The 67,383-nt window shown below is 40.3% G+C and overlaps 3 protein-coding genes across 6 annotated transcripts; 1 reads left to right on the top strand and 2 right to left on the bottom strand.

Moving 5' to 3' along the window:
* The first annotated feature begins 10,406 nt into the window (after positions 1-10,406).
* Positions 10,407-36,902, top strand: NPC1 (NPC intracellular cholesterol transporter 1). Its single transcript, XM_062488506.1, has 25 exons — positions 10,407-10,519; positions 17,134-17,256; positions 18,479-18,585; positions 19,168-19,343; positions 20,225-20,392; positions 20,996-21,245; positions 22,500-22,576; positions 23,215-23,585; positions 23,935-24,161; positions 24,523-24,623; positions 25,512-25,614; positions 26,572-26,761; positions 27,150-27,332; positions 27,994-28,108; positions 28,929-29,056; positions 29,146-29,286; positions 29,861-29,950; positions 30,064-30,254; positions 31,030-31,145; positions 31,709-31,838; positions 32,542-32,742; positions 33,522-33,753; positions 34,786-34,899; positions 35,676-35,838; positions 36,495-36,902. The coding sequence occupies exons 1-25, from the start codon at positions 10,442-10,444 to the stop codon at positions 36,575-36,577; spliced, it is 3,858 nt and encodes a 1,285-aa protein (XP_062344490.1). The 5' UTR covers positions 10,407-10,441; the 3' UTR covers positions 36,578-36,902.
* A 120-nt stretch (positions 36,903-37,022) lies between these two features.
* RMC1 (regulator of MON1-CCZ1) lies at positions 37,023-55,993 on the bottom strand. Of its 3 annotated transcripts, XM_062488519.1 has the most exons (20): positions 53,605-55,993; positions 50,919-50,995; positions 49,565-49,649; positions 49,148-49,204; positions 47,971-48,057; positions 46,660-46,800; positions 44,954-45,057; positions 44,387-44,476; positions 43,599-43,704; positions 42,169-42,280; positions 41,107-41,151; positions 40,639-40,692; positions 40,202-40,330; positions 39,787-39,893; positions 38,969-39,088; positions 38,710-38,787; positions 38,457-38,561; positions 38,303-38,371; positions 37,930-38,155; positions 37,023-37,200 (listed from the first exon to the last, which is right to left on the bottom strand). In XM_062488519.1, exons 1-20 carry the CDS (start codon positions 53,824-53,826, stop codon positions 37,121-37,123), a joined length of 2,094 nt encoding a protein of 697 aa, XP_062344503.1. In that variant the 5' UTR covers positions 53,827-55,993; the 3' UTR covers positions 37,023-37,120. The 3 variants fall into 3 exon arrangements, with proteins under 3 accessions (XP_062344503.1, XP_062344512.1, XP_062344519.1); XM_062488528.1 differs by lacking the exon at positions 50,919-50,995 and having other exon boundaries at positions 53,605-53,739; XM_062488535.1 differs by lacking the exon at positions 37,023-37,200 and having other exon boundaries at positions 38,042-38,173.
* A 441-nt stretch (positions 55,994-56,434) lies between these two features.
* On the bottom strand, positions 56,435-67,037 carry RIOK3 (RIO kinase 3). 2 transcript variants are annotated; one of them, XM_062488556.1, is made up of 13 exons: positions 66,891-67,037; positions 66,024-66,145; positions 65,017-65,162; positions 64,794-64,898; positions 64,148-64,257; positions 63,290-63,433; positions 62,268-62,395; positions 61,174-61,362; positions 60,534-60,693; positions 59,432-59,512; positions 59,254-59,343; positions 58,852-58,959; positions 56,435-57,770 (listed from the first exon to the last, which is right to left on the bottom strand). In XM_062488556.1, exons 1-13 carry the CDS (start codon positions 66,957-66,959, stop codon positions 57,669-57,671), a joined length of 1,554 nt encoding a protein of 517 aa, XP_062344540.1. In that variant the 5' UTR covers positions 66,960-67,037; the 3' UTR covers positions 56,435-57,668. The 2 variants fall into 2 exon arrangements, with proteins under 2 accessions (XP_062344540.1, XP_062344531.1); XM_062488547.1 differs by having other exon boundaries at positions 61,174-61,359.
* Positions 67,038-67,383: the final 346 nt, after the last annotated feature.

The following is a 67,383-nucleotide window of genomic DNA, read 5'->3' as shown; positions in this document are numbered from 1 at the left end:
TGAAGGTCCATAAAAAATGATCGAGAGTATTACAAACTATGCCAAAAGCTACCAACCAAACAAAAAGCAAAGGGATGTCCTCTCAATTGCAGCATCTTGATCTGCCAGTCTCTCCAGCAACAGAAACGAAATGGAGTAGTTGATTTTGTGATGCCTGCCCAGCTTATGGGGATCCTTCCCCAACCTTGTGTGCATTTTTGTGGGTAGAGGAGGACTGGTTGCTGAGCAAACCAAAAAGGGCATTTTTCCACGGGTGCAAGTACATCAGAAACTCAGCTGTCAGGCACAACAAACCACACAGAGGGTACACAAGTGGTATTTGTATGTTCTGCACCCAGATATGTGAGACTATGGTTTAGTACCCACAGCTACTATGCAAAGCACTCATTCCCCAGGTCTGTGGCAGGAGCTAAGGGAGAAGTGCACAGTGTACAGGTGTTTCAAATGTTGGTGAGAGGGTTACACATAGCCATACCTGAACAGGCCCATTAATTATTGCAGACATGGAAAGTGAAGTCTGAACAGCAGTTTTGTCCTTTCTTGTGGTTAAGGCACTTAGACATGCTACTAGTGCCTGCGTGGGGAAGGCAGTGCAAATTGCAGGTGGTTTGTGAGAAGCCATGTTTTAACCGTGTTGCTCTAAGACACCCCATTAAAATCCAGTAATTTCTGCAGTATAAATAGTGTATACCATGTTTAGTTAGCCACAAAAACATTAGAGATTAATTTACAGTGAGTTGAGGTAAAAAATTACTTCAGTACATAAATCCAGGCATTTCACCCACTTTCAAACCTTGGCAACTTACTGAAGATTTGCTTTGAAAGTTGAAGACAAGGAAGACTGTAAGGACACAAAATAATTCTTTCTTAAGAAATGTCTGCCTAGGATTCAGCTGAACTGCTGCACTTTTGTTTTGGTGAGTTAAAAGGAAATCTGTAGGTGAGCTAACACAAATGTAGTTTGTGTATTGCAAATTTGCCATATGAACTATGAAATTATAAAGGTTTTTCTTTGTCAATAAGTTAGGTAAGAAGTCAGTGTTCTGGTGAAGAGAACAGAAGCAGGTGTACCTTTTCTTGCATGCTGGAATTCCTATTCAATTTCTATTCTGCATTAAATAGGAAAGCTTTAAGTTTTCCAACAATGTAATAAAAAAAATTATTTGTTTAGGTAATTTATGCTGCTGTATTTTTAAATTAAAATAATGTTGTGCCTAACAGAAACTTGCAGATGAACTGGTACAGAACCAAAGAATTATGCAAGATGCTTAGAGGATTACTGTATCCAGGGTCTGCAAAAGACTTTAAAATAGTGAGCATGCAAAAATCTCAAGAGCCTTATTGGGATTTTAAATTGCACAGCATTACAAGGAACTGCACTATAACTTCTTTTACAAACAACACTGGAGAGGACAGGTTTATCTGGACCCTCTGGTGGGCTGAAGATGAACATGTTTTGGAGAACAGCAGAGGGACTCTGGGCAGCCTGGCCCCAGTATTGAACTTCCACCCTAAATTTTCTACAGATCAACAACTGGCAACAACCACACTTTCAAGGTGAAAAGCCCTTTCATATTTGTAAAGGAGGTGAATAATCATTAGCAGGTCTTCAGTAGCTACGCAAGAAATTCTCTTAATATCAGACAGGCTGTAGTAATCACACAGTCCTCCTAAAAAACATGGAAGCATCCACTGTTGGTAAGGGTCTCCTATTTTTTCCTGATAGCAGAGCATAGGATAGAGAACAAGGCAGGCCAACAGTGGCCCTGCAACAGCTGAAGTAAGGAAGCTGAGACAACGAATGCAGGTATTCCATATCTACAGGTGGCCCTTTCTTTCTGCCAGGTGTATTTTCTTGGGAGAGTTGTCTTGTCCCAAAGGGCGCAGTTACTCAGCAAAGAGCTTCAACTATGCCTGTCCATGGGAAGGTGCATGTCTGCTCCTCGCCACTTAGACTAGGACTTTCCAAGTCCTGTGTCCAGCTGCCTCTATGAATGGTCACTGCAGCTGGGGATCTCTTGAAATATGTGAAGAACACCTGGGTCCCTGTGTCCCATACAGAGCACCTGATGATATTCTGAGAGGATGCAGTTACCAGGTCATTTTTTTCTTGTTTGTTTGTTTGTTTTGAGTGATCTTGTGCTATAATGGGCTTTTCTTATTTCTGAACAACATTTGAAATGTGGGGCTAGCACAGGTTAAAGGGAGAGATTGTTTGTCTCTTCTTGCTCTTGCTAGCGCTGGCTGATACAACACACAGGCTGTCTGGGTGGATCTGTCATGGAGCACTGAAGTCTTTCTCTGCCTGATTCAGACTGAAGTTGAATCTAGCTTCAGCAAAGACACTTTTCAACCAAAATGAGACTTCTGGCATGGAAACCTTCTTGTTGGGAGCATTTGCTTCATCTTGGAGCCTTTGGAGAGAGGGATGGTTTCAGTTTTGGGCTCCCTGTAACCCAAAGGTGCTTAATCTGCCTGTATATGGGCTCTAATGTTGCAATACTGTTTATCACCATGCAATTAATGTTTTCACAAAGAAACCTTAATATTTATTAGTATTTATGTAGCTGTTGTTATCTTTAAAGTGTCCAGCAAGTACTGCTGTGGTTTGTTTGTTGTATTAAAATGGAAGCCCATTTTCCCTTGGTGGCTGAAGTGATTCACTAATATTGACAGTTGTTCTTTGTATAGTTCTGGTGCCTCTTGTGTAAGGTTTTCCAAGTACTCTACAGACACTATTATCTTTGGAAGTTCCAAAATGCATCGAGGTAAGCAAGGAAGTAAATTGTTTAATTAGACCAGTGAAATACAGCAGCTCTTCATCAGTTCATGTCAACAGAAAAGAGTAAATTCAGAAGTTTAGATTTAGAAGGTATGGGGCACTAAGCTAATTCCATAAATGTCAGGATGAAGATAGATATAATATAATGAAGATAGATATAATATAAAGATATTAAATAGAACTGGGACTGAATAACACAACAGATTTGTTTTCTGAGTTCGGTTTTGGGGTTTCTTTTCCCTTTAAAGTGTCATATATATCTTCATCTTACACCCAAAAAGAATAAGCTCCACCAGCACACTGCTTTCAGGTTTGTTTCTCTGCATATTCAGAGCCTGAGGCTCAACCTGCCATCCCCACTACATTTATGCAGGTGCTATTAGCCTGGTGACTTCTCATCAGCTGCAAGTGAATACAATGGCTGTGCAACCAAGCAAAAGCCACACCAATGAGTCGAGGAAAAATATAGGGCATTTTTCTTTGGTTTCACTAGTATCAAGCCATTGTGTGATAGGGATGAGTACAAGGAAAAGCCTGCAGGCTCTGGAGAGAAGTGACATCTCAGCATAGACGTAGTAGTGTTGGAGCCTCAGAGGTTCCAAAATATATGGAGCTATTCATTTAGATTTTCACTGCGGCGCATTGTGCAGGGACATCTATTCAGTAATAACACAAAAGGCAATATTGTTCCACTTGACTTGCACATGCTCTTCTTCTCCTGGAATGAAACCATCTCAGTATTGATTCTCCCACATCTGTTTAGTGTAGAAAAGCTGAGAGGATTAGAGCATGAGATCAAATAGCTGCAGGTCATATTTAATGCACTTTACAATGATGATTATCTGCCTCAGAGTCAGAGTTAATTGCAAGAATAATTCACACTTCCTTTTTCAGCCAGTCTTAGTGACTACTGGAAAATCTACAAGTTATCCAAATCTGGTGTCTCAGAAATTTCAGAATTGTAGTACAAAAATGAGGTAGCACAAACCCTAGCCCATTTGTACTTCATTTGATATGAACACAGAACAGACATAAAATACAGCCCTGGTCTGGGAGCCTTGAGTTATTTGTGTTAGAATGTTAATATTTGCTACGAGCCTAGCCAAAGGTAATACAGAAGGCTCTTTTTCCCAGCAACAGGATATTGTACTTCACACCTGGGACTAAATGGAGTTGTGCCTTCTCACAGCAGCTTTGCTTTTGGCCCTTGGGAATGTCATGAGAGTTCCATACTGTTCTGAATTCCACCATTTTTTTTACGTGACCTTAAATGCATTTGATAAGGGATATATAAATTTATGTAACTCCATGTGAGACTAATATTCTTCAACATGAATATTGCTTTATAAGAATAGGTTTTTCCATATAATTTCAACAAAAATATAGTACTCGGATAATCTTGTTCTGCATATTGCAATATTTATTTTCTTTCTTCTGTATTCTACTCCTTTTACAGTAGCAGAATTACTTTCGTATTTACACAAAGACCACTTTGTTCAATTCCACTTGATTGAGTAGACTGTTGTTTTCCAGGTCTTCACAGATGAAAAAAAAAAAAAAGGTGAGAACACAAAAACTTAGTTTAGCATAACATAACAAGGTTTATTTCAAGGATCCAGACATCACTGAAAAACTCCCTTTTACATTAATATCCGTTAGATCAGATCTCTCCGAAGGGAAGATCATAAAAAGTATAGGAACCAAAGGAATAAGACAGTACTTTTAATTAGTTAGTCAAACATGTTTTCCTAGACGTAAAATTGGCCCTTACAGTGATCTGATGTATTTCAGCTAAAAAAGTCAAAACCCTGTTCATATGCTTATTATGGTGTGCAGTGGATTATGTACATTATAAAAAGGAAAAAGTCTACACTGAAGCCCATATTTTGATATACGTTGACTGTGTTTGACATCCCAGGCTTTTTGCCTTATTCCTACAATTTTCTGTTGTGATAAGCTGTATTTTGAGTAGCTCATCATCAAAAATTCCTATGGCCATAACTCAATAAAACATCTCACTCTATTCAGAGAATATACAGGGAAAGTCCTGTGACTTGTTCATGGCCTAAATCACTATAAAGGATGATTTCTGGGAGTGAAAAGCTCCTTAATTTTGCACATGAAAGCATATCTAAACAGTATCAAGAGGCTGAAACTAGACAAATTCAGACTTCAAGCTGTGGATTTTCAAGACTGAGGATAATTATTTCAGAAACAAATTGTTGAGATGGTTCCTTCAGCGTTTGATAAAAAAAAACAACCAATTACTTTTCATTCTGAAAGTGTGTATCAGCTTAAACCTTTTGTGTTTGATGCAGGAATTACTGAATGAAATTATATGATATACAGGAACTAACATTTTGTGATCATAATAGTCCCTTTGATCTTAAAGTGTATGAATCAATACACTTTTTGCTTTTCCTCCTCTGTGACTTAGAGAGATGCTAACTGTCATGGGATCAATAACAGGACCATAGCAACTATGGCAAGATGAAATCTGTGACACGTACCTAAATTGTCTGTAGATAATCCATTTTTCTCTCAGGATGCTGAGAAGGCATTTTAACTGGACTGCTTTAATATCCTGCTTTTAATGGGAAATCAATTGGTTCAAAATAGGCACCAGAGCTGCATAGTGCTGTACCTTGCCAGGGAACAAGGATCAGCAGAGTGATGTGGGATATGCTGTTGGGGAACATGGGACTTTTTGCTATGACTTGGATGCACAGATGGAGCATGACATTAACCTACACTGCAGACCTGAAATAACTTGCAATTTTATACAGGTTGCAGAGATATGGTCTTGTGTGGTATATATATGTGCACATGTATAGCATATGGATATAGGCTCTCATAATCCCCCTGGAAAAGTGATATCACAACCTCATGATCTGTTTGCCTGTAATATATTGCCTATAAGAGGCAGAAGAATTATTCCACTTTATGAAGACTCCAAGAACAGTTTCTGCAGGTGGTGGTGCCTTGGTGCCATGCTACTGCATCAGATCTTACTCACTGGGACAAACTGATATAAAACTGACAAAATGTCTTTGAATCAAAATCAGTCTGTTCCTCAGGTGAACTATAGTTCAGAAACCTGCCTTCTGTTCTTCCTGACAAGTCAGATTTTGGTAGTGCCCTTAGGCACTCCTCTGTGATGGTTCTGCCCATATTCTTCACTCAGACAGCAAATTGTCACCCCGTGGCAGCATGGTGCTATAAGGGCTCAGTAAAATTATGGTAATGTAAACCATACAGAGCTGTTAGTAGGTCAAACTTTGAATTTGTCAGTGTATCAGTGCTTATGCAGTGTCTGGCATAGGGACACACTGAATATATTTGTTGAGAGCAGTAAGTGCAGAGTGTCTGCAGACTCTACTGCATTAATAAGCTGCACTTCTACATTTTTTTCCTTCAACAACTCAGTGGTTGGCACCTGGTTTTGGAGCTCTTGGGCCACATATTGCCATTCAATTGGTTCCTCTTTATAGAAGAGGAAATTGCACTGGCTAGGTTGGAACCTGCCCACTTCATCCAGCAAGTTTGTAGCAAAGCTGGAACAAATACCGAATTGATTTAAGTCCCAAGCTTTTGCTAGAATGCAATAAATGCAAAAACTTGAGTGTAATAAAAATGAACAAGTTTCAATTACTTCAGTGATAAATGCAGAAAGGATGTGATTTAAGGAGTGACTATAGAACTGTTGAAGATTAAAGAAGGACACACTGGCAGAAGATGGTGGAGCAAAATATACTAGGGCAGATAAAAAGATGATAAAGACTTGATTACACATCACCTGACACACTACTTGCATATTTAAATGAGTACTGGCAGCATCAGACACATTGCCCTCAGGCCCCTCACTCTGATTTGATGCCACATGGTTAATCTGAAGCCAAAAGCACCTGACCAAAATAACAGGTACATTGAGTTGTGTATAATTAAAAGCCAAGCAAGCCTCCACAGCTGAGGAAGGCAGACAAATGAGAGCTGATCAAAAGAATAGTATTCATTTATAGCACCAAATAGGAAACACCAGGTTTGTTTAGTACTAGTATTATTCTGGTTTAGCTGGAAAAACAGACTTGGAACAAGCTACAGTGGTTTTGTCTGAGTGAGTCTACAAAAACACAGAGGTATGAGAAACTGGGTGAAACTTTTCACTCGCCTGTTGCAGCTTGTCTGCTGACAGACTGCAAGATATCCCCAAGGAGAACATCCCAATCTCCCATGTGCTCATGCAGGGTGTTTCTCACCATAGCTCCCAGACCTTGCAAATGCCTCTGGGTGTTATTGCAATAGAAATAATATAGGCTTGTTATAAATTATGGAGAATAAACAGGAATAGATACATTAATTGATTCTGCTGCAAAACAGTCACGTACTGTGTTTCCATTAGTAGGCACAAGTAACTCTACAGACAGATTACCATCTAGAAATTGCAAGATCATTAATTACCACTTGGTGTTCAGTTTCTACTGGAAGTGGTAACACAGGTTTCATTTCTGCACTGAAAAAAGGGATGGATACACAGTAAAGTCTACACCTCTGCAGGCAACAGTCCTGGCTTTCCATCAAAGACACAGAACACAACAAAGTTATTTCATGTGAGTTTTCTGATAGGCAACTTTACACCATTCAGGGTATCCAGTGAGGGAAAGATCTGTTTTGACCCTAATGGACAATTAAAGGACTTGTTCACTGAACTTGTAGCAGGTTCTTCTTCCAGCTGGGAAAATTTTGTTTTGTATTTGCTGCTGAGAACCAGAATAAGTGTAAACCTTCCCATAAACCTTCCAAGTCTGTAACAGTTATGCATAATACTGGGTTTAAAAGGGAACCTTATAAAACATGATAAATGTCCCTCTGAAAGAGCAAGCAGGAATGGGAATGCTCTCTTCTGGGCTATGTGTATCACAGACAAGGCAATGAGCTGTTGTCAGCATGTTGACCTGGGTTAACCATTCAGGGCTATTTTTTCCCTGCCTACAAAGAAAGAGATAACCTTTAGGTGACACAATCAATGGTGCCAGCTTTGTCGTTGATAACACTCATGCAGTTGTCCTTAAATGCCCATGAGCTGCCCTGTATATCTCTGCATCCTCATCCCCCAGATTTGGCACAGAGCCATGACCAAGACCAATGGCTGCAGCAGGACTGAAGGCACACTATGCTCTGTTCACCTGGCTGGCAGGATACAGAGGCCACATGAAAACAGATACTTGTTTGAGTTTCAGCATCTGTCATTATGCAAGATTTCAGTGTTTGTTAATTGGTCTTCATACCTACACCACTTCAGCTTGCGAGTGCATAAAGGCAGCAGTCTGAGGGATTGCACTGGAGTAATACTGTGAATTCAGTCAGCCGTCTAGAGATATTTGTGAGAGTAAGATAAATATTAAAATACTACAACCCTCTCTCTGTGCTGTAGGTGGTAGACAAGTGTGATGCTATGGATTTAATTATTTTACAGCGAAAGTTGTCCTTACAGTAGCTTCCCTCCTGCTTGATCCACAACACTGTACATTGGTTCTCTCTCAGCTGTCATTCTTAAATCACTTATTCTCTATGTAATTTATACAGAAAAAAAAACCAATTTCCATTCAGTCAGTTTTGTTGTCCTTCACTTTTTTTTCCAGAAGCACTGAAGCAAATTTTTACCTTGTAGCTATCCAAGCTATGCCCTCTGAATTCTCTGCTTAAGTGGAGTGCCTGGAAAACATGGCAACTAGTTCTCCTGCTTCTAGGATTACACTGCATAGTCGTGAATAAATTTATTATTTATGACGTGAAAATTAAAATGCAATATAACTTTAACCACTCTAGTTCTGTTTGGCACTTTCCAAATGTCAAGTCCTGCATTTAGGGAGGAGTAATCCCACAGAAAAATACAAGCTGGGCAGTGGCTAGATGGAAAACAGTTTGGAAGAAAAGAACAGGGTGGCTGGGCAAAATGTTGAACATGAGTCAGCAAGCTGCATCATCAGCAAGAGAGTGGTTAGTAGGTCAAGGGTTAGGGTTCTTTGTCTATTTGGGACATGTCAGACCACAACTGGAGTGCTGTGTCCAGATTTAGACTCCCCAGAACAAACAAGAAAAAACCCCCAAAACCAAACTAAACACAAACAAACAAACATTTTTTTTTAATGAAGAAAAAAGGAAACAAACAAACAGATACTGACATACTATACGAAAACCTATTTTACTGCCACGCCAACAGCAAGGGCTGCTGGAGCTGAGAACTGTGTTTGCTCACCCCGGAGCAGAGAGCTGGCTCTAGGGACATTTCACTGATCACTGCAGTTACCAAACGGGAGGATGTAGAGGAGTTACACTCTTCCCAGTCAGGCACCGTAAGAAGCAACGGCCTCCAGATGGAACATGGGAAAACCTCTTCAGATACAGGAAAAACATTTGACTCCAAGTGTGGTTATTCAGTGGAAGACTTTGTCCAAAGAAGCTGTGAAATCTCCATCTCTGTTCATAGCAGGACAATTCCCTGAGCCACCTGCTCTAACCGGGTTCTAGTCTCAGCAGAAAGTCGGATTACGTGACCCGCAGGAGGCTGTCGGCCAACAGGCCAGCCCGTGAGGCTCTGACACCCAGACTAGTCTGCGTTTCCGTCAGCAGATGGCAATACCAGCTAAATTACATGTTTTATTCCAGCAGAGCAATGCGCGTTAGCCGGCTGGGAAGGCAACAAAGTGTCGGGGAAGGCAATAAAGAGGTGGGGAAATCAGTAACTGCATGCACGGGAATGCCTCACGCCCTGCTTTTACGGTGCCTCCTCCCAGCCAGGTCCCGAACTGATCCCAAACAGTCCAAACAGGCAGACCAAGGTAACAGAGCCCAAACACGCAGTTAGGTTTGGCAGAGCGCGGCCAGCACTCCCAGAACTGTTGATTGCGACAGCGGTCAGGACACCCGGTGTCAGCGCTCCGGGAGCGGAGCGGGCAGCGGGCACAGCCCCGGGACAGCGCCCTTGGCCGGGCAGCCCGGGGCTCCCGAGCACTGCAGCTGCACGGCACGCGGGCCTGCGAGACCACTCCCTGAGGCCAAATTGCGGCGCTTTTGCCAAATCTGAAGGTCTTTAAAGCTTTTTGATATTTACACAACACGCGATGCGGCTGCCCGGCTGCCGGCGCAGCTTGGGCGGGATGGTCCATCCCGGTGGGACACGGCTCCGCTCCCACAGCGGGACGAGCTTCCCTCCGGGTCCCCACAGAGCATCGCCCCGCCGCGCCCCGGGCGGTGCTGTGCGGTGCTGTGCGGTGCTGTGCTGTGCTGTGCGGTGCAGTGCGGGGCGGGGCGGCCCTGGCGCGACGGGCGCTCCGCCCCTCACCGGGACAGGCCGTGCTGGGGAGGCCGTGCCGGGGGCGGTGCTTCTGGGCAGGCGATACCGAAGAGAGTGCTCTCAGTTCGGCCGGGCGAGTGAGGCGGTGCCGGGGGCGGGCCGGCGGCTGCGGTTGGCGGCGGCGCTGGGGCGGCCCTCGGCCTCTCCTGGAAGGGGCGGGCGGCTCCGCCCGGGCAGGCGAGAGCGGCCCTTCCAGACTGCGCTGGCGCGGCTGGCTCGCCGCCCTCCCACTGTTTCTATTCGCCGCCGCTCGGTGCTGCTGTCCACAGCTCCTGCCAGTCGTCCGCGCTCCAGCCCGCTCCGCCATGGGGACCCCTCGAGACAGCCCCGGGCGAGGCGGCCTCGGCTTCCTCGTCCTCCTCCTGCTTCTGTCGCCCGTGCGGGTGGGTCCGAGGGGTGGGGAATGCCGGGCCTCCCGGCACGGCGGGGAGGAGAGGGAGCGGCGGGTGGGCAGCGGGATCCCGCGGGTGTTGCCTGGGGCGGGGGGAGTCGCGGTGTTGTCCCAGCCGGCGGGGCTGGATAAGGACGGCGGTGTCCCGGGTTAGGCCCCTGGGCTCAGGGCGGCGCGAAGCTGACGTGAGGTACCGGGCTGTCCCCTCCTCGTCACCGGTGGGGCTCGCCCCCCTTCTTCCGTGCCCCTGGTCCCCGTCGGGACGGGGCTGACAGCTGGTGGCGCAGCAGGCCGCCGGGGAGCACCTGCGAACTTCAGCCTCTGCCCGGTCCCTGTCCCCTGCGGTCGCACCCGGCAGCGGCAGTCCCCGGGATGCCGCGTTCCCGTGGCGTGCCCTGGTTATGCAATGCCCAGTGCATGTGAGTGGCCACGCAGTCACATGCTCGGCAGAGGCTTGCAGATGTCTTGGGTGTCTGTTTCGCTTTGCTTGGGGTGTAACTTAAGGCTAGGTGACAGCTTCTTGTAAGTAATGATCTGCGCGGAGTGAGAGCTGTTGTTTATTTATGGGGCGGTAGTAAGACTACGTGTTTCCCTTAAAATCGAGGACTAGAGTATGCTGGACTTTCTGGGACCTTTAGGAAAAAAAAATATGGTAAAACATTCACTCCTCTCGGTCGTGTTTTGTTATGCTGTAGCGCAAGATAGGAGCGGGATTCCTCTGGAGAAACAAGGAGTGTCTTGTAAGCCTTAGTGGTTGGCTTTCTTTCCCTTTCTACCTACGTTGAAAACATACTTTCTAGGCCAAGTTTTATGATTTGCCCTTTTTAAACATAGGAGTTTGTCATCTTGTGTGTGTGCTGTTCTCATATCCTCTTCAAAAAAACTTCTAAGAAAGTTTGAACATAAAATGAGGAATTAATTTTTCTTTGCCACTGGAGAAGGTGATTGTTAGTGGTGACTCATGATCTTCAGGTGAGTAAGTAATGATACTTCACACCTAACCGATGCACCTTTTTGTCATGTTTTTTTGGAGGGCGATCTCATCTTGAAGCAATGAGGTGTGTCCTAGGCTGGTAAAGAAATGACAGAATGCTTTCCTTATCAGGAGGATACTGACCTACAGGAACTTGAAACAAGTTCCCCTAATATTTAGGGGAATCCTTTGTGTAGAGGCTCTGTGGTCCCTTGAAGCAAGCATTGCAAAATTAGTCTAACTATGCAGGTCTCAGTTGTGTACTGTAAGTAGGCAAAATCTGGTTTTGGGGATTTTTGCAATTAACTCCTATTTGCAGCCTGACACAAAGAGGACCCTTGATATATTTCAGAGAGCAGCTAGGTCCTTCAGTTAGATGAGCTTATATGGTGTTAGATGCTTGCTGAATAGAAGCATAGTAAACTGTTCTCTCCCTCAAGTGTGCTGGTGGTGTAATGGTTTTGTGCATTCAGTTGTCATGTTTGTAATCTGAAGTGCCATATGTCATGGGTTTTTTTTTTGTTTCAAAGCAGTCGGTGGACTGGAGTGGCACTTCAGCTCATAATCCTTCTGTTACATATGTGTTCACAATGAACTTGAAGTGTTTAGCCTGTATCTCTCACTCTGAACAGTGCATGGTACAAGATTCTGCCAGCTATCCATTACTATTTTCTTATTAATGTCCTAATGCACTAGATGGTATTTGTGTGCTTAATGGCCACTATTGCAGTTATCTTTGTATAACCCTACAAAAACACAAGCTATTAAATTACTGGCTAATCAAGTCTGGATACAGGTTTCCTATCAGCAGCTGGGTTCCCAAGCTGTAGGTTATATTTGATTTTTCTGAAATCCCATGGGAAAGTGTTAATGACAAGTGCTGCTAGTGCCAAGTGCGCAGCAGTGTGTTTTACCTGACCTTGGACATGAAGTTCTGAAATGTCTGTTTGGAGCAGTTTTCTTGTCACGGGTGGAAATGTAGCTCCAGAGCAAAACAGTAACCACTCCATCTAAATTAGTTCCTGGAAAATCAGGAGTGACTTGTTCAACCTTTCTGGATGGAAAGTGAGGAAGCTGCCTTAGAAGGGGGGAGAGATGACTGAAGGCAGTGACTGGTAGAACTGAATAGTATCTAGCTGGTCAGTAGCCAGAGCAATCCAGGTGTTGCACAGTATTATTATTAACCTGCAGGACAGCAGAGCTATTTTGGTGCAGATGGACTTAGCTGCAGACAGGTGCTAGCTGGGGGGCCCTCTACTACCTGATCATGCATGCATCCTTGCAGGTAGCATCAGCTGGTCCCCACAGATACTGAATTGTTACTGTTATTGCAGCTTTCTCTTCCTACTTGACTTTGACTTTACTGTGACATCTGAAATGCGCTTGGATAACTCAAGAACTGTGGCTTGCTTTGCCTGATCAGGAGTGGTAATGATTTTTCCATCTGGAGGGAAACAGTCTCATGCTGGTGAGCAAAGGAACAGGAGGAGCTTGGCAGATAAGGCATGGCTCTGAACTGGCTGTCTCTGAACAACTTACTGAAAGAGACAGAGTAAGAAGTAAACCTGTAAAGTTTCCTTTAGTCCATGGACCTCTTCCCCCCTTCAGGAAGGATTGTGAGGTAATGTGCAATTTCTGGGGCAGATCTTTGAACTTGACCTGGTCACCTGTTTCCATAAACTAGTCTTCCCATTTATTAAGGGTGGTGTAGTGTTTCCCTAGAGCTTTCAACCTAGTTGGCAATAGCAGGTATTAAGGCAGTGCAGGGGGAGGAGTGTGCTCTTTCTTGGATTGATCTTTTTGCCCTGCAAGATCCCAGATGCATCATCCTAGATGAAGGAAAGGGAAACAGCTGTATTTCATGCTCTTGCCTTTTCCATACATTAGTAATCCTAGTTTGAAGAATCAAACAGTGTTCACTTGTCATCTGGTATTTGTAAGACCACAAACAGTTGCTGTTTCTGCATACAGCATGATCATTGTTCTTTGTCTCCTTAACAGCTATGTATTCATTGGTGGTGGTGGCATCAAATGCTGCTGGAAGCATCAAAAATTATCAGTTTATTTCAACCTGCAGTTGAAGAGACTTGGGCTGAATTAAATGTGTTTATGATCTGTTCTGTTCTATCTGTTCTGGTTCTGTTACAAATGAATGATAATGCCTGGGAACCACAAAACTCTCAGCAGAACTTTTGTTAGAATGCCCATGCTTGCTCATGTGCATGTGCAAGTTATTTATAAGGGCTCCTAGAGCCTTGGCCTGAGGTGAAATTTTATCTTCAAACAGGCTAAGCCTGCCTGAAATAGGAATACAGTTTTCTGCACTCTAAGAATGCACTGGCAAGTGGTGTCTAAGATATGCTAAGGCAGGAAGGAACAGCCTTAATCTAAGGTTATGTTGCTTTATGAAATACTTGGGAAAGTCCCATTTTAATATATGACGTACTTAGTCATGTGGTCTTAAAAGGAAAACATACAGAAAAAAAACAAAACCATGAACTGAGTCCTGTGTTACTTCTGGAGTATTTTATGTATTTTGTCATGTTTAGAAGGCAGTTGAGTTCAATACAGCATTTCTGTTACTTTTGGGGCTAGGCTTTCACCTGCTTAAGAAATTGACCTAAAAGTCTGACTCTGCAAGCAGCAGCTTTAACTATGACTTATTTACAACCACACTTACTCATCCCTATCTCACCCTACCCTCATAGGAGCATTCTTCTGAAAGAATGGAAAGAGCAAAGTGCTTGTCTTCCTCTGTAACTTATCTAGCTTTTACTAGAGGGTTTTCAGGGGGAAGAACTATCAGACCTGTCTTATCTGTTGTAGTGGTTACTTAAGTTACTTGTATCCCTGAATGTTGCCTCAACCATAGGAAACCAGCCCTCTCCCATATATTGGGGCTGACGCCTATTAACTTGCTAATGTTCAAGAGTTATGTTCGATTTAGGTTGTTGATGTCTAATGATTTGGTGTTTTTTAGCCTTGTTGACTTGGCTCAACCACTCTAAATCAAGCATCCCCAAAGCTTACTGGTTCAGGGAGCAAACACTTTCATTAGTGAAATCTTCCTAGGTCGTGGCATAAATGTAAAGTCTTAAGCGTTTTCTGAAACTGTTGTTGGTTTCAGTACTGAAACAATATTCAGACTTGCAGTTCTAGGACTAAGTGCTCTTCTAATAGTTTAAAGCAGCTGATCTGTTCAGCTTTTCTTAAACAGGCTGAAAGTTTGAGTGGCAAACATTGTTTTTTCCACTGTATGTTTTATTGCTGTGGAACTTAAGGAATGTGATTTGAAATTCTTTATCCAAATTCAAATGTAAACTAATACTAGGCCAAACTTTATCTTGCTTTATTTTTCTTCTGTGTTTAGCTGGATACCTTTTTGGTACATTACCAAGTGTCATGAGCAAGTAATTGTTTCATGTTCTGTCCTGAAAATGATGACAGAAAGCCTTGTAGGTAAATTTAAAGACATAAGACAGATTGTATTTTGTTTTGTATCCATGTAGCTATAACCAAGGAATTGCTGCTTTGAAACACATATAACGTTTTTAAAACAATTGAACCATCAGTCAGACTGACACAGTAGCTGAAATTTACTCAAGGTTTTCTAAGCAAGAGGTGCCCTGGTAAGTTTTTTTGTAACTGATAGCTTCTTCCAGAATGGAATGTATGGGAAAACTGGTAATGCAGTTGTCTTTCTCTAAAGAGTAAGTTGATGAATTTGGGTGTTTTAAAAAATAAGAAGTGATAGATAACAAGATGTAATGAAGCACAGAAAGTGTTTTTTAAAAAGAATGATTACAAACCATTCAAGACTAAACACAGAAGCCAGCCTGATACTGAAGAAATAACTAATCTTTTTCTCATGGGCAGTGTGAAGCAGCTCCAAATTCCTTACCCTTTTGCAAGAGTAGTAGTGAATCAGTGCTTCTTCTTGAAGATACAGTTCACTTCTGGTACAAACAGTAGAACCATTTTCACTGTTAGTAAGTTGTTTGTGATTAGAAGTGGGGCATATAGGTGTGAGGAAGCAGAGTTGAAGGTAACGTATTAACTTGATGCATGAACAGATTTGCAATGTAGTTTTGAGAAACAGTCTGCAAGTTATGGAAGTTTGACATTTTGGCTTGTGCTGGTGTTAAACGTTGAGTGTTTATAAGTGCAGTCATTGTTGTATCATAGAATATGGTAATACTTATCAGCTGGTTGGGGGTTTAACTAGAAAACATGCTAGAATAGACAAATGAAGTGGTGATCTAGAGGAGTGGCACTTAAACTGGCTTTTAGACCTGGCTTGCAGTGAGTAACTTTGAATTGGCCTGTGTTGCCCTGGTTAGGTTAAAGAGGAAACAGGTCTTGGGCTGGGTGAATTAGTGATGGTTATTGTCCCTGATAAATAATCAATTACTGATGCACTTTTTGAAGAACTGTCAATGTTGTTCAGCACAAAAATGTATGCTCTGAAGACACTGTGTTTCTGGGTAGCTCTTGGGTATTGTCAGGAAAGCCTTTCAGGGGCCTCTGCGGTCAGTAAACAATACTATTCATGGTCAAGCACAAAGCACAGCAGTCTATCCTTGCAGCAACAACATATGGTGTCTCTAAAATGCTAAGTCAAGGTTGTTCAGGAGATCAAAACAGGTTAGTTATCTCTCAAACTGTACTAGGCAAACTCCTCATTAGAGCTGGCAGAAGTGTAGTAAATGTTTGTGCAGTCTGCTTTCTGCTTGCAGCCCAGGTGGTAGGAAAACTTTGGAGCTGTATTAAACCTTTTGCTGTAAATAACTTGTCGTTGCATTTAATGTTTTAATTTTCAGAATAAACATTTTGGTTTAGCATCTCAGTGTCAGTACCATGGTACAAAAATAAAATGCTTTCAAGGTGCTACTGCCCTTTTTCAGTTTTTTTTAATGCCCATAATAAGGAACAATGTTCTGAATTTTCAATAATTCCTTAAAACATATTTAAAATTAGGCTTTTTTTCTTAGCACTGTAATCCTGTTTAAGTGTTCCATCCTTAGTCTTGAAAATGGTGATGGAGGGCATTCTTCGAGATTGTGACAATACACGTTTGGCAAGTGCAGAGCTATGAAGTTCTGTTTCAGAATCTTCTCTGTGCTGCTATTTCCCCAATCTGTCACTGTAATGAGTTTTAAGGAAGGATCAAAAGGTGGCAGGAGGAAGTGAAATTGCACATAAGCAATGAGTTTCTCTCCCTGTGCGATGATTCATGTGCTCTAATGTGACAGTTTAACCCACCAATTATTTTGATGTCTTGAGTGAACAAATTTTTCTAAATCACCTTATACTTGAAGATGCTTTTCAGGTATTGATTTAGGTTTTTCTTAAGTAATTCTTATACTTGATCTTTAGGCAGTGTAATTCCTGTTTCTGTAATGGTCAGGGAAGGGTGGGGAACTGCACTGAAGATCAGTGGTGATGTGCACCATGTCAAAAACACTTGCTTTTGTTAATGGGTGCTTTATGTATTGCACACTCATGTTTTAATTAGCAGGAAGTTATCTAATCTGAACTGCAAGTGGCATTTGGAGTAGTGGCACATAAATTCTACAGTAGCTAAGATATTTGACAAGTATTCCTTGCAGTTAATCGCTTATTTTGTTGATTAGGTACTTCCACAAATGTGTGTCTGGTATGGAGAATGTGGAGTTGCTTCTGGAGACAAGAGGTACAACTGTGCCTATGATGGGCCACCAATAGCACTGCCGGAAGATGGCTATGACTTAATGCAGGTGAGCTTCTCTTGGAGGTTTTCTGCTAAAAAAATAATTCTTCAACACTAGAATTCTCTATTGGGTTCTGTTGAACTTGTGCTATGACCTCTCATCCTGAGCTGATGAGAAAATAGGCAGATTATCTCTGATTTCTCAAGTCCAACTTGGTTAAGGTAATTTCAGAGATACAAGAAGTCTCCAAAATGTGATTAGAGGTTGTCACAGACAAAACCTTAAACATAGGATTTGTTCACTTTCTTGCATATTTGCCTCACTGGTTTTATTACTCTTTACTCAAATTGCTTTTTTGAAGACTCTCCCAAAATATATGTTCCGCAGTTATGCCCTTCTGATCTCTAAAGGACAAGACTAAACTATTTTCCTTCAGATGATCATTCCTGATAAAGGAATGTGCTAACTGAAACTTGTTCAAATGGAACAAATTTGGACAAAATTAGCTGTGCCTAGTGTGAGACTGTATTTCCTTACTTGGGCTTCAGCTCCCAAAGTCAAAGAAGCAACAGTCAAAATAGAGTTTATGTATTTCATGCACAACATAGGATATTACCAGATTTGCCTTCTGGCATCTGATAGTTCAAGGCTTTAAAGGGTGAAGTTAAACAATAGTGACGGGAGTGACTTCATTAAATATGTAGCTGAGCTAACTACTGTTGTGTATTGTTTCTGAAGACTTAATGTACAGTTCTTGTATGTTGCTATCAGTTATGCTTGTGTTAAATGAATTTGTCTCTTCTGTAAACTGAATGTGAAGTAGGTCTTCCAGGTAATCAGTGATTCCATGGTTAGTGGCTTGCCTACTGAGACTTAAAAATCTCATACTATCTAGAAGGAGTACTAGAGGATAAGCTCCAGGAGTACTTTCAGCTTGGATAAACATGTGTTGTCCTCTTACCAATAGGCTCTCAAATGCAATTATCATTCTATATTTAGACCCTGGTGAGTAAAGATCATCTGAAGGAGCTTTTCAAAAGGAAGTGTTGCCTTGAATAAAAGAACTGAAATAAGCAATTCTTCTCTTCAATCTCTAAACAAAAATATTGTTAGTTGGACTACTTTTCTCCTATGTGTCTCCCACAGCAACAGCTACTTTTTTCTGAAGTATGCTGATGCAGACCTCATTATTATAATGAGTTCTGAAGTCTTAAGCATGTTTTTTCTTCCTTTCCTCTTAATCTCAATGTTGTTAGTGGGTTTTTTTGTTTGTTTCTTTTTTTTAAAGGAACTTTGTCCAGGTTTGTTCTTTGGCAATGTTAGCACTTGCTGTGATGTTCATCAGCTTCAGACTTTGAAAAACAACTTGCAGCTGCCTCTGCAGTTTCTCTCCAGGTATGCTGATGGATGGCAAAGCAGCTAGTTTTGTAACAGAATAACAAAGCATTTGTCTTCAAGTAGAGTGTAAAAAAAGTGGGAATTTCATTTAAAGTATTCTTGGAGCAAGCGGTTAGAGTGACTTTCTCATCCATAGCAGCAGGTTGTAATGTCATGAAACAACTGCTTGCAGTCTGGATTGACTTAGCTGAGAGAGTAAACATTTCCTTAGCTTGTCTCAAGCTACTTTATCTAATGAAACCTTCAGAAGAGGGTGACAAAGTAGCATTTGGTTTTGTTCTAAGACATTAAGAAGTCTGAGAAGTTTTCCTGCTAGCAACAGTTATATTTTTATTAAAATTCTCTGTTTGAATCTGCTATTTAAGGCAGGCAGGGTATTTTATTAGTGATTTATGGTGCTTCAAGTTGTTCTTCTGTAGCATCAACATTTGTCGTATTGCCAATTAAAATCTTAAAGAATTTAAATATTTTGTTCTGTCACTCTGAGCAGAATGTTTATATTTACAAGGCATATCTGACTTGACCTACATAGTACCTTTACCTCTTAATTGATTGCTGTTCATTGGCTTTCCTACCCAGATGTCCATCGTGTTTTTACAACTTGATAAACCTCTTCTGTGAACTGACTTGTAGTCCAAATCAGTCTGAGTTTTTGAATGTTACAAGCACCATACCTTATTATGATCCCATTTTAAAAGAGAACAAAAGTAGCATTACAGAGCTGCAGTACTTTATTGGAGATCGATTTGCAAATGGTGAGTAAACAGTGTGTTACTTTACCTCAGCTTCTGTCCAGGTAACGAGACCAGTGCTTCTTCAGAAAGTTCAAGAGATGTTTCCCCCTCCATATTCTATCTTTCTGAAGTTTGAGTTGTGACATGGGTAACATCCCTTAAAACTTATGGAACATTTAACTTCTGCCTGGGCAGGGGATATTACACTGACACTGTTAAATAACAGTGTTTTAAAGGTTCAGCTGAGGATGAACATCTGTACAAACAGTTAGTAGCTGATAACCATGAAGATTTTAACTCCAGAAAAATAAAGTTGTTGCCATGTATTGAATGTCTGAAGCCTACCTGATACTAAAACAGTCTGGCAAGCATGATAATGAAGTTTGTACTCAGTGCACTATGATGGCTCTCTAAGAGGCACTCAGTCTTGAAATGGACTCTAGTCCTTTGTCAAAAGCAGATGTTTTTAGAGAACAATACATTTGGATTGTATTTTGATTTTCTAGTAAGCTTAAAGCATTAATTCAGTCTTTTTATGCTTTTTGCAGTAGCCTTTAATAAAATGGGGACACTTGAAAGTCATATACGGCCTACAAGTTGAAAGTACCTTAAATACCTTTCATAGCTTTTCCTGCAAATAATATTAGGCAACGTTTCCTGTCAAGCAGAAAAGTAGGTTCTAGCATAATGCAGATTTGGGTGGCCTTCTCAGAGCAAGGTAGCTGTAACAAAGCATTGCAACCTTGAATACTATAAATACAGCTGAAAGCATTAGTTCACTATCATAAGATGTTTCTACTTGACAACTGTAAGTATGTTCCTGGAACTCGGGGACTCTGTAGTATTGGAACTGTTTGAAATGCTTACTCAAATTATAACACTGGTCTAATGTCTCTTCCCAGCTATGTATAATGCCTGCAAAGATGTGGAGGCTCCATCGAGCAATGTTAAAGCACTGGGGTTGCTGTGTGGGAAGGATGTCAAGGATTGCAATGCAACCAACTGGATTGAGTACATGTTTAGTAAAGACAATGGACAAACTCCTTTCAGCATAATTCCAATCTTTTCAGGTAAGAAACTGAATAGTCCTTGCCTTTAAAGCTCCTGTCAAAAGCTGGGTGCTATGGAATATTGATTTTTAAGCAGCTGCCCAGCAATGAAAGTCTGCAGTCAGAAATGTGAAATTAACTGACTTTTATTGTGAATTTCTGCTTGGAAACTGTTTTGTGCTTTTTTTCTGCACAGCTTTTTACTGTAGAAATCTCTAAAACTCACTGATGGACTGAGCCTAGGCAACTGGCTGTTTGTATTCCTTGGGAAATGGGCAGTACCCTCATCCTTGAAGATTTCTTTAACAGGAAATTATTGTTACACATATCACAGTCTGAACAGATAAGGGAGATGACTAATCATTGCTGGGTTGGTAGAAGTATATGCTTATTACCTTTGCAGACTGAAGTGTTATAGACATGACCAGTCATTTAGTTATTAGACAGCTGTAAATAGTTGGTACCTCTTGTGAAAAAGGCAGTGGATTCTTCATCTGTAAGACCAAGAAATACTGCACTATGTAGGTGCTATGGGCTTCTATATAAAGGGTTAACTCACTTAACTGGGAACATCTGAATTCTTCCTGATGGTAAACTGGCTCTGCAACTTGTGATTTGTCATAGACGTTCCTGTCCATGGAATGAACCCTATGAATAATGCTACCAAAGGCTGTAATGAGTCCATGGATGATTCAACAGGACCGTGCAGCTGTCAGGACTGTTCAATTGTTTGTGGTCCAAAACCTCAGCCCCCTCCATTGCCTCCTCCTTGGCTATTGTTTGGTTTGGATGCTGTGTATGTCATCATGTGGATCTCATACATGGGCTTTCTACTCATATTTTTTGCACTAGTTTTTGGAGTCTGGTGTTACAGGTAAAGCATTCAAAATGTTGAACTCTGCAAGTTACTTGTTTATCCCTGAGAATTTCTTTGCCCTGGTCAGGTGCTTATGTCTTGACTACTTCAGCCAGCTAAAAGTCATGTTCTGTAGCAGATACCACATATACTTACTTACAGAAAGTGTTCTAACAGCTAAAACCATCTGGTAGAAAGTGATTGCAGAAGTTGGCTTAGGTGGTGCACACTTGTCATAGCATTCCTAGCTACAGAATCGCATACACTATTCTTTGACTTCCATAACTAAGTATGCAGAAATCCGGGAAAACACACATTCATAACAAAACAGTCACTGCCCTATTGCAAATTAAGTCATGAATACTTTTTCCTAGTCTTCTATTTTGGAAAAAAAAAAAAAAAAAAAAAAAGGCTGAGCTTCCAGTAATTATAGCATATCACCCTTGATCACATGGCTGGAGCACCTCTCCTGTAAAGACCGTCTGAGAGAGTTAGGGCTGCTCAGCCTGGAGAAGAAAAGATTCTTGGGATTCCTTGCAGCACCTTCCATACCTGAAGGGGGCCTACAAGAGAGCTGGAGAGGGACTTTTTACAAGGACATGTAGTGACAGGGCAAGGGGTAGTGGTCTTGAGATGAAGGAGAGTAGATGTGGATTAGATATTAAAAACAAATTCTGTACTATAAGGGTGTTGAGTCAGTGGAAGAGGTTGCCCAGAGAGGTTGTGTACTCCCTCTTCCTGGAAGTGTTCAAAGCCAGACTCAATGGGCTCTGAGTAAACTGATCTAGTGAAAGGTGGCCCTGCTCATGGCAGGGGAGTTGGAATTAGATGATCTTTAAGGTTTATTTCCAACCCAAACCACTCTGATTCTATGGCTGTTCAGTTATTATCAGAAAATCAAAATTGCTCAATAATAAGAATTAAGTCTGCTTGGGAAAGGATAGCGGGTATGAAAATTTGGTATGTTTAGCAGCCTTACCTTAGTGGGCAACATGAAATGGTGTGTTTGAGATACCTGGTTCATATTTCTAATTTAAAATTTTCCTGCAAATATCAGCTTAGGGTCAATTTAAAGAAGTTGTCTGTGTTGATAATGCTAATGATCTTCTAAATGTGCATAAAGAATCTGTGCTTGATGCAAGATGGAAAAGTTTATGAAGATAGGTGACATGGCTGTATGTTGTTCCAAAGAATCACAAAGGTGGAGACTGTTGTACAAACAATACAGATGCCTTTTTGGACAAGGAGAATAACGCAGCTTCTTCCTTGCAGGAGGCGACACTTTGTCTCGGAGTACACTCCAATTGACAGCAATGTAGCCTTTTCTGTGAATTCCCACCGTGACAATGGTATGTCTTGGACAAGAGTAATAGGTTTATTACAAACTCAACTTAAGTGCATCCCTTTCCTATGGATAGGCTTTGGAGTTTTAGCTTTATTAGGCTAAAGATCCATTCTTAGAGGGCCTTTGGCCTTTTGGCCAGCGCCTCTCTTTTAGAGTAGTTCCTACCCCTATTTTACTGGATGCTGAAAGCCCTGGATACACCCTTCGTGGATCTAGCTAACCTCCAAGGAAGTTCCAGAGGGCTTTGTCATAGGGGTATAGGGGGAGCAACGTGATGCTAAAATCAGTCTGATCATATTTTGTCTCATCCATGTATCCATTTAAAGCAGGCTAGGAAAGAACTGTAGTTTAACTTGTGTACCAGCTGAGGTATTTTATTTTATTGCTTATGTATCTTTTAGCTATGTATGCTGCTGCCAAAGACAACCTTACCTACATTTCCCCTTGTAACATACAAGCTGTTTTCTGGCCCTTGGCCTCAGTCAGGGATTGGTCCCAGGGTCTGAGTGTCAGTGAAGACATAACTTCTGGTGCTTCCTACAAACAGAGCTAGAATAAAATTTCATCTTTCTGAGCGGACTCCAAGAAAATGCTCCTTAACTGACTTCTCAAACACTTACTGTTTACTTCTTGCTCTTGCAGGAAACATTACCTGTGGTGAAAGGCTTGGTGAAAGGTTTGAGAATGGCCTGAGGATGACATTTACCTCGTGGGGGGCTTTCTGCGTCAGAAATCCACGTCCTGTTATCCTTTTCTCTGTGGTCTTCGTTGCAATGTGCTGCTCAGGCTTTGTATATATTAAAGCAACCACAAATCCTGTAGATCTCTGGTCAGCCCCAAGCAGCCAAGCCCGCAAGGAGAAGGAATACTTTGACGCGCACTTTGGGCCTTTCTTCCGTACTGAACAAGTTATTATTCAAGCACCAAAGAGTCACCCAGACACCTACTCACCTTACCCATCAGGAGAAGATGTACCTTTTGGGCCTCCCCTTACCAAAGATATTCTCCATCAGGTAATTGGGACTTCCAAGGGTAAAGCATACTTAACACGTATAACCACATGGAATTGGCTTCCACCTGCAATGTTATGTATCCATCACAACAGTTGCTAGATACTCATATTAAAAATCATAGCCTTACTATAAAAGTTTTTTGCTGAAAACCTTTCTGTTAGTTAGAGACACTTGCAAACTAAGTCCCAGTTCATAGTATGAACACAGAAATAATGATTTTGTAATGTGCTTCTATCGACGTGCCTCTGTCTCTGGAAACTTGCACAAATATAGCATGCAGTTGAGTCCTGTCTTGCAAGAGAAATGCTTTCTTGTGCTGCTCTTAAACTATGATTTGTTTTTTTTAAAGGTACTGGATTTGCAGGATGCTATTGTCAACATAACTGCTTCTTATAACAATGAGACTGTAATGCTGAAGGACATTTGCCTGGCTCCTCTTGCTCCCTACAACAACAACTGCACTATCCTGAGTGTACTCAACTACTTTCAGAACAGCCATTCTGTTCTGGATCACACTGTTGGGGATGAGTTCTTTGTCTATGCTGATTACCACACTCACTTCTTATACTGTGTTCGGTGAGCAGTACAATTGCATGTTTTTAATCAAGTTGCCAGTTCAGCTTGGTGTGGTATGAGTGCTGGCTCTGGTTTACCTTAAACATGTTTTCAATGCTTCTGAAGAGCTCTGAACAGAAGACTAGTTTCTAAGCTTTCTCTTTAGTTTGTAGCTCAGTTGGTTAGAAGGTACTCCTTGTCTTAAAAGCTATAAGGTATGCACCTTTAAAACAGTATTTAAATTCAGCAAATGTATCACAAGGGCAGTGTACCACTAGCAGGCTTATCTTGTTTGTCTTGATTTTCAGTTATAACACAACAGTTTTTTACTGTTTTGTGCTGTCAAGCAGAAGCTAACAATTATTGCTGGTGGTCTCTTTAGGGCTCCAGCATCACTGAATGACACAAGCTTGCTTCATGATCCCTGCTTAGGAACATTTGGTGGACCTGTATTTCCGTGGCTGGTGTTGGGAGGGTATGATGGTGAGTAGTAAAACAGTATTGCAGTGTAAGCCTGAGAGTGCATACTTGTGTGCTGTTGTTGGTGCTAAAGGTGCATTCTCATTTAACATAAGCGTTTTAATGCAGTCCAGAGAAGCTGGAGTTTTGTTAAACTTTCAGTAAGGGTGTTTTAAGTAAGTTTTCAGTAGACGAGGGATTGGAGGCAGATGACTCTCTAAGTGCAAAATGCAAGCAATCTGTCGTTGGAATATACTTGTCAACAGGACAAAATGTTCAGTCTGCTTTGGGCCAGGTAAAAGATAAAGACATGAAGTAACTCAGGTTGATGTGCTGGGATGTGTATTTTGCTTTGAGTTAGAATAAAGTTTTGTCACTGATCTGACAAAGCAGTTGAGAGTAGATTAACATATTCACAAAGGAAGTTCTTTCATAATTACTCTGAAGCCAGGATTTTGTTCTAGCAATTTATCTAATGAAACATAACTTGGTAGTATATTTCTTTTGAATGTATCTAAAATAGTGTTTAAAGGTAAACACTTCTTTATTAAACTATAGGGGATTTGTATTTGCTTTGAGTAAAACCTAAGTATGCAAGAGGTACAGTGTTTAGGAAGCCACATTTCTCATTAGATGAAAAGTCATAAACAGTGCTTATTTAGTAGCTCTTTGTCTAACCATGCAGCAATTTATTGTTGTGGTGTCAATGAGTAATTACTCTGGAATGCAATCTGTAGTGCTTATCAGCTTCTGTTCTTATTTCAGTTGTGTGTTTGAGAACTCGGTGGTGTTCAATGGAGTTGTAGGGATGGGATTGCTTTGGACAATGCTAATTTGAAACTTATTTTTATCTGCTATAGTAGAACGTGAGTTACATTTTTTTTAATGCCAAACTTTTTATTTCTTCTGTAGATGATAACTATAATAATGCTACAGCTCTTGTTATTACTTTTCCTGTCAACAACTACTACAATGATTCAAAAAAACTGATGAAAGCCTTGGCATGGGAAAAAGAGTAAGTAGCCCTCCTGTGTTCTGAAATACATATGTGACTTAAAGCAGCTTTAAATGTTAATAAACACCTGTACTGTACTGACAGTTTTTCAGTATAACTACAGGGATGTTTTGAGAGGCAGCAAAACTGGTTAAAACCAGACTGTGTTCATCATAAGACCTTCATTTTGTCTATCATACTTAATTTGCTTTGAGACATAGGTACTAGTCCTCTTAGTGACCATCTAGCCCAGAAGCACTTGCCAATAAGTAACTGCAGAAAGGATTTATTTTATCATGGCTAGAATTACACAGGTAGACTCTTTAATTTACTGGACCATTAACCATAGGTAGAAAGGTCGAGCCTGATGCTGTAGTATTTTAATTTTTAATAGTTGTCATCCAGACAAACATTAAAGGCTTTTATCCCCTTTACCACCTTGAAGAGCTAGCTTACACAGGCCAGCTTCTCTGGCTGTCAGATCAGGTAAAAACTACAGTGCTAGAAAGTTTGTGACAAAATAAACATATGACAAGCATCTGCCTGTGTCACAAGCACCTCTCAAGTTGGGGAACTGAAACGAGGGCTAATAATTTGTTGTAGTAGTTTAAGCAAGCTCCAGTCATCTTTCACATGTGTATTCCTAGGTATAGCTTTGAGGAAAATTGTGCTTTGAGTTTGAAATAGCTCATACAAGACACCTATTTGTCCTCAAATGCTGGAGAGACCGTGGAAAGTATTTCAGCATAGTGTATTTCTAGTTCTTAAAGTGGGGTTCTAGGTATGTGTAGCCACCATCTCTCATTTAAAACTGAGAATGATCCCCTCAAACTACTGTCTGGCCACAGGGAAATCTTTGACCACACAGATGATGTAAATTTGCCATCAACTGACTTCCAAGTATTTCTAGTGGAAGATGTATTATCCTTTTTAAGGTGTGATTTATCTTTTTGGGTTTTTTTTTTTTTTTTTTTTTAGGTTTATTAACTTTCTGAAGAACTATAATAATTCAAACTTAACAATATCATTTTCTGCTGAACGGAGTATTGAAGATGAGATCAACCGTGAAAGCAACAGTGATATTAGTGTTGTGTTGATAAGCTATATAGTGATGTTTGTGTACATCTCTATTGCTTTGGGACATATCCAGAGCTGTAGAAGACTGCTGGTATGTGTATAGTTTTCATTGCTATAGAGACTGAATCTAAGAGCTTGCTGATAGCTGTAAGCAACTTAATTATTTTTGCAGAATGTTGATGTTCAATTTCTTTATTGGAACATTGAGTCCCCCTTGGGCAGGAGTTAGAGGAAGCATTGTTCTTGTACTAGACAATTTATGTGTGTTTTGTAGTCTCAGCTAAGTTATTTCATTTGATGTTCAGTTAGCGTCTGCTTTAAGACTTGCAGCTTCAAGGTTGATATCTGTATCTTCAAAAAAAACCTTGAAAAGTTTTTTACTACCTAGACTAAATGTTAGAAAATGGCTTTTGGCTTTGCATTAATCTGTTCTGTGGGATGATGCTTGTTTGACTGATGTTCAATGCAACTTTTTTTAGGTGGATTCAAAGATCTCTCTGGGCATTGCAGGCATCCTGATTGTACTGAGCTCAGTAGCATGTTCTATAGGCATTTTCAGCTACTTTGGAATCCCACTGACACTGATTGTGATAGAAGTAATTCCTTTCTTGGTGCTGGCTATTGGAGTGGACAACATCTTCATTATGGTTCAGACACTTCAGGTATTTATTCTTTCGTACAGACTCTTCTAAAAGAGCCTGTCATTTCTGAAGGGTGTAAACTTGGAGCGGACAGTCTTTTGCATTCCAGTGCTCAGCTCAATGTGAGCAGCTCTGGACTCTCACAAGATATATAATGGAACAGAGCCAAGAATCTGTATCCATTCTACCTTTCACCAAAAAAACCCAAAAAACAGTTTGTCTCTGCATTTTTATTATTGCTGCTTAATATCAAAATAGTTGTAGAACTCAACTGTTATTTTGATCACTCGTAATTTTAGCATATTGTAAGCTGTAGTCATGAACTACATTACAAACTTAAGGCTAGGGACTTCTGACACTAAGTCTTAATGGGTAATCAGCTTTTTAATTTGAGAGATTCAGTAACCCATTGCAACTGGCACTGCTGCTGTCAAATGTGTAGTTTTATCTGAAGTACTGAACTTAGTACTTTATTTTAAATTTGAAGCAAGACAAGAAGTAATGTTCAGGCTGCTCTTGTTTTAGTGAGTTTCAACTGTTTTTTATCTAACTCTTATTAATGAAGTGAAAACAACAAAAGATGGATTAGGATATTTTAAAGTTTTGGGCTTTTTAAAGCCATATGAAATAGCTTTATAAATTGCATGATTCCTAATAGTAATAACTTATTACCTTTAAACAGAGAGATGAACGCATTCAGGGTGAAACTCTGGATAAACAGATTGGCAGAGTCTTGGGCGATGTGGCACCCAGTATGTTTCTCTCATCCTTTTCGGAGACTGTGGCATTCTTTCTTGGTAAGACTCCTTTTAATATTTGAAGATACGGTCCTTATAACTGCATGTTGCAAGAATAAATGCAGTACTAAAATATAAAAGCAAAGTAAGACTTTATAGAGGCAGTTTAGCTAGTTGTTCATTGTTACTATTAAATTAAATTTCTGAGGGGATAGGCATTGGAGTACTTTAAGAGTCTGGCATAATTAATAAGATACAATTCTGAATCTGTCAAACTCCTGAAAGACTGGAGGTTTTTACTGACTTGGAGTGACTGACAAGTCTGAATTTGACCTTAGGAATAGATCAAATATCAGGGTGTATGAACTCCTGTATTGCATTTAGTCTTCTTGCCAAAAGTCATCTTGCTCCTTGGCTGGAAAAATGCCCCTGTGACAGACTTATGTTTGTGTCTCACTTTACAGTATTTTAGCAGTAAATAATTTTTACCCTACAAGTATAATTTGGCCTTGTTTCATAATAGCTTTCCTTATGTGCTGTGTAATTTGTTGTTGGATCAACTTGCATTGGAAAGGCTTAATATTGAAGTAAGATGTTGCCTGACAGCACTCCTTAACTGCCCTGTTACATAGTCTGCACCTAAATTTGCAATTGAGAAATGGCTTCGAGCTAGTCACTCCTTTGCACAGCCTCAGTGCTGTTAAACAGGCCAAAGACAGCAGCTGTAGCCTGGCTTGTATGTGCTGTTTCCTTTGCTCTGGAAAGAAAGGCTCCTTGTCCTGCTATAGGAATCCCATTTAAACTGAATGTTTGTCTAGAAAATGCTTGTGCATTTCTAGGAGAAGGGAGCTCTCTTAACGAACTGAGTCACTTCCTCCAGGGACACTGTCTACGATGCCAGCGGTTCGCACGTTCTCCCTGTTTGCTGGAATGGCTGTGCTCATAGACTTTATTCTTCAAGTCACTTGCTTCGTGAGTCTCCTGGGCTTGGATATTAAGCGTCAAGAGGTGAGTATAAGTGCACCTTTAACTGCAGTGTAATGGGGATGATGACATCTGCAGAACTGCTCTAACGCTGGCATTTAATCAACTTTCAGAGTAATAGACTGGATATTCTGTGCTGCATCAAAAGCAGTGAAGAAATGAGTGGAGTCCAGCGTTCTGAGAGCATGTTATTTCTGTTCTTCAAAAATCTCTTTTCTCCATATCTGCTTAAGGATTGGATGAGACCAATAATAGTATGTATAATCTCTTTCAAGTAAGCAGTCATCTAGACTTGAGCAAAAGAGCAGTGAGCCTGAAGGCTTTAAAGAGGGAAGAAAAATCTACAGTGAAATAAATTAAGCTTCTAGTATTTTTCTTCTCAGCATAAGAATAAAAACAAACTTTTGTGATTGCAGATGTATTTCAGTAATTAGAGGCTTGATCATGGATTGTCCAAAGCCCAGATTTGAGTGGCATTGCAGACAAATTGCAGCTAAATAGCCTATGTAAAAAAATCAGCATGTATTGCCTTCTACACTGCATTAATCTAGAGCATTGTTGCTGAATCTGTGATTCAGTTTAAAGTTACCATACTTATATACAGAAGGTGTTCAACTTTCCCTGCTGATTTCTAAGAATAAATTTCCTTACAGCTCCAAAGGGACCTCTGAGTAGCTGTGTTTTACTACCACTGTTGTAGTAAGCCTGGGTAGCATATTTAAACTAGAGCCTCTTTGCATGATTCCTATTAGCTTTAACAAATTAGTCCTCTATTGCCTGTTGTTTCTATACAGTTCTGACTTGCATGGATTTGCTTTTTTTTTGCAGATAGCAGTGTTTGTGGGTATCCTGTCATTCAGTGCAGCAGTTATGCACAATGTAGAGATTGGACTGGATCAGTCTCTCTCAATGCCAGATGTAAGTCTTATGATCGTGTCGCTGTTCAGCAGTTTGTGGCTGAATGGAAACACTGATACCTTGTTGTGCTACCTCAACGTTCCATAATAGTAACTCAAAACTTTCTCTTGAAGGACTCCTATGTAATAGATTACTTCAGCCACATCAGCAAGTACCTGCATGCGGGTCCCCCTGTCTACTTTGTCCTAGAAGAAGGACACAACTACACCTCTTTGGAAGGGCAGAACATGGTGTGTGGTGGAATGGGATGTAATAATGATTCACTTGTCCAGCAAATCTTCAATGCTGCGGAAATTGGGAGCTAGTAAGTATTTCATGCTTGTCTCTGCATAGTGGCATGGAAGAGATGTAGCTGAGCAATGTGTCCTCCTCATTTAGCTCAGGATCAGCTGTTGGTCGTAAACTGACATTCTATTGTATTTGCTTTATATTGTGGGTTTGGGAGGGAGAGGGTTGGAAGCAACTGTGACAGTCTTCTAGACTGAGGATAAAACCTGTTTGGACTGGTGGGATACATTGATGTACTTGAGTTTGTAAAAGGGGCTTGATCCTTCAAGGAATCTTGGAATGGTAGTAAGAAAAACTTGTGGAAACCTCTCAGCAGGGTTATGATGTTCTTGAAAATGGCTACATGCTCAGCTTCTAAACCTGGTGAATAAATTTGGCTAGCCTAGGGAGGCTAAGGAGGAATTTTATCTGCAACTGACAACTCCAGGAAGTCTTTCCCAGTTCCTTCCACTGTAGTTCACTTCAGCCTAACTGAAGGAGGAGCTTTGCTTGAAAACTGAGACAGCAGGGTGTGGCATAGGATGGGAACAGAGTGAGCCGGAGAACAGAAGGCTGAGCTTGGCAGTAGAATAGAAGGCTGTGAAACTGCCCCTGCTGTTTTCTAGCTGCAGTGGTCTGAGCTTACCCTGAGTATGATGGCTCTTGGATGGGGTAGTGGAGCATGGGACTATATGAAGAGCTGCGTAGATTTGACAAGAACGAGTTGACATGGCACTGGAGAGATCAAGTGATATGTTTTGGAATTAAACATAAAGTTACTGATGATGGATATGTTGTGTTATTTTTATTAGCACAAGGATAGGCTATGCCCCATCGTCCTGGATTGATGACTACTTTGACTGGGTGAAGCCACAGTCATCCTGTTGCAGATTGTACAATACCACTGGACAGTTTTGCAATGCTTCAGGTATTGGCATCCATCTTGTTGCTAGTGGATTAGCTTGGTTTATAAGTTTCACAGCCAAAAAACATTTTCTCATGGTATGAGTCAAGTGAATACCTTTTCTTACTGTAAGTAGGAACCTCTTGAGTTGCCCTCTTAATTTATTTGAACTGCTGTTTGAGTGAGCTTAATATTCTACTGGAATGCTGCAGGATGAAAACAGCCTACCTAGACAGCCAATGTAACTTGTTGTAAAAATTCTGTTCCTTCTGTTGTTTTTCTTAGAGCACATAAACTTGGTGTTCAGGTCTCTGCTTTTGTTCAGGTCCTTCAGCTGGGTGTAGTTCTCATTGGATCTAATGGAGATAAATGCCCAAGTAAGAGTTCTCTGACAGCCCTTGCTTTAGTAGCAATAAATCAAATTAAGGACTACAAATCTTATATGGAGTTTCAGGATGGATCAGTTAGATTAGTAAAAGTATTTTTTTTATGGAATTACATCCTATAGCAATGCAAGTCAGAAGTTACTAATGTTAGGAAAAAGAATATTTGATCCTGTAGTTGACCACCTTTTTGTATTTCTTCAGTCAGCGATCCATCCTGCACCCGTTGTCGACCGCTGACTCCAGAAGGCAAGCAGCGACCACAGGGTGAAGACTTCATGACCTTTTTGCCAATGTTCCTATCGGACAACCCTAATCCTAAATGTGGCAAAGGGTAAGAGCCTTATTCTATAGACCTTAATAAACATACTTGCTCTGGATTTTGTCTGCAGGTTAGACATCTAATGTCCTCCTAAAAGCCATACAAACATTGACATCTCACCAGTTCTGTACTATTTTCTGGGGAAAAAAAAACAAAAAACCCAACAACAAAAAACAAATGCATTACCAACTAAATGGAACAGCAGCTTTCCCCTGTACAAAGAGAGACAATGTCTATGGTCAGTCTGTTCTAGAATATCCTGTGCGGTCTTGAAATGTATTGTGCTCTGAAGCTTTTATAGTTTTGGAAACTGCTGGAAACAGCTACCAGCTTTGAGCCCTCTAAAGGGCTCCTACAAGAGAGCTGGAGAGGAACTTTTTACAAGCGGGTGTAGTGATAAACAAGGAGGCATGGCTTTAAAATGAGGATATGTTTAGATTAGATGTTAGGAAGAAATTCTTTACTCTGAGGATGGTGAGGCACTGAAACAAATTGCCCGGAGAAGCTGTGCCCCATCCTTGGAAGTGTTCAAGGCCAGGTGGGATGGGATGTGAGCAACCATATTCTAGTGGAAGGTGTTCCTGCTCATGGCAGAGGTGGAGCTAGATGATCTTTATGCTCCCTTCCAACCCAAACCACTCTATGGTTGCCTAAGATTATATGTTATTAAAGCTAATAAACTTAAATGATGCTGACATCTGATATGTTTTTATAGAGGACATGCTGCATATTACTCTGCTGTCAACTTTATAAACAACAAAACTGAGGTTGGAGCCACTTACTTTATGACTTACCATACTGTACTGAAAACATCATCTGATTTTATTGATGCTATGAGGAAAGCTCGGATTATAGCAGACAATATTACTGAAACCATGGGCATCAAAGAGAAGAACTATCGGGTGTTTCCATACAGGTATGGTTAGATCTTTCTTGCCTTGGTGACAGATACTTGAACAATGCAGAAAAGGTGCTGGCTAATAACATATTAGAAACTTGAGTTTTCTCTGACAGAAGGTAAGGCAGAGACTTGGGGGATTTCTAGTGAGACTAGGAAGATAAAATTTGTATCCATAGCACTGGCCTCTTTCTACTGTCATTGATAACTAACTTAAATCCTTCACTACAAAGGTAGGTCTGACTCCATTTTTGGACATTTCCTAGCTTTCATAGTAGGGTTTAATAGTTCAAACATAAGTAGGGTATTATGGGTAGTTGCAGGCTGTGATGTGAATGCATTGATTTCAAATAAGTTATTTAAATTTAAAGCAAATGCAGCAGCAATGTCAAGTGTAGGAGTACCACACTAAAATTGAGTTGGAGTTGATATCTGTATATCTGAAATACTGATCTCTGCATCAAAGAGTCCTACCTGTACTTATGGTCCATCTGCAGTAGCTCCTGCAGATATCACAGTGGTTCTGCACACATCCCTTCAGTATTTGCTGTAGCTGCTTACATTGAAATATGGGAATTACACTGGCTTCAAGACCACGATCTTTATTTGACAGGTTAGTGAGGCATTAACTCCTATGGAATGCTGGATGTTACATGACATTCCACTGATACAAGGAAGCCAGGTTCTGTTGGTGACTTCTGTTGGGAGGCAACTACTTTCTGCTTAGCACAGAAGCTAATCTAATATTAGCATACAAAAGGGAAGATGGCTAATGACAACCTCTTTTTTTTCTACAGCGTGTTTTATGTCTTTTATGAACAGTACTTGACAATTGTGCACGATGCTATCTTTAACCTCTGCATCTCTTTGGGATCAATATTTCTGGTGACAACTGTGCTTCTTGGTTTTGAAGTGTGGGCTGCTGTTGTGGTTTCAATAACTATTGCTATGATAATCGTCAACATGTTTGGAGTGATGTGGCTCTGGGGCATCAGCTTGAATGCAGTTTCATTAGTAAATCTTGTCATGGTAAGTCAACAAGACCTCTCTTTGCTTCTGTTTCCAAATTTTGAACAGTTCTGTGTGCTATGTATATACTTGTGATACTGAGCAGTATTTTGCTACTAAACTTTGACAGGCCTTTGAACAGTAGTGGAACTATCTTAACACATCTAGAAGAGAAAACAAGTTTATTCTGGCAACTAGTCCTAGTACTATTAAGATACAGCAATTGACCTGAAGCTATACTGCATCTGGTGGAGGTCACTCTTGTTTTACAGCAACATCTGCATTGCTGCTGTCTAAGCTAGGTGCTGCTTCACAACAGGTGAAGGTGGCTCATGCTGAAGGGGAGGATGCATAGATTTGTCTTAAGGCTTCTGCTGTATTTATGTTCTACAGATCTGACTGTAGACAGATCTGGGATATGCTAGCACAAGTATTGTTCCTGCATAAATGGATGAAATCATTTGGGCAGAGAGAGCCTTGCTAAAGCACTCCAGAACTAGCTCCAGCAAGCAGCTATTGGTTGCTCTGGCTGACCACCTTCTCTGGAGGTTTGTGGCACATCTGAGGGTTAGTGTAAACATGTTCAAGCAAGTCTATCTACTAGTTAAGGCTAAGATTAGCCAAGTGTTCAGTTAGTGTTGTAAATGACTGATCAGCTGAATTGTCATGGTATCAAATCATGATGTATATTCAGTGTAAGTCTAAAGCAATGCTGTTGCTGCTGATAGTTGTAAATTGATTCTAATGTTCAATGTTCACTGCATGCACTGCATCAAAGCCAGCTTGCTTCAACCTCAGGGAACTTGACCTCTGAAACAATCTCATGTTCCACTTCCTGTTTGTCTGTTAGTAGGTAGTAAAACACCACACAGTGCCTGCAGCAGTCTCTGGGAAGCAACACTAAGCTTGTAACTTCACAAGGTACTTGAACCCTGGGGACTGATGACAGCTGCTAGGAATCTTTCTAGCCCATCCAGAATTCTGAGTAGAGACCTTGCCATCAAAGTGTTCATCTAACTGATGTTTTCACATGTGTTTCCTTTCACTCTCCAGAGCTGTGGTATTGCTGTGGAATTCTGCAGTCATGTGACAAGAGCATTCACCATCAGTACCAAGGGCAGTAGAGTGGAGCGTGCAGAAGAAGCTCTGTCTCACATGGGCAGCTCAGTGAGTACCTGCTGGGTGGGGAGGGGGAAACAAGTAGCCAAGTGACAGTTTTAGTATTTTGGGAAATGTTATAGGTCACAGTCTTAAGTCATGAAGATGGCCTTGCTTTTTCTTTTTGGAATGCTTAAAGCTTTTAAGGTCAACATAGGCTTCTACTAGCAATAGGAGTGGTGAAGACTCATTTTTAATCTGATGTTACTACTACCTAATAGTAGAGGAGAGCTAAATGCTTTAGCTGAACTAGTAGTTTGGATAAAACTCAAGTTGTTCTATTAAAATTCAAGTGTTTCTCTTCCAGATGGTCAGAGGTGATGAGGAAAGGTGGTTGTGAATATGGGATGCAGTTGGAGTTTGCAGAGAATAAGCAGGGCTCACTGTTTAGGCAGTACTGTCATGCCACTTAAATATTAAGTGACCTGTATGGGGTTGGAATGGAAGGTTCTTGTGATGTGTGTACCACACCCAAGTAAAGAACTTCACTGGAATACGAGTTATGAGTTAAAAGTAATGGTTTTCACTTGTATCTGCCTGAAGCAAAAATTAATTAGGTGGCTGCACAGATCAGAGTGGATTTTTAATCATACTGAGCCTGTCCTGTGGGACCAAAAAGATGAATTCTTCTCCTGAGTGCATCTTGATTTGGTTCTAGACTGGCAGGGCAGGAAGTATACTGCATATAGGAGCCTTACACAGAAGTGTTACCAAATGCTAAATACATGAAGGAAACAGATTACCTAACCCCCTGCTTATAACTTAAACACTTTCTTTATTTACAGGTTTTCAGTGGTATCACACTGACTAAATTTGGAGGAATTGTAGTACTGGCTTTTTCCAAATCTCAAATCTTCAAGATATTCTACTTCAGGATGTATCTAGCTATGGTTGTGCTGGGAGCAACACATGGACTGATATTTCTTCCAGTTCTGCTTAGTTACATAGGTAAGATGTGACAGTCTGCTCTATACCACACTTGAAACAAAAGTAGCTGTTTGTGAACTCTCCATGACATGGCAAGGTTTGCAGAGATGAAAAGCAGCACTTGAATGTACCTCTCTCATCCAAGTGGCCTGTCCTTTGGAAAGCAAAGGCTGACTGGTGGCACTGCAGGCTCACTGTTGTGGGCTTGCTGAACTGAAGCAAGCACAGCCCAGCCCATGTGGTTGCGCTTTGCTGTGCTTTGTGAAGGTGGCTGCTGGGCCCCTGTGGCCACAGAAAGCAGCATGACTTTGCATGTTTCAGCTGGGGCCAGGATGGTGGGTGGAAGCAACAAACTTCCTCTGAGTCACTGTTCCTGCATTTGCAGAAACAATCTTGCCTTGCAGTGAGGATGGTCCAGGCACTGTCCTATTGAATTTGAAAATGCATGTGTACAGCATAGTCCCTAATGGTAGACTTAAACTGAGCCTTACTTAATGGGCTTAAGACTGATGGGGATTTATCCACCACTGCCTTTGGTGGGGCGACAGCTATTAAGAGCTCAGCAGAAGCATGTTCCTGAATGTTAAGCTGGCCCCAGACAGTAAAACCATGCATGCTTCCTGATGACTAATCAGCTAAAATGTGGAGCCTTTGGATAACTGTGTTCTCTCACTCAGGCCCATCAGTAAATAAAGCTAAAACTCGTGCCGCACAAGAGAGGACCAGAGGTACAGAACGGGAGAGACTCCTCTACTTCTAGTTTTTAAGTGTTCAGTGGACTGCCTGAACTGTGGCTTAGGCCCAACTCCTAAGAACTGAAGTGCAGCAATGTTGTATGACTATCACACTGTAACCACCACAGACTTGACTCCTGCACAGATTCGACTAGAAGATACCAGCTGCAGCTTTAAACTCAGGAAATGCTAAGTGTCGCTCAAGTTACCAGTATTACTAAAACTAGATGCGTTAATAAGATTACTAAAACACTTCTGTTTTCAAGAGGTTGCATCTTTTTCCTCCAGAAACCTAAACCAGCTGTAGTAAGAGCTGAGTAACATTTTGTCAATGAAATTAAGGTGATGTGTATGAGAATGGACTGCTAAACCACTGACACTAATTTTAAATGCAGGTCAATGCAATTTTTGTCTCTATTTTTAGGGGGAAGCCATCACAAGTTGCAATATTTTTAGTACTATTTGCCAAAATGTCTTGTATATACTTTATTATAAAATAGCAATTTTGTAGTTCAAAAATCTACTTAAATGCAATAAATTAAGTTTATACATTTCAGTGGAAGAGTCTTTCAGAATGTTGTGGGTTTCATGAGAGCTTGTTCTCCAAAAACCTGTTTGAAGAAGGTGACATGTTCTTCACAGTGCTCACCTAAGGGAGACAAAATAAAAGTTCATGTTCACTTTACAACTCAGAAACTAAGAACCAAGACTGTGTAGTTTCACTTAGCTTTGTTTATTAGCACTAATTCTTATCTTTTAATGTGTTTGAGTATCAGAGTTGAACAAACAGAAAGCATTGGAATACTGAGGCCTTTCCAGGCCTGTGACTGGTATTCTCAATGTGAAGCAAATGTTTGATCTAGTTCATGTGTCTAACCAGCAGATTCACAGACATGAGAACCCTTTACTGTCAAGATACAAGAGCATGGGATGGGATTCTGTGCCTACAGCATGTCTGATGGTTACAAACATGTTGCTGGTGCATGCAGTTTGGCTTGGCTTCCAAAGAAAAAACTGTAGCATAAAACAGGCCTTGGATTTTTACAATTTGTGGAAATAGACAATTGAACTCAAAGGTTGCCCAGCCTGGTTGCTGACTTCATGAGAAACCACTAATTGGAGATAATGGCTCTGCTAAGCTAAGCAGTGAGAGCAAGTGCAAGTCAAACAAGTTCATCTGCAAGTTTGTTTAGCTCAGCTTCTTTATTCCAGGGTGCAGTAGACAAAGGCGTAAGACAAGTTAATTTGGAACTGTGCTTAAAGGTGAGTATAAAATATAGGCCAAAATGTGTCAAGAGCTTTATCATCTAATACAGACTCAATTGGATTGGAAGTGAAACAAGTCTTAGTTGTGTTTGCACAACTGCTTCTTGCTTACCTGGAGTGAAGCTGGGGTTTCCTCGTAACCGCTGGTTTCTTTGTTCAAAGAATCGGAATATGGTGTAGAAAAGCATCTCATCCTCTGCTTGTTTGGCTGCATCGAGGAATTTGCGGGCTGAAATGCTGTCGTGTCCTCCAATACCCCTGATGAATCTCAAGGCAGCCAAAACTTGGTGTTTGGACAACAGAACTTCCACTATTTCATCGTTTGCTGTGGAAAGTCTCTGTGAAGTCAATCATAGCTGTAAGACAATCCTTCTAATGCATGCAAGTGATTGATGCTAGTTAATGACTTCAAGCCTGGTCAGGGAAGCTGTTTGACCAGTCTAACAAACATGTGACATGGAGTTACTGGAGTCAGAAATGCTTACTTTTAACATGTCCAGTGAGAGCTGATGTGCAGGAGGGTAGATGCTTTCCAGGGACAGTAGCAGACAAGCCTAGGGCAAAAGTAGAAATAACCTTAAAATTCTGAAGACTTCCCACCTCCCTCACTAGCTTTCTGGAGCTACTTGTCTTACATACCAAGGGCTTCGAGTCACTGAGCACATGGTACTGGAGAAATTGATGGAGCATGTAGAACAAGTTGTGTTGAACAAGGGTTTTGATGACCAGCTCATACAAGTAGTGCTGTTAATATAGGAGGAAGACAATCAGAGATATGTTTCTATATGTATTTTAACAATCTAAAAGTCAATATTGTCTAGAACTTACACATATTACCAAGACTAGACTAAAACTGCGTGCAATTTCATGGAGTGGGGCATAAGTGATTTACCTGAACTGCAATCTGGAACTGGTTGAGAGAGCGAATGTATTCCATCAAGACAGCTATAGTGAACTTGTGAGGTGCTTCCTGGACAAAAAAGAAAGCATCAGGTGGAACTTGCATAGCTTCTCTGTTAATCCCATAAGAATAGGCATCAAAATACCCTAATCCTGACAAAGCTTCCTGCAGCCCATTTCAAGCCATCAACTTAAATTGGCTAATCTAAGACTGCAGCCAAATTAGCCCTTAGCCCTTAAAATTAACTTACCTTCTTCTCTGTAAAAACAGATAAAACATGTGTGTACATATCAGACTGGTCAATAACTGCTTGAGTGCGGACAGGACGTTTCAGGAGTGGGTTACTTCTACTTAAGCCTGTTTCTACCACCTAGGAGAAAAAAAGTATTTTAGAAGGAAAACTGTAGTTGTAGTACAGTTCCAAGTCAGACTTAGTTGAACAGACTCTTTTCTGTTTCAAACACAACTATAAACTTGTTAACAAGGAAATTCACATCTGTGGTCATGTTATATCAGAGGCATCTTGTTCAATGGGGCTTTCATATTACATTTAAAACTGCTTTTTAAAGTTATATAACTACAGCTGTTCTTGTATACCCCAAAGCCAGGAGATGAATCTAACTAACATCATTGACATAGGCCCTCAGGCTTTGAAGAGTTTTGAGTATATAACTGTTCTCTAAGTACAGAAGTAACTGAGATTTATCAGGGCAGCTTGTTATGCCATGATACAGTATGCAGTGAAATCAGTTCTTTGGGAACCAAGGTAGTAGTTATTGATTCAGAGTTGCTTTCTCAGCTTCTACCTTCTCTCTGTTTACAAGTACTAGGGTATGTTAACTCATCACTTGATATGAGCTATGCAGCACCTGCCACACGAGTGTCAAGTGGGGGGTCTTAATGCATTTTCCACAGTAAACTTGTACTTCTGAGCCTGAGGTAGTAAGGACCTTTTGGGCTAAGCCCAAATTTCCTAAGTAGAAAGGAGCATGCCTTCACCTTAATGCCACCTGAAAAGCAAATAGCATTGTCCTGTCTCTGTAAGCTGCTCTAGCTAACATGGTTTACCATCGTATAGCTTTGCTCAGCTTCCAAGTACTTCTTATATTCATGATTCAGCTTGTCAAAAACAGTTGCAATCACAGACAGTGATCCTCTTGCTGGCTCACTGAGCACTGAAAGATAAAGAGAAGCAACTATGAGGAGAAATAACCAGCTGCCTGAATGTTGCCTTTTTAAAAAGGTGATCTCTATTCTCTACCTAATTTTTAAGAAACACTTTCAATCATGCCAGGTGCATTTGAATTGAAGTGGGGGGGAAAGTTGAATTTTTCATGCTGTTAAATTCCTTCAGAATAGTGATTGAGGGTAGTTGAGGCAAATGACATCCTAAGGACTAAGGCAGCTTCAGAAGTCATCTCAAATCTAAGAACAGCTAAGCTAACTTGGGTGAATATTTATGAATAAGAGATACTGAACTTACTTTGAGAGCATACAGACAGGATAACCATTTTGCATTCTTTTCTTTGGAGAAGGAAATCCATTAGTTTTCCTTTATCTAGCAAGAGGTTAACTACAGGTTCAAGTTTCACCTGAAGACTCCAGAGGTAACCTTGATTTGAAGGAGTAAAGAAAGTGAATTGCCTTGTACAGAACAGCCTAGACATACACCTTTTCCACCCTTAAATGAAAACACATGGAAATTGTTTATTTGTCTTTCTAAGCCTGTATTTTAAAGCAGCATTACCCTTGAAAAGTTGTAGTAGAGATCGTTAATCCTGTTATCACTACCACTAGCAATCAACTCAGCAGATGTACCTAGTAAGGTACACTTTCAGTTTTAACCTGCTTTGTGCACTGAAAGTGTAAATTACCCATCCTGATATTGAATATTGTAGAGTCCAAGAGCTCACCGCTTACCTTCACTTGCACTGATGATAATATCAGGTTGAAAGACAATCCACGAAGAAGAATCTAAATGTTAAGGTTTTAACATCTATATTAACATCGGTGCTAACTGTTTCTGCTGAATTTACATTACTGTAGAGAAGCAGATCCCATTAACATACTTTCCTTTACTGTCATTTCTACTTCTGAGGTTTTGAACCATATTCTTGGAACGGTATCTTCAATTTCATGGTGTACCTATTCAATAACTTCATACACATCTCAAATAAACAGGAAATGTGGTATTATACTAAACTTCAGTATTTATAACTCTGCGAAAGCATTATGAGGCTATTATGAAGCATATTATTTTGCCTTGAAGTACACCTGCATGATCAGCTAAAACTGATCTGTTAAGGAGTTAGTGTAACAAATGCTACCTTCATCCCTTCTTGATACATAGAATGAGGTTCTTACTTTTTGAGAGGATTTAAAGGATACAGAGTTTACATGGAACGGGAGCCTGACTTGTCACAGAAGCTGGGCCTGCAGAAAAAAAAAATATATCAGGTGAAGTACAGTAGTAGTCTGGCAGCTCTGCTATACCAAGTATTTTATACTGAAAAGGTAAGTATAGATTATAACACACTAGCATGCAGTCAAAAAGAAAGATCCATTTGCGTTGCCAGATCTACAAGGAAAATCTGACACTGAGGAGGCAAACAAATAATTCAAAACATGATTGTTTTGCAGACAAGTGAAATAATGCATGCAGAAATATTCTAGCTCTAGTAATGTAATTCTAAATACACAGATTCCATTTGCTGTATTTAAATGTATACTCTTTAAAAGGAAGAGTGGTTTGTACATTCAGATCCTAACCTTTGTTTAATACAAATCTCCATCTGCAGATTTATCATACTTGGTATCAGATATTAGAGATTTTAATTTGCAATCTTTTTGTATAGAAGCATCTTTCTCTTCTACAAAGAAAACCTCATTGCTTTATCACTTGCTAGTGAAACTATGCTCAGGCTATTTCTATACTCCCAGCTTGGGGGTAACAACCTGTCACATTTCTAGAACTGAGAACAGAAAGGTAATCCAAGAAGAATCTAAGCATTTAAGTCCTAACACTGATTGTAGCATTACTTCTAAACTGGTACCAAACTTGATTCTCAGCTTGTATTGTCTTTCAGCCTCTAACTTTGTAAGTCACACAGTCCTGACTTAAGCCAGAAAAGCATAAAGTGCTTTTGAGTACCCACAAGCTTTGAGAGCCATGGTCAAAAAACTCCCTGAACCAAACACTTTTCAAGTGTAAAAGGAAAGTACTATAGGAAGCATGCACCTTAAACAGCAGCTCTTCTGTAGTTGGCACACATTTGGAACACCAACTTCTGCTCAATTGCTTCTTACCTTCTTCCTTCCTCACCCTCTCAAACATGTATAATTGAAGTGTTAGTAACCAGCCTCCTATAACCTGAAGCACTCCTGTAGGTGAGCTGTTACATTTAAGCACTCTTGCTAAGTGTTAGGTTACTCATTATATAGTGCTTCTACCTGCTACAGGTATTTGATAGGGTTGTATTGATCGAGGTGGAAGTACAAACTGATGGATGGTTGTGGACCCATCAAATTCTCCTTTTAGCTTGATGTCAAAGATAACTGAAGTCTGCAATTAAAAAGAAGAAGTTAGTATTGACGAATGTGAATCACCACCCATTTACATGCATTCAGTCTGCTTTTCACATTTCCATCTTGTATTCTCTGTTAGAATCACAGAATGGTTGGGGTTGGAAGGGATGTACTGGGGTTGATAACATTTTTCACTGATCATGCTGCTCAAGGCTCCATTCAACCTGGCACTGAATCCTTTGAGCAATGGGGCATCCTGTTCCAGGGTCTCACCACCCTCACTGTAAAAAGCTGCATCCCTTGCATGCCACCTAAATCTATCTCCCTTTGGTCTAACACCACTGCCCCTAGAACTGTCACTACATGCCCTAGAAAAAGGTCCCTCTCAGTCTTTCTTGCGCAACACGTGACTTTGACACTGTACAGTTAAGGACGCTAGAAACTCCAAGGAAAACTGTCTATCTTCCTCTGCTATCTTCATACTTCTACCAGTCTTGTTCAACTCAAGCCACTAACATTTCTACCCAATATGGACTACCAGGGAAAGCAGCTTTGCTTTCAGTGCCAGTGAAACTTCAATTACTGATGTCTCCCAAAAGCAAAGTAAGAAATGTTTTCTGGGTTTCTACAGTCATGTTTATAGCTTGACCAAAACACTGGGGAGGAAGTGTTCTGGGTTAAATGCTAATGTGTAGAATTAACATGAAATACAACTGAAACATCAACTAATCTTCCTAAGGAGGCAACTGCCCCAGTTCTTGAAGTTGTTCAAGAGAAGATAATTCTAGAAGTCCAAGCCTTTTCCCAAGTTAAGAGCAAAGTACTACTTTAGCTTAACCACTGACCAAGCCTTGCTGCTGGGACTACAGACAAGAAGTTTTACCTGTGCTACCAGATGCACAGGAAGTTTTGTGTTCATACAGGTTTTTAGAAAGCCAGGCCTTCAGACTAAAGGAGGGCAAGTTTGTGTTACAGAAACATTATCATTCAAATGTTTGTGATATGAGGTTTCCCAGGATTAATAATTTAGTATCCAATTTAACTCTACCTCTTTGTATAATGCCTTAAAAGCCTACACAGTGCAGCAGCAAAGCATCATAAGAAACTGACAAGAAGCAAAAACAGTGTAATAAAAAAGCAGGCATTACCAGCAGCCCTGATTATACATTAGCCCATTAAGATAAAAGGATAAATTCGAATCTCTTACAGTGTTATGGTTTTGTTCCTGCAAATACACTCGCTTTTGGCCAAGCTAAGACCAAAGAAAAATAATTTCTAAATTAAATTATTAAGTTACTAAAACCTGCCCGTGACTTCTCAAAGTTATGGCACAGCACAATATAAATAAATCAGACCTCAGTATCCTGATGATGGACTACCACCAAGTTATCCACTACATTCAGTGCAAACTTCCCAGTTCTGTTCAGCTTTAAAATATGTGTCTTCTTACAGGAGCCCTCTCTATAGAAACAAAGAGAAATGAGAACTGGTCAACAACCCCGTTTAGACTCTAAAATATGTCTTTTTGTCCTGGTTTTGCTGAGACTCAGTTTATTTTCTTCCTAAGAACTGGTACAGTGCTGTATTTTGATTTAATATTTTTGGATTATGGATTTGGCTATTTGAAAATAACACTGATAAGACACTGATGTTTTAGTTGTTGCTAAACAGTGCTTACTCTAAGTCAAGGACTTTTGTGTTTCCCATACTCTTCCAGTGAGCAGGTGTTCAAGAAGCTGGGAGGGAGCAGGGCCAGGACAGCAGACCTGGCCAGATGAACTGGGATATCCCATATCCTAGGACATTGTGCTTGGTGTATAACGTGGGGGGAAGTTGGCCAGGAGGCACAGACCAATGCTTGGCACAGACTGGGTGGTGAGCAATTGCTGCTATGTCACTTGCTTTTCATTGGTTTTATTCCCATCTCCACATGCTTTTCATTCCTACTACTAGTTTTTACTTTATTTAATTTATTAAACTGTTCTTATCTCAACCTGTGAATTTTACCTTTTTCTGATTCTCCTGCCCCTCCCATCAGGGGTCTGGGGGAGCAGCTGGTGGTACTTAGTTGCCAGCTGGGGTTAAACCACAACACTGACACAGATGTGAACTGCAACTAAGCAGATCTTCATTCTGCTCTTACCTGGGTAAGTGATAGAGCACTACTTCTGCTCCTGTGCTGTTGGAAGTCCTTGAGTGATGCCTCAAATAGAGAACATAAAGCTGCCCATATCTAACAAGACAACAGGATCAAAGGATTATTTTCAATTAAGAGCTCTACTAGTCTCTTAGAGTCAAACACTTCATCCTAAAATAAGAGATGAGATGACCTAAATCAGGTAATCATTTAACTAAAAGTGAAAGATTAAACAGTACTTGATAAATCATAACGTATGGCCTATGCTCATGCAAGTTAGGCATCTGTGAACTATTCCTCTATCAAAATATCAATTAAAAACTGAAACATTCTCCACACTCCTGTGGTAATCCAGAACAATTTCATGTAAGACTTCTCCATTTGCTTTCCCTCCCCACCTTGTCCCAAGAGAGTTGTTTATATGCTTTTTTCAAGGCAGTAACTAGAGAGCTTTAAAGCAATAGCACTGCTAAAACAAGAAACAAGTGCAGCCAGTGCAATGTCCTTGTCTTCTCCCAGCATTCCCAAACTGTCCCACCTTCCCAAGAAAGACCTGATGTGTGAGATACGTACATTGTAGCCATAGCAATATCTCTTTCAGAAAGGCTGAGCTTGGATGACTTGGGTGCTGCAGGTAACTCAATTTCAAATTTTGATAGTTTTGACATGGTCCCACTCTGTTAACAGCAAAAGGAGAACTGTCACGACCTGAACCAGAAAAGGACGAGCCGCCCTTGCCCAAACGCTGTATCACCAGCGCCTCCACGAGGCGAAGGGCAGTCATAGTCCAAAAGAAAGGGCTCTGTGCTTGCTTTGCTAAAAAACTCCCAAGTGATTCTTAACACACACTTCCGTAACTTAAGAAGCTTTATCGTCTCGGTTTTATGACTTCAGCTACAAAAATTTTTATATTTTAATTCAGTCAAGACAAATTTGTATGTAAATCCCATGTACAATTGGTCTGGAGATCTCAAACAGCAGTTCTCTTAACTTACTTTCCCTCTTCCAGGAAAGTGTATGCTCCAGCTCTTAAATAACTGCTTCCTGGGAGGGAAAAAATATCACTACCTCCTTCCAGTCACAGTCTCCTTTAGTTCCTGCCTTTTACTTAGAGCATGTCCCTTCTCCTGCCCAAGGCTTCCACTCTCCTCTTCCTCTTTTCTATGGAATTTATATTTAAGCAAGTTTTCACAGTTTCCAAAGCTTCTACTGAAATTCACTTCCTATTTTTACTGATTCATTCTTGAGTATGAAGTGTGAATACTACAGAACTATTTCCTTTGCTAGGTCTCAGTTTTCAAGTATTACTTTAGTACAAGACCTTTTTCAGGAGATCTTTAAGTATTACCTTCTGAACACAAGATAAAAATTATTTGGCTTCAAGCTACAACTTGACACAAAATGTGAAGGAGGGGGAACCATAATGTAAGTTGTTAAAAAGAAAACTGTGAAAGGCTAGAAGGTTCCTCCCAGCCACCTAAGGGAACATCATGTCAGGATACACGACAGACCCTACAAAAGATTAACACAAACCAGGAAACCCATGTGACAAAGATACTTCTTAACCTCTTCCCTTAAACTGACACAGAAATCTTCCTAATCCATTGAGAGGAGCAAGAGAAATGCTGTAGCTCTTTTCCTCATTTTTAAAATCACCCAACTGTATTATTAACTCAAAATAGATTCTACTTTTCACAACACACTTTTTCCAAGATAAAAATATTTTCCCAGTAAGTGTTGCCCACAGGGAAGAACACCAAAACAATTAACTACAGTAGACAAAGCCCTCTCTGGCTTGGAACAACAGTTGTTTCTCAAGTGTTACCTTTTTTCTTTATCTCTTTTTCATACAGTCATATTTGGAAGGTTATAATTATAATCACAAGAGAAAGGCCCTTAATTTTTCTTTATCATACTACAGAGAGCAAATGTTCATATTAAAACAAAAATACCAATTCAAGTGAAAAAAATTCTTTAAAGACATTTAAGTTGTAAAATATTTAGTCACCACCAATTTTATTTTTTTTCCTTTCTCAAGGTCATCTATCCAGCCTTCTTTGGACATACATCTTTCCAAAGAGCATGCAAGAAAGAGTAAATTACCTAATTTCAATAAATTACCTAATTATCACCTAGGAGCAACCTTATATATCTGCTTATTGTCATACAAGGATGTGAACATATGCACTTCTTGGAAGAAATTCAAGCAATGGAATATTTGGATGAGGAAGCAGTTTAGGAAAAAATGAAAATGACAAGTTTGGAACATATCCCTTTACCTTGAAATAGAATGGCTGCAGGACATTGCCAAGGACAGTGGTTGAAAGAAGGATAACAGAGCTCTCTGGACAATACATGTACCAATTGACATTAATACTCTGATTCTTCAGAAGCTTTAAACTTCGTTTCTCTGGCAATACCTGCAAACACAAAATATTAGCATTCTATTACCATCAGTATTCCAACAGCATAAATGGTAATGCACAGGAGCAAGGAATGTTAAGCAAGAAACATTTAAGTGTAAAGACATTTACTGTGCTAGAATTAAAAATCAGAAACCTGACAATTACAGCTCAGGTCCCACTTTACTGTAACTAAGGAAATAATATACATCAAATCCTAATGAGCTCAAAAGTGCTGTGTTTTCCCACTCATCCAGATCTAAGTTCTGTGCACAGTGGAGAAAACACCTAGCTTGATACAACTAGTGAAGTTTTATTAAAAAGTTCTTCTTACAATATTCTTGCTGCCCCAGCTTCCTTAATCTTTTATGTCTTGAGAACTAAGTATATAAATAAATTATATTCATTTCAAGGGCTTAAATATCCTCTCTTTAAAAAGACACTTTTTTGATTTAGTCCTTTTACCTGCAGGGCTGACATTCATAATCCTTTCAGATGCTAGAGATATATATATATATTCCCCCTCAATCAGCAGGAAAAAAATGCTGCTTTCTCAGTTACATTCCTTAGTACTAATCATTAATAACAGTAATTATAAGAAACATCGTGTCTTAGCACCAGGACTGAAACTATCAGGTAGCATACCTTTTTTTTTTTTTTAAACATCCCTCATCATGAATGTTAGAAAGGGTTATTTATTCATCTGACATCTTTAAAAACACATGCAAAGGAAATTATACATTACACAGAGGAACTCAATTACATCACCACAGGAGAAAGCTGCAAGTTGCAGAAGGCTACTAGCTAGTCAATTATTAGTTCTTTGCCACCTTTTAAACATTTACACATCATCCCCAAAGCTGATTTGTTTACATAAAGTGGTATTTCATATTAAATACTCATTTCCATACAAGACAAGAGTATCTCTTAATCTAGAGTTCCCAAGGCTTAGTTGAGTACTCCTTCATGTAAGGTCTCAAAACCTGTAAATGATAAATTTGCCCTGCCCTAAAAATGCCTTCTGCTTTAAAAAATTTTAAAATTGTAGTCTGCAAACCAAATGGCAGAAATTGGTTATTTTCCAGTACACTTTCTCAGTTACAGAGACATGAAAAGAATTCAAATATGCTGTTACAAATTTACATTTTCAAATCTCTAAGCATGTCCTAGAGAAGTTATTTGTATTACCTGGTAGAATTCAATTCCTTGATCTGTGATGAAAACAATTTCTGTAGAACTGGTCCAGCAGAATCCTAGAATATTGGCATTCTTGGTCTGTTAACAAACAAGCAAACAAACACTTTTACTTGGAAAAATTAACTTTCAGGTAAGCTAATATTACTAAATGAAGAACACACTAAATGAGACCAAAGGCAATTTAGCTATCCAATCTCTGGAGTTAATACTTTTGGCCAACCAGACACCCAGCATATATTAGCCACTTTTATAAAGCATTCCCAAACTACGTATGAACACAATTTCTGCATGACCTGGATTTTTGGCAGCATGTAAGATGTACAAGTGTATTATACAATCAGATTTTATTTTCACCCTAGATAAAACGAAATTCCTCTGCTTCAAACTCTACTGTCAATTCAACCAGTTCCTGACATGAAAAGCAGGAAGAGATGTTGAGAGAAACTAAAAATGAAGTGGAAAAATTTGCCATGCCTTCACTCAGAATCTGCTACTATTACTCTCAGAAGTTTCACTACCATAAGGGTTTTGCTAGAATGACTTAACCTAAACTCATAATCCTAATTAATGAAGCAGACAATGTTTCATCTTTAAAGATTACAGGGATAAAAGGATCTGTGCAAAACAGACGTACAAAAATTTACTTTAGCATTCTATTACTCAAAAATGTAATTTGTTTTAGTTAAAAGTTGGAAAACACCAAACAATGACAATGGTACTTGTTTCTGGTAAATAATCATCAAAAATTAGAAGGATTACTAAAAAATAGCAAACATAATATGAAAACTAGTAATAGCTTACCATTACTGTTTAGGGACATTAGGAAAAGAACATCCACATTAACAGATCTGGCACTAATATAATCACTGTTCAGTGCTTCTGTATCATCAGCATTTTGTCACTTCTCTTTACCAAACCTTGACATTTGTTGCCCCCACAGCATTTCTGCTTCCTCTAGGAAACAACTACATTCACAAGACAGGGAATATTTTTCTGGTATTGTTAACACCTGTTTGTTCACTCAATTTCAACAGACAGTAGTGCCTACATATCTCATTTCCTTGATGCTAGTGTTTTGAAAGGTACCCTAATTAGCTCTCTTGTAGTCACTGGCCTAACTAACACCACAGTTTCACTTAAGAATATAAGCTTGGGACATTTAACTCACCTTACATTCCTGTGTATATTCAAGCTGAGGGCTATCTGGAATAAAATTCAAAAAATCCTGCGAAAACACCCATCAAATGTATTAGCAATTATGAAGCACAGACAAGATACATACATGGATACCAAAGAATAGATACTAGTTGATCAAAATGTTTTGGATGCAATATATATACAGAAGAAAAACTTATGTTCCACCTCACCTTTGCCAGAGTTTGTTCTCCCTTACACTTTTTCTTTAAATGATGATGCTAGCAAGACAAACAATGCTTCCTGAGCAGCCTCTCAGGATGATGGAGAAATTTTCACTATAGCTGTTGTTAGCCAACAGACTTCTTGAATATTTGCCTCAAAGAATTCTACTCTGGAAGTAGAGGAATTCCAACTTCAATTCCCTAGCTAGAAGGTATAGGTTTCTTACCACACTCTTCAAAGTTCTCTGCACAGCCAGGATCTTATTCCCCAAGGAAAATTTGATGCACTTCACTTCTCCTTTGTCCTCCATTCTATACAGAAAGAAACAGAAGTTATGGAAATATAATCTAAAACAGTTTCTCAAAGAATATAACATAAAAAAAGACAATGACAGAGAAAAAAATGTGTAACGCAAGTGTTTTTCAATACAGATTATTACTCTTGCTTGACTAATATATTCAAAACCCAGACTGACAGAAAATGGCAGCTCGCTCTTCAGAAGTCCTGAACCCATCAATTACAGAATCATGGCTAAGGTCACACAGATTAGCACCTGAAGTCACTGCAAATGCTCAGCTCTGTTGGCCTGTGATGTGGAACTGGAAGACCTGTGGACTATCCAAACCTGCATCCTCAGTTCTGTGACACCAGCACCCTGCAATCTGCTCTGTTACTTCTAGAACCACTTACTGCTAGTTAACACAAGCCCCCTTGCCTTCCCACTAGGACAAAGCCTCTGGAAGAAGATGTTAAAAGGAGAGTGAGGCTGTTTTCACACCATTAAAATAAATAAAAAAGTATTCTTACCAAACAAGCATCAATTGGCATGAATAAGGTACATAGTTCCTCCAGCATATGTTATTAAGTCAGGCCAAAGAGAGAGACAGTCAAGTATGAAAACAGTGGAACATCATCAAGTTTACTAAGTATTTTCAGCTCCTTCAGGATTGACAAGTGCAATCAAATAAAAAAGTAAAACAAACCCAGCAGCTTTCAGGACAGGCCCTATGCAATATCCAAGAGATCACAGTAAACGCATCTTGATTACAAATTGCTTCATCCATATTTGGATTGATATGGAATAAAGTAATACTTCCTTACATAGGCACAGCAGAGTACAAAGAGACATCTCTCTTAAAAGAGATGTATATAAAATAGTTTACTGTTGTCAAATTTTGAAAAATTGGAAGACACAGAAGAAGTCAGTTCAGATGAAACAAGCAACAGAACATGAGTAACCTATATCTAGGTTTGGACATAGTGCTTGAATCACGGACATCACTTACTAAACTGTATCCTTGGATAAGTCATTGCTGCTGTAGGAATCACTCTCTCATATGTATAGCACATTTTAATAAATGACTGTTGTTTTAAAAAAAGAAGCCATGACTAATTACTTTTTCCCCCAGAAGACCATAGGGAGGAAAAAGCATACCCTCTTAATTGCAAGATTATATCTAAGAACAAATCAAAATATGATTACAACTACTTGTATGTTTTACGCCTGAATTACACTGGATCAGGACTAAGCATGTAATTTGAAGACTGCATCATTCTATTCCAAGATAAAGGTGTCTTACCTGAAGGAAATGGGATTTCTATCCTCTAAACCCTTAACAACAACTCCTGTAGCTCCACCAGATCGAACAGCAAAAACCTACAAAAAACGTTTTGAACATATATTCAACTCTGTTTCAAAATCATAACCTTCACCTGCTTCCTCTATTATAAACCACACCATTTATTTTTTTTTTACTGGATACGATTTTTGTTCTTCTGAAGATGTGCCAGCTCACCCTGAGGGAATCTGAAGTTCCAAATTTACTTAGAGTTGTGAGATTGCAGGGTACTGCAACATTCTTGTAGGCATATTCTGAACTACTGGGCAACTTAAATCGGTAAAAATCTTTATAAGCCTTTATCTTGTTTTTGTTTCTTTCATGTTTTCCTTAGTCATGTACTAGCAAAAGTATCTAAGACATCAGGGCATTGCTAAAAACAAAAAGGAACTCAGCTTGGGGATTGGGAAGAGGTGTAACTCAATGACCCAGAAGCTTGATCCTGTCAGAACATGTTATTAAATAGGAATAGTTTAAGAGTAACCTGTAAAATTTTCATGTACCTGAGGAGTTTCAGCCAACATGCCCTAGCAACTGAGAATTCCTTTAGCCCAACTTCACATATACATGTACAAAACCTGCTAAAGACATGACACGTATCGAGCTGGAATAAGATAATAAAAAAAAACCAAACCAAACCAAAAAAAGTCATGCTGTTACAAGCTTTACCTAGCCTGGGAAAAGAAAGTCAGGCAAATGACTTATTGGTACTTGTATGTGCAGCAGCACAGAACACATATCAGGGCTCAGGGTGACAGGGACATTGTTCTGTAATATCAGACATGCTGCCAGTCTGCTATGCTCAGGCAGGAAATACAAATGTCAAGATTATGAATTGCAAGCAAGTCTACAGCCTTACCAGGATGATAAATACTTAATTCAGCTATTTTTAGTATTATGGAAATAGAAAATGAAGGCAACACTCTCTTAATCTCTGCAAGATGAGAAGATGGCACAGCCTGGTGTCTCACATGGGAAACTGTCATTGAAATGCTGGTTACAAATGATTCAGAGACACACACTGGAAATGAAACCGTTTTAGATGACAAGAAAACACAGATCTAAATTTACACTGGAAAATACAAGTATCTCAAGTGAGCTCTCAACAACCAGTTTCTATATAGTTACATCACATCCACACTATGATACAGTGTCTCCTGACAGCATACTTCAACTGGCTCTCAAAGATAATGGTTTATAAGAAGAAATATCTGGAAAATGGCCCAGTGGAAAAGGACCTGGAGATGCTGGATGACAGCAGCTGAACAAGAGCCAGCATGTGCCCTGGTAGCCAAGAAACCAATGGCATCCTGGCCTGTACCATCAACAGTGTGACCAGCAGGACCAGGGCAGTGATTGTCTCCTTTTACTTGGCACTGCTGAGGCCACACCTTGAGTGCTGTGTCCAGTTCTGGGCCCCTCAGTTCAGGAAGGACATTCAGGGGCTGGAGCATGTCCAGAGGAGGGCAACAGAGCTGGGGAAGGGTGTGGTGCACAAGTCCTGCAAGAAGTGGGAGCAGGGTTTGTTCAGCCTGGAGAAAAGGAGGCTCAGGGGTGACCTTATTGCTCCCTACAACTCTCTGAAAGAAGGCTGTAGGGAGGTGGGGGGGTGGCCTCTTCTCCTGGAAACCAGTGATAGAACCAGAAGACATCACCTTAAATTGTGCAAGGGGGTCATTAGGAAGAATTTCTTCCCTGAAAGAGTGATTAGACACTGAAATAGACTGCCCAGGGAGGTTCTGGAGGTGTTTAAGCAAAGACTGGATGTGGCAGTCAGTGCCATGGTCTGGTTGACAAGATGGTGTTCGGTGAAAGGTGGGACTCAACGATCTCAGAGACCATTTCCAACATAAATGATTCTGTAATCATTCTGAACAGAGTGCAACAGCAAGTAACACAACCCCAGAAATAGTGCTCCCTCTCCAAACATGCCACTGATCATGTCCACGCATGGGGCAAAGTATGCCAGCTATATGGGGAAGACAGCTTGAAGGTTCTGACTCCATGAATGCCAAGGTCACAGAACAGCTAAAGGAATTAGACAGTGGAATGTACCCACATCTGTATAAGCCTCATGACAGCCTGAGGATCTTTTAGCTATACTAAGCTGAACTCCCAGGAGCTCATACAGAAATTAAGGAGAACCTGCTTAAAAGCACTAAAGCCAAGAAATGGCCATTTGTGTCTGTGTCACAAGGAAAGCTGTAATTATTCATTTTTTAAATTAAAATAATGAATTTCAGGAATTGAAAGAGGTGTGAAAAGTTCAAGGAAATTAAGCTAACAGCAAAGTGACAGTTTGCCAGTTGTGCGGGGACATTTGGAACAGAAAGGAAAAGTGCTGACTCCGACGAGTTCCAGAAAGACCTTACGGCAGTGAGAGTAAGGCAGGTGAAACCCAACCTAATAAATCGGTAAAGGGGGGGGGGGGGGGAGGCGGGGGGAATATATCGCCTCTAGCACGATGACAGGTCCTTAAGGGGAACAACCGAGCTCATGCCCGGCAGCCGAGGGATGGGAGGAAACCAAAGCCGGGCAGGGAACCAAAGCCAAGCCGGCGAGCAGCAGCGGCGGGCCGGGCCGAGCTCACAGGCCCAGCCCCGCAGCCCCGGCCCTCGGCAGAGCGGGCGGGCCCCGCCGCCCCCACCTGCTTGTTGGCCTCGTCGAAGAACACGCAGTTCACGGCGTTCGCCTTCTCGAAGTGCACGGGCCGCGCGCACAGCGCCAGGTAGCAGCCGCCGCCCTCCGCGCCGCCCCTTGCTCGCCCCTCGCCTTCTTCTTCTCTTCCTCCTCCTCCTCCTGCCGCCGCTGCTCCCGGCGCCTCATCCTCGGGCGGCCCCGGCGGCTCGCGGCCCATGACGGCGGCCATTGCCGACCCCCGGCTCCCGGCGGCCGCTTCCTGTTTACACTCCCCTCGCGCGTGACGCGGGGCGCTCCCGCCTTAAAGGAGCCGCGGCCCGGCAGAGGCACCTGGGACGGCTGGAAAGGGGCGCCAGGGAGAGGCCGGGAGTAGGGATGTGCCCGGCGGCTCTCCGCACCCCTCTAGGGGAGGTGTCAGTGAGCTTAACGCGTGGGAACAGAAGCCTGGGAAGCTGAAAAACCTGCTTCGGGGAAGGCGTGAATGCTGGCGAGGCGGTCAAAAAGAAACGCGTGGAACGAGTGTGGAGTTACAGTGTGGGCCGCGCTGCGAATATTCAGCACGGCACGTATTAGAGGGGGGGAAATAAAGGAATGAAGATGCCAGGGTAAGCCCTGACTCTAACCCTTGGCACTTACCAGAGCACCGCTCCAGCTGGGAGGATTTATTCTGTTCTAAAAGTAAAGCTAGTGAATTTCAAAATCAAAAAACAAGTGTGGAGGCTGCAGCAGCTGGATAGGGCTTTGGGCCCAATCTTCTATAGTGATTTTAAAACCAACGAACCAACCAACTAAAAACAAACCCAAAACTTTTGTGTGGGATAAAAAAAAAAAAAAAAAAGAAAAAAGGAAACAACTGCTTCCCAGATCTTCCTTTATTTGTCCACAATTACTGCATCATCACTGTCACTTTTGATCTTGCTCCTTGGCAGGAAACGGCTTTTTAGTGGCTTGTTGTAAAATAGTTCAGAAAAAAATATTAACAAAGCATTGTCAAAGTCTGGCTTGCTCCTCAGCATTTATGCCGAGCATACAGTCTAGCTGGGACAACAAAACAGAAATGATATTTTTTTTGTTGATGCACTGAAAATGCCTTAGCTCGCTAGCTGTAAGCCCTACATTATGATCTAAACATTGTGTGAGAATATCAATTATGCATTTGCTTATTGGTATAGAAAGGAAAATTTAAAAGGGGGGGGAAAGACTTAGATCATAACAATTTTTAAAAATTCAGATTAAAACAGTAGCACAGTTTAGTATGGGAGAAATAGAAATTTAAGTACTTGGTACTAACAAATACTATGCAAACACCTGTTGGATGACTTGTGACCCAGTTAGTCCACCTGCAGGAATATCACATCAGACCAGAGATACTAAAGTCACAATTAAGAATTACAACAAGCTGTTTGTTCAGCAGAACCCTCCTGCACCATCAAACAATTCTGTTAACTCGAGATGACAAGTATATCCAAAGCATTTAAATTACCTTAAAGTTTATAATTATTTTATGTAGTAACAAAATGTACTGCTTGTTAGCCAGAAGTTTAGTTAACCAAGGATGAAAATTTAAGAAATTCTACTGACATTTACCCTTCGCCTACTTCTCTAAAAAACAGTATGGACTTCCTACATTTGCAATAGAAACTGAGGTATCTTTGAGAGGAAATAAGCAGATGAGTCAATAAAAAAAACCGCAACTTGAAGTTCGTCAGATAGAAATAAATCTTAATTTCAAAACTAAGATTCTATTTGCCCAATAATAATCGTGAACAACGTTTTATTTCAGAGGAGTCCAGGAAAATGCTTCTTCTGGTTTTAACTACTTGAAAACATGCCCAGGTGTCTTAAAATCTCAAAGCAAAGTCCTGAGCCAGTTTTACTGCTAGAATCGAAAATGTATTAATGTATAAAATATATTGCATAGTATAGAATATATCATATATTTGGGCCCAGGAGCTTTAAATTAGACCCAAGGGAAATCGCTTCATTTATTTGGGGTGCGTTTGGTTTTTTTAAGCCTGTGCTAGACAGATTTTAGCAAGAAATTAAAAATGACAGTAACAACCTGCGGCTTTGGTCCCAGCACAGAGATACAAGCAGAGGCCTATTTCAACTAGTACCTCAAAAAAAAAAAAAAAAACCACCCTCCCCTCACTTCCTGTTATTTCTGCCTTGTGTTCACTTGAAGCAAACAGCTGTAGCAACCAGAATCTTCCTTCTAACAAGAATCTTTTAAGGTATTAGCAACTGTTCTGAGATTTTTCTCCCCCTAAGAAATGTTAAGAATACTATAACTAGATATAAGCCAAGAATAGGACTATGCTGTTTTGTGTTTTTTTCTTTTTTTTTTTTTTTTTTTAAAGCCTTCTCTGAAGGAGAGCTTGGACAACAGCAGCTTGTAGTCCTAATGAAGAGGTTAGCACTTCCCTTGCAGTACCTAGTCTGTTCTTCCCCTGATACCAATATTTTGGGAAACTGTTTCACAGTTTGGAACAGACTTAAGTATCAGAGACTTAAGTAACAGAGAAACTCGGAACAGACTTAAGTATCCAAAATATACAAATTATTTTATTTCAAAAGTGAGGGGTAAATGCAAGATACTTACCTGATTTAGAAAAAGGAAGAGGATCCTTCTTTTTCTGGGAATGAAACTGGCAAACCTAAGTGTTGGGATGAAACTGGCAAAACCAAGGTTGTTTACTGTTCATGTAGCACCCACCCAAACAGTAATTTTTATCTTGTTGGAATTAGTGTAGTCCTACCCTAAGACTGCTGTAGTGAAGCACCAATGATCAGTGAAGGCCTCTGGGATGCAAAGAACCATGCAAGAATACCACCACAAGATCTTAAAATTTTACTTCACCACCAGTTTCCCAACAAAAAGAGATTTAAAAGTCACTTTCACAGCACACTCTGTGAGAAGGTCACATCTAGCATCACTATATTCTGCTTGATAAAGAGCAGCACCAGAAACTAGAAACCAGAAATCAGTTAAAAAGTTGACTAGAATTCCTTAATTCCAAACTATCTCACCACATCAGATCATCTTTCCATGTGTTTTTTGGAGAGAGAAACATCAGTAGATTTTTATAAACTGCTGGGGAAAAAAAAGACTGACATTAAGAATAAATAGGCTGTAGAAACCAGTCTAAGTCATCATTATTTCTAAGTAAAGGGTTTTTTTGCTTATAGGTGCAAAAAGAATACTCAGATTTATCTATGATTATCTTTAGGGCAAGAACACTTGATGCTCCCAAGACAGGCTTATTATAATTTTATTTTTGGCTTGCACCAAGTTCTTGGAACCATTTGTGTATTAAGAGTAAAGCTACCTGAACTGACTCTTTATTATACATCGTTGACTCAGGATTTCCTGCCATATCACCACAGGAGTCCTCTGCTGGTTGGAATCAAATCTGTTTCCCATGTAGTACCCAACAGTATTTACAGAGATAATTAGAGCTACATTCCCTGTAGTTCAAATGAAGAAGTCCAGACTTTTGCATTTATAAACATATTACTTTGCTAAATGAACATTTTCATATGATTGCAGTGCCCAGTTTGCCTTTTCATTTTGCCCTTGGTGGACATGTATGAAAGACATTGTGTCCATAGACAATGTTTGATTACTTTTTCAAGTTGCATTAGGTAAAAACGAGAGGGACTTTTCTAATGTGCTTTCCCACTAAATACTTGGGACAATACAGATAATTTCAAAATATTTTTTAGACTAAAAGACGTGTATGCTCTCAATCACACAAAATATGACCATCTGAGCTACATTAGTCTCATGTAACTGGGCAATTGGTGAAGTTGTCAGTCTGTTCAAAGTGATAGTGACAATCCATTCTCACAGTGCCAGCCTGATGTGTGGGATTAGCTTAAAAAAAAAAAAAAAAAAAAAAAAAAAAAAAGCAAACCACTGAGGCATCACCATATGCTTGCTGTGTTTTCCATTTTAGTATTCCCAGCCAACCACTCTCTTGACAATGGCAGTTGGCATTTATCACTGCATCAACATAGTCAGAAGCAGTAAATCTGTGTTTTGTCTCATCAGCAGCTATAAACTAAGTGCTATTCATCATATATAGGTGGGTCTCCATCACTGGAAAACGTGGACAGTTTCTTTCCATGATTCTGCACATGATCTTCATTCATCTTCTCCAAGGCTTCAATCTAGAGAGCAAAAAGTAAAACCATGCTGAAATCATAAAACCATGCCAGCAGCAGAATGCTTCTAAACAGCATTAAAAAAGTAGCTTTGGAGGTCAGAGCAGGTACGTAAAATGTTGTTATTTCAAAGGTTCAGTCACTTGTAACAGCTCGAATACAGCAAGGTACACCTTGAAACATCTGTTCTCAACAAGTTACTAAAATGCACTCCTTTACAGCTTGAAGCTAGGTAACTAAAATGCACCACTTGCAGGGAGGACTGGATGATTTCTTAAGACTTCAGCTGTATTCCTCAAAGTACAGAAGGGTACCTTTCTCCAACAAAGAGGTTGTGGAACTGTGACACTGTGTTCCCTTTATCTCTTTCTCACTTTGACCACCTGCCTCAGGAGCCACCTGATTTCCAGCTCCCACCTACTCCATGCTGGACTAGCACAAACCTGCAATGTCATTAGTAATTAGCAAGAGCAGAATTGCCATATTGCCCTTACTTGAATTAGAAAATATGGAACATTTGACAACTTGTTTTTTTTAAAAATCTGGTATCAGGACGCAGGCCTTGAGGAGTTACAGCCAAAGGTTGAAAATTAAAAGCCAACAGTGGCCAAAGATTCCTAAGTACGTATTTTTTACATCAGCATGATTTTAAACTTCGAAATTAAAAATGCCAGAACTTTAAATCCAAGTAAATTAACATCTAAGCCATGAAAAATAAGCTGTAGAATAATTACTATTTTTAACCCAACTTTCCTTTTGCTGTACAACCTTTAATGTACATAAGGCAAGACAACAGCTTTTAAATTAAAATATATCACTAGATTTGCCTTAATACCGAAATGAAGCAATTATATTCAACATGAAGTCTTTTCTGCTTGGAAAGGGGGTAGAGAGGTCTGTCAATCTGAGTTTCTGTCAAGTACAGTACCTGTACTAGGTTGAAATACCCAAGGTTTTAAGAAGAGATGCAGAATAACTGCTGAAATTTTACTCATACCAATCACACAAACTAAATGTGGAAAGTTAAGGTATTATAATAGCTACCATAGCTAACCAAATTAAAACTGTTAGACAGAGAAAGCTATACCTCTGCTTGGAAGTCTACTTCATTGTCAGCTGTAATATTTAAACCTGAGACAGCGTTGAAGAGTTCACGCTCATTAAGTGCTTCTGCCACGCCTCCTTTCTGGAAGAACTAGTCAATATAAAGAGCACACATTAAGCACTTTTCTACAGAGAACAAAATATTCCTTTGACTTTCCCCAGTTACTACATTTACCCAAGATTACATTTTTTTGTTGACCCACAGATAAACATAACTGAAAGAAGTTTTAAGTTCTAGTGGTATCATTTTACTTTTCCACATTTTTTTCATTTTCAGAGGACACTATCAGCATGGAAAATCTCTAAGAGTAATCTTCTATATTTCTAAGATATCTTGTATCTTAGAAAACATGCAGCATAACAGAAGATTGTCAGGAGGTCCTACCTGTGAAACATTCCTACAGTCTCTGAACAAAAACTCAAGTCCATGAGGATGGGTTGGCTCCACAGACTGACTGACATCAATGAGCCAGACCTGTAGTCACAGAGAAATAGAAATTCACTTTGTGTTAGTATTTAGCAGTAGCCAAAACCTTTTCCCCCCAAATTAAGAACAAACTCACCTTCCCATCATGCCAAAGCATGTTGTATTCACTCAGATCTGCATGGACCAGGTTGCACTCCCTATACAACTGCTGCATCATCTGCAAGGAACCAAATTAATGAAGGAAGTATCCTATACTTCAAATAAATATTGCTAGCATGACTATTAAAAAAAAAAAAAAGCCAAAACAACCCCAACCTTTCCCTAATCACCCACATAATTTATACAGTTTTTACCCAAGTCTTCACTACACCTCCATCCAGGGAATTGCAGTTTTGGCAAACTGTCAGCAAACTAAGCTTTTATCACTGAGCTTAGTTTTGGCAAAGTCAGAAGAGCTACTCTGGTAAACTCAAGTCAGCTCTGCCAAGCAGTCCAAGTGCAGGAGACAGATAAGCATGTTCTCTACACACATGTAATTTTCACTTCTGTCACACAAGAAGGAAGTCTCACAGTTGTAGAGACTGAATCCTAACCAGTACACAAATTCACCTGAAACACAACTGTGTTGCTCACTGGTCTCATGCATTTGAGACCTAGTCCACTCCTGTTACCAAGTTGTGGGGCTAGTTGACTGGTTGGATTTTTTTAATATCTATAATGTGAGTGGACAGTTAGCAGGTGTGTGTTTGAACCAAGCAGATAACAGGAAATTAGAATATTTCATGGTGGATGCTTTAATTAATTCTCCAGTTTCTATGAGAATCTAGGTTTGCTGAAAAGGGGGCAGGCGATTCACTGGCGAGTGCTTAAGCATTGTAAATTAAGTGTCTGGTAAGCCCAGAGAGACATCAGAGAATTTTCTAAACCACATACTGCTTCTATAAAAGAAGGACTACTTGCTCACAATTCTTCTGCTGTTAAGCATCTGTTTGTCATCAAATTCCAGTATGCTTTCCACACAGATTAAGATTAAATTTAATTCTAGTTTTTTTTCAGTGCATAATTTCTTACTGATTCTAAGTCACACATTAAACAGCAGCAAAATAAGACTTTGGACTTCGTATCTTGAAGATTATGTAAGCATCCTGAAATGTAAATAAGTGCTCATTTGTCCTTACAGTTATTCCCTTAAATGCAAATGCAACCCAGAACTGGAGGAGAAATCAGCATCATCTTACATTAAGAATCTGATAGTAGGCCTTTTTCATATCTTCACTACTAAGCGTTACATCCTTTAGTTTAGGAGCTGGGACTTGATCCTGGCCAATGAAAGACATAACCAAGACATGTTTCTTAAGGATAACCACTTGAGGGCAAGGAATTCCTGCATTTTGCATTCTGTGGATCAGAAGATAGATACTGATTAAGAAAAACAGAACAAAAGTTTCAAAGTCCCCAAAGTTCTAGTTCCCACTATCTCATTTGCAACCTGAAAGCTGTGTGAGAAACTTAATCCAGAGTAAATAAAGTCTTTGACAGAACTGAAAACTGAATAATTTTATATATATATTGCACAACATTTTACACAGGAAAATTCAGATTCAGAAGTTATAAGTGAAGCTAAAAATGCTCACTGAATACTAATCACTTTTACAACTAGAACCTGTTAATTTCATGAACCTGTAAATTCTGCTGCAAAATCACTGAAGATGCTGACAACTTATTAAACTATAAAAAAATCAGACGCTTATTCAATCTGTTCCAGGTTGTATATTATTTTGGCCTAAAAGTCAAATACCCAGACATAAAGCATCTTCCTTAAACAGGGAATAGGAAACTGACAGGCATTTGGCTACTACTTCCTTTTTCTTTCTTTACCTTGTTAAGTTATGCATTTCTTTCTCAGCCCACATTCTAATAATTTTTCGTGGATTCAATTTACTGAAGCGGTCTTTAAACCTGTAGTCATCCTTAATGTATTTGTCACGGTTCTTGAATTCGTTAAGAGTTGTTTTAAACACTTTGATGGCACATTCTGCAGGAATAACTTTATCTTCAGTTGCACTGCTCATGGAATAAGACAAATATGTAACAAAGTTAACTATTCACATTTACAAGCAAATGCATGGGTTTGGGTTTTTATACATTGCAACATACAGCAGTTTTTTATATAAGATAGTATCTAATTTTCTATCACATTTAGAAGCCAATTTAAGCTTGTAACAATTATATTATTAAACTTATATATGGATGTTTGGGTTTTGGCATTTTGATTATAAGTTGCTTATCAAATAGGTTACCTCTTCCGATTTGTTAAGGCACATCTTTTCTCCCCAACTCTCAACTTCTCCAACTTTCTCTCTTGACATCTCTAAATACATTATCTGTATTTGAGTTTTATTAGTTCTTTTTCAAATATCACTGGTTTAAGGTCAGTTAAACACAATCCAGTCACCATAATGCACTCTAATCCTTCCAGTATGGCAGGAAGGATTCAAGAAGTAAGCAGCATCCCAACACTATTCTCAAGATAACCTGAAAGTAACAAACAGCACCTCCACTGAGCTGCAAACAGAGAGCTGACAACAGAGCAACCTCTATGGAAAGACAACCTTCAGGTAGCCCAAGATCCTCACAACAGCTCTGTGCTCTGAGGCAGGTTGGTGGAAAGAGTTTCTCAAAAATCTCAAGATTTCTTTTTTTTCCAGAAGGAGTACATATTTTTCCACAGAAAGGTGTGGTGGATTTGTCCCCATTCATTAATAGCCTCCAAGAAGGAAAGTGGGGATTATTCTACTTTATGGTTGGCATGATTAGGTTTTCAGATTTTATTATTATATGCACATACATGAATACAGCCTCTAAGTCTCAGAAACAAAAAAGATGTGGATGTTTAAATATTTTTGTGTTTTCTGCTTTTCAAGTCATCTCTTGTACTTAAACCTATCATCATTAACAAAAAATATACTCACTTTCCTCCATAGGCATGAAAAACAACAGATTCTTTTCCTGTGCTGATGCAGCCTGTAATGGTCTCCAGCATCCCAGAATTGACCATCTTGTACAGAAGTAAACGTGTTTTAGGATCCACTGCTTTCTCCTACAAGAGATTAATAGAATTAATATGCAAGACATGAATACTCAGTTCAGTAAGGCAGTTCTTTGCTTTACCATGAGTTTAGAATATTTATATACTGTAAGAATTCAATTAAGTGGAAAGAATAATGTATTAATAAAATTTCTCTTAACTGACAGAGGGGAGGAAAAAAGCCAAACCAAAATAAACATCTGAAGCAAAGCAAATCTGCTCCAGGAGTGATTTAATGATTTAATATTCTTAGTTTCCCATTAGCTGTGCAGCACATAGAGTATTTAACTAATTGCACAATATAGACTGTGGCTCGACAGCACTTTCCACAGTGTTTTCAAGAAGTCTTTACAAATCATGAATCACAATATCCCAAGTATTATATTTCTTTGAAATAAGTAACAATAAACCAAAGCAAAACACACAAATGTGAAGAAGTCCACATCAGGAATCATCAGAGGCCCTATTCCAAACTCACCCATACAGTCTATCAAGTAAATTCCTAAATTATTAGGTCAGTTGGTCACCTAATCTTCCTGAAACTTGTTATGAAGACCGATATTTGGAGCCATATAGTTCAACTGCAGAGGATTAATCCTCTGGATGTTTCTATAAGTAATTTCCAGGCAGTTTATTATTAATAGCTGATTAAAAGACAAGTTTACAAAGACAGAAAAAAACAGTAGCTGCTTGCTCTTACTTCGACATGGCTCTCACAGTAATGCAGCTCTCACAGTAATGCAGCTCCCTTTTTCTAGTAGGAACTGGCTGATATAACTTCCTTCAGTAATGTTAACTTAAAGTTGCTTAGCTGTTTTGCTAAAAATGGAATGTTGCAAGAAGTTACCCAGCAGTGTTTAGCTATTACACAAGATAAGGAGTAGATAGACTTTACTGAAAACATACAGCAGTGGAGTGCTCCTTCTTCTCGTGGAGCCTTGCACTTCGACGTTCCTCAGAGTATGCATGCTGTTTTAAGGCATTGAAGACTTGATTTGACAGCTTTAAGTCCATCCCAATTCCATCCCCAACTTGGAATTCAGGTGCAAACTACAAGTAGAAATAATAGGAATTTAAGCGTTGTTACTAGCAGATGCCAAAAGTTGGCACAAACAGAAATTTCTCATTCTGATTTGGAAAATCTCAGGATATAACTGGACCTTTGCAAAACCCACTTTGTGTACTGTTGTCACTATGTTAAAAAACACTGCTTTAAACTCAGAACTCAAAGTTCTGCCCAAATTGATATAAGATTACCTAACATCCTACAAAAATAGCACTTGCAGCATATTCTTATTTACAGAAGTTGAACCAGTTACCTTAAAGAAAATGAAAGGTATGTACTACAGATAAACAGACTGAAAAGCTGTAAGTCAAACAACTGACTAAAAATAAGTTACTTTGCTTATCAGACAAAATTAATTAGTAAAAAGATTATACATCTGTGCTCTTCAAAAGTAGCTTTTGTGTTTTATTTGCTTGTGTGCCAAACTTGCTGATAGTTTTGTTTTGGCAAAACAGTTCTGTGCAAATTCTTGAATTGCTCAATAACAAACCATTATTAAACAGAAAACCCATAAAACTCAAACTGCCAATGTGAATAACCAATAAAGCAAGGACTGCATTGCTTTCATCCAACAGGGGAAAAAAATAAAAGTCAGCACCCTACCCAGCAGCACTGGTGGACAAGCATTAGTTCTCTGGCTGAATTGCAGAATTCCAGTTTTACACACACAAAATAAGTTTCCCTAAGTTTGCACTTACATTTTCCATGCGAGCAGTGTTTTTTCTTCCACATACCACTTCATCATGTTTCGTAGTAATGTCTTTTCCTTTCCCTATGAAACCCCTTCTTGGTGTAGTAGTAGGTTTATCTGCCAGCAGTGAGAAAAATAAACTGAACTTTACATCTAAACAAACATAACCAATGCTCATTGAAGTCCCACAATATCCACAAAAGAGCATAATTTTATTTATAAGACAGAATAAATTATTTCAATTGTCCAATCTTAATACAGTCTTCTCTTATCCTAAGCATGACAGCTTCTTTGGCTATGTTACAACTTACTTCTCTGGGGTGTCAGACACATTTCTGGCATGCTACAACAGGAGTATTCAATATCATGTGGAGATGATATGTAAGCCATATCATCCAAACATAGATGACAAATAAGCACATCCCACAATACTTCCCATGTACACTGGTTATTTTGCCAGTATACAGCCAATATGCTGGCAGGCAGAAGCCTGATGTTACCCACCCAACCTCCTGCTGATACCTCCGACTGAGGTGATCTGATTTTAATGTAGCTGGTGTCTCTCCTTACATTAAAACAAGATCTAATTTAACTCTATCATATTCTCAGGTCTATTGGCTGAAGAAATTGTCTTGTTTAAAGCTGTCACATACCTGCTCTGTATGGATCATGACGGGTATCCTGCCAATCAACCTCATCCTCTGAGCTGTCACTGTCATAGGGATGCACCTTCCGATAATTTTCAAAGGATATGGAGACTTGAAAAACAAACCAAATAAGGATATCAGGGATTTGCAACTTCCTCACAGCTCTGCCAAATTAAGCTAAGCACCAAGAATAGCTCCAAAGCTAAAATATTCCTTCAGATGAAGGTACCTTTGCTATCTCCATTGATCTTCTTCTCTTCACGCCGAAGCTGTGCATCGTATTCCCTGTCAAATTCCATCTGCAGCATCTGAGCTAGCATTAGATCACTAGAAGTGTCAATATTTTCTCCTGTAATAAATGGTCCTTCAGCAGCACTGCGTATGATGAAAACAGGAATTTTAAAAAATTAAACATAACAATCTAAACAGAAACACTGCTTTATACCATCTTCCCACTCTGCACAGCAGACTTCACACAGAGCTACACAGAAAGGAATAGATCTCAGCTGTCTGCCTCCTCTCCAAGCCAACACTATATATTAATAGATCATGACTTCATTTCACTTTACTACTCATTTACAGTGAGTGGCAAATTTTACTTAAACTTATACTTAAACTTTTGGTTGTTTACCACTCTGCAAGAAGCATTAAGCTCTATTTTTAAGATGTCCTTCAGGAAAAAAAAAAAAGGCAGTGTATACACATAGACTACAGGTGTATGCATGTGTATACTTACATATATGTTTAAAACATCCCAAATAGTGTTGCTTTGTTCTGCTTCACAGGAAAGATAGTAAAAAAATTTACAATTTTAGAACTAGCAAGCTCTTGGCCTTTGTTTAGAGCTTTCATGTAGTGGGAGGATACAGGTGATATACCTGATGGTTCTCAAAATAACATTGTACACTGTTGACAAGAGTTCCTAAAAGGAACTTGGAAAAAAAAAAAACATTTCTGACATTTCTCTAAACATAGCTTACAGACTGTGTTACACCTCCAGAAAATACAAAGAAAACATCAACAAGGAAGGAAGAGCAACAGAGAAGAAAACCCAAGGAAGACTTTTAGCTGCGGAAGTCATCTTTACTGAAGAAGATCTGAAGAAGCAGAGTTAGGGGCAACAGGCAAATCATTTACTATACTGCTGTGCACTGAGTTCATGGTAAGAAAATGCACAAGAGAGAGAGAAGATGGCATCGCAACTATGGAGATCACTAATCCAGGACTTCAACTTACGCAACCACTTCAGGAAAAGCAGCATTTTCTTCTTCCAGCTGCAATTCTTTTGCCAGCTGTTCACTCATTACATCAGCAAGAGAACATGATATTGATGTTGTGCTAGGGGCTCCCCACGGACACTGTAAATAAACATTTTATTCAAGTCAGCAAGGCTTGTGCAGTGACAACACAATAGTCAGGATAATTAGCTATCGCTGGCTCAATAAACTCATGTAATCCTGTAAGGGCTCTTCTACAGATACTCGGGGAACTACTCAAGAAGTAATTTCATAAACTCAATAGGGAGAACGGGTTGAAAAACTGTTGATAGTCACTTACTAATGAAGGAAAAAAAGTCAATTTGTCAGTGTCAGTACCCTCGGGAGACAGGGGTAAAGCCTTCCAAGGAGGTTTGCATACAAGCAGACACACAACCTACGAAGAATTTCTCTTGGAACGAGCCAACAGCAATGGCATACGCACAGCTTCCTCCCCCGCTTCCAGAGCCCTGAAAGGTCAACCACCGTAAAACATTCCCTCAAAACCGCAGAGGGACACGCACACCTCGCTCGGGGAGGCCGGCATGGGGAGCGGCGAATCCAAGCGAGCTGGGACTCGCTGCCTGCCGCCGGGATAACCGAGCTCGCTCGGCTCCAACTCCCTCGGAGGGAAGCGACTCAGTGAGCAGGCTGTCACAACAGGTCTCGCCACCCAGGCGGTAATTGCCCGTAGCAGCAGACCGCGCTCGGCTCGCTCTGCCGAGTGACCGTGACCCTGGTGATGCTGGCAGCAGTTCGCAGCGCCCTCCCCACGGCCTCGGACCTTCTCCTCCTGCTCCTGCACCTCGGCGGAGCCACGACCCCCCGGTGCCGGCACAGCGCTCACCTTGCTCTGCCAGGCGGGGCCCGGCCCGGCGTCGGGCGCGGCGGCGGCGGCGACTCCCACCGAGTCCATCGGGCACGCAGGGGCGGGCGGCAGCGGCGGCAGCGGCGGCAGCGGCAGCGGGGTCTCTCCGCGGGGCAGCAACAGCTCCGATCGCGAAACCTTCCGGGTCCTCCCCGGTTCGGCGCGGCCGTCAGGCGGCCCATTGGCCGGGGGTGCCCCGCCTTTCCGGTGATGTCACGGGGCGGCCGCGGCCTCACCGGCGGGCGGAGCCTGTCAGGGATCCCCAGCGCGGCCGGCCCTGCCCGAGGGGCAGCGTCGGGCTGGCAGTGACGCCAAAGGGAGAAATTAAATAGCTGACGTTTTTATCTCGGGAAGTAACCAAGGGAACGGTGGGAGGGGAAGAATAACCCCAACAAATCAAACAGTAAGCCAGTGGCAAAACAAATGGATGAAATGGAGTCCAGAGAAGGGCAACAGAGCTGATGAAGGGTCT

Source organism: Cinclus cinclus, chromosome 1 (assembly GCF_963662255.1).
Source record: "Cinclus cinclus chromosome 1, bCinCin1.1, whole genome shotgun sequence".
NCBI classification, from domain to species: domain Eukaryota; kingdom Metazoa; phylum Chordata; class Aves; order Passeriformes; family Cinclidae; genus Cinclus; species Cinclus cinclus.
The sequence above is the reverse complement of the archived record's forward strand: the minus strand, read 5'-3'. Positions and strand labels throughout refer to the sequence as shown.

What these genes read in the sequence shown, in the direction of transcription:
- NPC1 (XM_062488506.1), top strand. Translation starts at nt 10,442, where the DNA reads ATGGGGACCCCTCGAGACAGCCCCGGGCGAGGCGGCCTCGGCTTCCTC. An exon ending in CCAAAGATATTCTCCATCAG is followed by an intron (nt 23,586 to 23,934) that starts GTAATTGGGACT and finishes TTTTTTTTAAAG; the next exon opens with GTACTGGATTTGCAGGATGC. An exon ending in TGGATATTAAGCGTCAAGAG is followed by an intron (nt 29,057 to 29,145) that starts GTGAGTATAAGT and finishes ATCAACTTTCAG; the next exon opens with AGTAATAGACTGGATATTCT.
- RMC1 (XM_062488519.1), bottom strand. Translation starts at nt 53,826, where the DNA reads ATGGCCGCCGTCATGGGCCGCGAGCCGCCGGGGCCGCCCGAGGATGAG. An exon ending in AAGGAATTGAATTCTACCAG is followed by an intron (nt 46,801 to 47,970) that starts GTAATACAAATA and finishes TTGTGTTTGCAG; the next exon opens with GTATTGCCAGAGAAACGAAG. An exon ending in TCTCACTGGACATGTTAAAA is followed by an intron (nt 38,156 to 38,302) that starts GTAAGCATTTCT and finishes TTGACTTCACAG; the next exon opens with AGACTTTCCACAGCAAACGA.
- RIOK3 (XM_062488556.1), bottom strand. Translation starts at nt 66,959, where the DNA reads ATGGACTCGGTGGGAGTCGCCGCCGCCGCCGCGCCCGACGCCGGGCCG. An exon ending in TCATGATCCATACAGAGCAG is followed by an intron (nt 64,258 to 64,793) that starts GTATGTGACAGC and finishes CACTGCTGGCAG; the next exon opens with ATAAACCTACTACTACACCA. An exon ending in TGCTTTGGCATGATGGGAAG is followed by an intron (nt 59,344 to 59,431) that starts GTGAGTTTGTTC and finishes CTGTGACTACAG; the next exon opens with GTCTGGCTCATTGATGTCAG.